This window comes from Neovison vison, chromosome 7, assembly GCF_020171115.1.
Source record: "Neovison vison isolate M4711 chromosome 7, ASM_NN_V1, whole genome shotgun sequence".
NCBI lineage: Eukaryota > Metazoa > Chordata > Mammalia > Carnivora > Mustelidae > Neogale > Neogale vison.
Genome location: NC_058097.1, coordinates 26,076,722 through 26,144,588, shown reverse-complemented (window position 1 = coordinate 26,144,588; position 67,867 = coordinate 26,076,722). Strand labels below are relative to the sequence as shown.

The 67,867-nt window shown below is 55.2% G+C and overlaps 4 protein-coding genes across 10 annotated transcripts in view; 3 read left to right on the top strand and 1 right to left on the bottom strand.

Moving 5' to 3' along the window:
• Positions 1 to 6,098, top strand: part of LOC122913774 (testis, prostate and placenta expressed) — a 6,856-nt gene extending 758 nt beyond the window's left edge. The window contains exons 2-7 of one of the 2 annotated variants that reach the window (XM_044260407.1): positions 3,177 to 3,238; positions 3,499 to 3,673; positions 4,050 to 4,111; positions 4,320 to 4,384; positions 4,966 to 4,998; positions 6,068 to 6,098. In XM_044260407.1, the coding sequence (XP_044116342.1) occupies positions 3,177 to 3,238; positions 3,499 to 3,673; positions 4,050 to 4,111; positions 4,320 to 4,384; positions 4,966 to 4,998; positions 6,068 to 6,098 (428 nt within the window). Of the gene's footprint in view, positions 1 to 3,176; positions 3,239 to 3,498; positions 3,674 to 4,049; positions 4,112 to 4,241; positions 4,385 to 4,965; positions 4,999 to 6,067 lie in introns of both variants that reach the window. The other variant, XM_044260406.1, reaches the window with a different exon arrangement.
• A 6,199-nt stretch (positions 6,099 to 12,297) lies between these two features.
• ZNF319 (zinc finger protein 319) lies at positions 12,298 to 19,309 on the bottom strand. Of its 5 annotated transcripts, none has more exons than XM_044256059.1 (4): positions 18,372 to 18,642; positions 17,158 to 17,577; positions 16,089 to 16,186; positions 12,298 to 15,935 (listed from the first exon to the last, which is right to left on the bottom strand). In XM_044256059.1, the coding sequence occupies exon 4, from the start codon at positions 15,932 to 15,934 to the stop codon at positions 14,159 to 14,161; it is 1,776 nt and encodes a 591-aa protein (XP_044111994.1). In that variant the 5' UTR covers position 15,935; positions 16,089 to 16,186; positions 17,158 to 17,577; positions 18,372 to 18,642; the 3' UTR covers positions 12,298 to 14,158. The 5 variants fall into 5 exon arrangements, with proteins under 5 accessions (XP_044111994.1, XP_044111989.1, XP_044111991.1 ...); XM_044256054.1 differs by having other exon boundaries at positions 12,298 to 16,186; positions 17,158 to 17,251; positions 17,458 to 17,577; XM_044256056.1 differs by having other exon boundaries at positions 12,298 to 16,186; positions 17,458 to 17,577.
• A 93-nt stretch (positions 19,310 to 19,402) lies between these two features.
• USB1 (U6 snRNA biogenesis phosphodiesterase 1) lies at positions 19,403 to 33,354 on the top strand. 2 transcript variants are annotated; one of them, XM_044256052.1, is made up of 7 exons: positions 19,403 to 19,559; positions 20,690 to 20,856; positions 22,321 to 22,504; positions 28,350 to 28,403; positions 29,790 to 29,895; positions 31,154 to 31,237; positions 32,283 to 33,354. In XM_044256052.1, exons 1-7 carry the CDS (start codon positions 19,450 to 19,452, stop codon positions 32,385 to 32,387), a joined length of 810 nt encoding a protein of 269 aa, XP_044111987.1. In that variant the 5' UTR covers positions 19,403 to 19,449; the 3' UTR covers positions 32,388 to 33,354. The 2 variants fall into 2 exon arrangements, with proteins under 2 accessions (XP_044111987.1, XP_044111988.1); XM_044256053.1 differs by lacking the exon at positions 32,283 to 33,354 and adding an exon at positions 32,042 to 32,259.
• An 11,798-nt stretch (positions 33,355 to 45,152) lies between these two features.
• On the top strand, positions 45,153 to 66,209 carry MMP15 (matrix metallopeptidase 15). Its single transcript, XM_044256051.1, has 10 exons — positions 45,153 to 45,884; positions 57,071 to 57,219; positions 57,872 to 58,000; positions 59,171 to 59,478; positions 59,798 to 59,959; positions 60,967 to 61,220; positions 61,590 to 61,728; positions 62,643 to 62,793; positions 62,885 to 63,000; positions 64,201 to 66,209. The coding sequence occupies exons 1-10, from the start codon at positions 45,723 to 45,725 to the stop codon at positions 64,653 to 64,655; spliced, it is 2,025 nt and encodes a 674-aa protein (XP_044111986.1). The 5' UTR covers positions 45,153 to 45,722; the 3' UTR covers positions 64,656 to 66,209.
• Positions 66,210 to 67,867: the final 1,658 nt, after the last annotated feature.

The following is a 67,867-nucleotide window of genomic DNA, read 5'->3' as shown; positions in this document are numbered from 1 at the left end:
TATCGGTGGTTACTCACGGAGAGAGAAGTGTGCAGAGGTCAGCCGTCGGGGTAGTAGGAGTGATTGTAAAGTGACAGCTTCTGCCCCCTCTGCTCTCCATGAGGAAAAGGAAGAGAAAGACCCTCCTCACACTTGAGAGTGTGGACAGGAGAATCTTTGGGCTGAAAAGGCTGAATGCACCCAAGGAATAGCCCTTCATTTATTGAAAAGCTTGGCTGTGGAAGTGGGGGTATCTGTGAATGAATGAATGAATGAATGAATGAATGAATACACCTTCATTTCAGCACAGGTATTAAGTTCTTACCTTGTGCCTGATGCTGCCCCAGAGGGAGGGAAACAGAGGGGTCAGCATGCGCAGGGGGCTGGAGGGGAACAACTGCCCCAGGTGTTGGGGGAACTCAAGGGGTTTGGCTGGGCTGAAGGATAAGGCTGGGGCAGCAGCAGGAGCTGGGGCTGGGAACAAGGACACTGCTGCTAAGATCAGGGAGCTTTGGAGGCAAAGGGGACCCTCTGAAGACTTGAAGCAGAAAAGAGGTCTATGCATCCTGGGGCAGTGGAGGGGATGGAGGATGGCTCAGAGGGACCAGAGGTGAATGGGAGCTGGGGGGTATGACACTGGGAGGGACCACCGTCTTCAGGAAGGAGTAACTATGTTTTGGCCACTAGAGAGGGTTTGGGAAGGTATTTAGGAGAGGAAGGAACAGGATTTGGTACCGGTGTGGGTGAGGGGCAAGAGTGGGAAGTATGGAACGAGACCCAGGTTCCAGCTTGGGTGACAAGTAGGGTGAGGGTGTCAGAGATGGCATGGAGATCTCCAGAGGTCTCACACAGAGCCCTAAAGGGCCTAGATGGGAAATGCTGGAGGTGGGTGGGGAAGCAGTGAGGAGGGAGGGATGACAGGTGAAGTGGAGCCCCCATGCTTGACCCTCTAAGGGGGAGCCTCCAGCCACAGGGCCCCAGCTAACTGCGGCGTGGGAAGCCTCAGCATGCTTATTCCAATTTCCTGGGTTCTCTCGGAAGCCAGGAATCTAGATCTTTAGAGAAAGCTCTTGATTTAGATATGTATTTTACTGCAAGCATATGCTTTATGTAATAAAAGCAGTAGAGTCACCGGTTCAAAATTCAAAACGCTATACCAATGTATATCTTAACATCTCCCCACCCTCCGCTGACTTACAGGTAACCTGCCAGTTTCCAACGTATCCTTCCACTGTTTACTAATCCAAATACAAACATAACATTCTTTACTCCCCAACTTTTTGTTATGAAGATATTCAAACATAAAGGAAAGTTGAAAGGATATACTATGGACACCGGTGCCTTCCAACTGCTTCAGCTAATCCATTACCATACCTGATTATTCTCTCTCTAACACACACACACACACACACACACTCACACGCTCACACACACTACAGCAAGCAGTTCCCAGGAACAACAACCTCCTGTATGATACAATACCACAATCACATCTAGGAAAGTGAACAACAGTTCCATAACACCTACTCTTCCGTCCATATTGAAATGTCCCATGGGGTGCCTGGGTGGCTCAGTAGTTAAGTCTCCGCCTTTGGCTCAGGTCATGATTCCATGATCCCCACATCCAGCTTCCTGCTCAGCGGTGAGCCTGCTTCTCTATCCCCCTCTGCCTGCCGCTCTGCTTACTTGTTCTCTCTCTATCTCTCTGTCAAATAAATAAATAAATAACTTTAAAAAAAAAAAAGAAAGAAAGAAATGTCCCAAGTGATCCGTAAAGATGTCTCATAGTTTTAAGATCCTTCCAGAACCAGACTGCAGTCTAGGATTGCGCATCCCAGCTGGTTGCTATGTGTCTTGTTTTAATCTGAAATAGTCCTCCCACTTTCCATTTTCCCTTATTATCAGCTTTTTAGAGTTCAAAATAGTTACATTGTGAACAGTCCCACGTTGTGAATCTGAGTGATCATTTCCTTACAACATGGTTTACCTTAATTGTTTTCTGCAAACTAGAAACTAGATATAGAGGCTTGGTTAGCCAGGTAACGTGTTGCTGGCCAGAATCTTGCACGGGGGATGCACGCCACATGTGCTCTAATACTTGAGCGGGAGATTCATAATGTTATTATCCTGCTATTGTGATGTGAAGTGTGATGACTTGGTCACGGTGGTGACCTGACTATATTCTTCTCTGTCTCCAATCACCTGTTTTAGGTGATAAAGCAAAAGGTAGCGTACAGCATACACCCTTGTGAACCTTGGAGGTTTCGTATGGAGAATTTCCTCTCTTTTAAGTAGCTTCCTAGTGAGGATGTATCAGAGTGTATTTAATGGGTCCTTTCTAATGACAGACCCTTGAGCTGCTCTGTCATTCTCTGCTGCCAATAATGCTGAAATGGGTAGATCTTTTGCCCACCTATTTCCTGGTTGTACACCTGTCATATTGGATAAATTCCCAGAAGTAGGACTGGAGAGTCCGAAGGTATGTGTATTTATACTTTTGGTAGATAATGCTAATTGCTTTCCATAGGCTGGAATCAATTTATACCCCCTCTGGCAATGTTACGGCATCGGCCCTGCTTCCAATAACCGCACTCACTTTTGGACAGTTTCCAATCTGATAGGCAACTATTGGCATCTTAATGTAGTTTGAATATGCATTCATCTTATTGTGAACGTGGCTGAGTGTTTTTTGATATGTTTTAGGAACCATCTGCATTCCTTGTGTTTGTGTGTGAATTACCTATGCATATGGCTTGCTTGTTCTCCTTTTCTCGTCTTGATTTCTAGGATCTCTTTAAGGAAATTGCATCTCATCTAAAATAAGTGGAAATATTTTTTTCCCATTTACCCTTTGACTCCTGTCGGTTTGGCCAAGCAGAAGTTTGTTTTTATGTAGTCAAAGTCATCAATCTTCCCTTTTCGGCTACCAGATTGTGAATGAGCTGGTATGGCCTTCATCACCCCAAGGTTACCAAGGAACTTACATGATTTCCTCTAGTCCTTTTATGGTTTCATTTTTCTTACATTGAAATCTTTGATCTACTTAGAGTTTATCCTGCTGTAAAAGTAAAAAAATCTATTTTATCTTGGGTTCTTTTTTAAGTTGTCACATATTTCCAGGAACTTTTAAAGCGGTGTGGGCCAAAGGTCTCCTGAGTGGGGGAGACACCTCTTCTCCCTCTCTCTCTCTTCTTCAGATGACTTTGACAATGCCTACTTCACACTTTTGGGTGTCCCCAACAAACCCCTGCAGTGCTTGGTGAGTGTCCTTTACATCTGGCCCTGGGTTGGCTCAGGGAAGAGGGTGTGAAGGTCCTGCCTGTGCCCAGCCCCAAGTACCTGGGGTTCTTCACCTGCCTGCTTGGGCCCCTTCCAATGTCCTGTAAGGGGCTTCAGGCTCTCGGCAGGAACCTGGGTCGGAGGAGTCCAGTTGTCAGCCCCCTGCTATGGGATGGTCTGGGTCGGAACCCTAGGCTTCTGCAAATACCACTGCGGTCCTGACCCCCATCACGCTGGCAGGACGTCACCGCGACCGGCCAGAGGCTCCGCAACAGGTGCCGCGAGGGAAAGCTGGTACCCATCGTGCCAGGCATCAAGCGGGTCGACTGGCCCTGCTTCACGCGCGCCATTGAGGACTGGTCCCGCTTCGTATCCTCGGCCGGCGAGTTCAAGCTGCCCTGCCCGAGCAAGAGGGGTCAGTCTAACAGGACGCGGAGGGACCGGAGCACAAAGTGCGGGCAGGGGACATCGGGCGGACTGAGGCAAAGATGGTGGGGAAGCTGAGAAGCTTCTGGGGCACTTAGAGCGGGCTGGACCGAATGGGCTAAGGGAAAAAGAGGTGGGGCTCTTCTTGGGGACGGGGCAGGGGCCAGATCCCGGCCAGAGGGAGCCATTGGGGAGGAGGCTGAGCGCGCGTCGGGCTCTGGGACTCAGGGAGCGGGATCTAGAAGCGGGACTGGCTCACCCAACAGGTGTGGGCGTGTTGGAGCCAGGGGCGGGGCTCAGGTAAGAGCAAGGGCGGGGCTTGTTCGGGGAGGGCTGGGGGCTGGAGAAGGGTGGTCTCTCCACAGTTGAGAGTTTCAGTGGATATGCTGTGCGGTACTTGAAGCCGGAGGTGACCCAGAACTGGCGGGTAAGGAGGGCTGCGCTGGGGACCAGGCGGTCCGGGAGGATTGACTAACACGGGGTGGGGGTGGGGTGAGGTGGGGGAAAGGACGTCCAGAGCAGGGTTTCCCAGTCCCCAGGGACAAGATCTCTGGCAGAGAGAGCTGTCTGGGGCCGGGGAAGGGGTCAGTGTTCCCCTCGGCTCACGGACCGCCCATTCCTCTGGCCCGGACCAGTACTGTCTCAACCAGAACCCCAGCCTGGACCGCTATGGACAGAAGCCCCTGCCTTTCGACTCCTTGTAAGTGACGCCACAGGCCTCCGGGACCCCATACCTGGAAGAGGGAGGATGGGGTCTTGGTCGCTTTCCTCGGAGCACCTTCAGTGACTCTTGAAAGTGTGAGTCTGGGGCGCCTGGGTGGCTCCTTGGGTTAAGCCTCTACCTTCGGCTCAGGTCATGATCTCAGTGTTCTGGGATAGAGCCCTGTATCGAGCTTTCTGCTCAGCAGGGAGCCTGCTTCCCCCTCTCTCTCTGCCTGCCTCTCTGTCTACTTGTGATCTCTCTCTGTCAATAAACAAAATCTTTAATAAAAGAAAAAAGAAAGAAAGAAAGAGAAAAGAAGGTGTGAGTCCCAGGAGAACTGCCGGGTTCCAGTACATCACAAGGAAATTGACGTTTCAGAATGAATAGATGTTTAATCAAACAGAGGGTCCTGTTCTCCAGTCCCTGACAGCCTCACCTTTCCCAGGGGAGGCCTTAGGTGGGACCAGGATGGAATGTCATCCTTCTGGTGGGATGGCACCCCCAGAGATGGGAGTGAGGTTCCCGAGAGAGTCAACCTTCCCCACCTCGGGCTCACCTTCCTCATCCCTTTTTTACAGGAATGCTTTCCGACGCTTCGGTTCAATCTACAGGTAGGGGAATGACCCTGCTCCTGCTCCACACCCGGCCACTCTGGGCTCAGGCGACTCTCAGACCCCTCTCCACCCCGCCTGACACCAAGGGATTGGTACCTCCTGAGTGATATCCAGGGGGCCTAGCTGCTTCCCTCCAGAGAGATCCACCCCAGGCGAAAGTGCACCCTACTGGAAGATGGGGGGGTGGGTAGGGAGCAGAATGTGTGTCCCACCCGATTTGGCTCAGACTAAGCCAAAAGGAGGAAAGTTCACCAGGGAGGAGAGCAGGGGCCAATGGAAAGAACAGAGAGTCTGCCTTCCGGGATGGGGAATGCAGATAGGTCGGAAGGGCTGAGGCTCGTGTTCCAGTGGGAAGGTACAAGGTGCATGGTACTCAAACATCATTTGGCCATATCCCCCTTCCCTCCACAGCAGCAGTACCACACTCCAGGGTATCCCCCGAAATCACCGGCACAACAAGCCACACCTTTACTGGTGCTGTTTCAGGGCCTAGGCAATCCTTCCTTCCTTCTGGAAAATTCCTCCTCACCTTGAAAGCCTAGCCTAGGTGTCCCATCCTCCTGGAAGTCTTCTTCCCTGACCCTCTGCCTCTCCCCTCCAGCTCAAACCTCCTCAGGCTGGTCAGCACAGCTGCATCCCTATCTGATAGTCCAGAACCTACTGTAATATAATTATCAAGGAAAGGTTTGCCTTCTCTCACCTGCCCTGTGCACACACAGGGGAATTCTTCCTGATATTTTCCTACCATATAATGCCTGCCAGGGTAGGGGCACTAAATGCTTGAAAAATGAGTAAAACAGTGCAGGACTGGGGAATCAACAAGAAACAAAGATGAAATGAACTGAAAGAGGGGGTGGCTTAAAAGTCAAGCAGAGTCTCTGAAAATACATAAACAAAAGGAACTAGGGAGCCATTGAAGGCTCCGGAGCCATAGACAGGATAGAAACTGTGTTTTCAAAGCTTTGAGGACAGCAAGATGGGCTTGTGGGACAGGCCTACAGAAGGATCACTTGGTTTTCCCCAGGTCACCCTGGAGGTCTCTGCCTCACTCTGTTTCTCTCCACAGTCGTGTCAACTACCTGACCCCCTGGCATTAATCTGTGAAAAGGAAGCCGAGCCCCAGGCTGCTGGGCCATGCCACTCAGGTTCTCCAGCTGGAACAGGGTGTTTCGTCGTACCACCACCTCCCTTAATGTTCAGCCTGAGTGGAAATAAACCCAATAGTAATAAACCAGGCGTGTGTGTGTGTGTGTGTGTGTGTGTGTGAGCGCACATGCATTGCAGGGACCCGGAGAGGGCTCAGAACCTCAGGAGACGCTGTCTTATCTTTACCTGCCCTGCCAATTCCTGGAGGACTGGTAGGGGGCTGGAGAAAAATATCTTATGACCACAAGTAAAGAGTTGGGGGGTCTAAACCCCAAGGCTTCCTGGGAATTGGGTTTTTCCTGTGCCCCTGTTCCCTGATTGCAGCCCCACAACTGAGCCCCCTCCACCTCAGACTTTGAACTTGGACCCCAAAGAGACAAAAGGAGGTTTGAACAGGGTTTTTAGATACTGCTCTCAGAAGCTTTCACCATACCTGTATAATCTGGGGGGCTTCCCTGGGCCCAGCAGACTCTGGGGGGCTAGAGGCAGCCTCCAGGTGTGGAGCGAGAGTCACCTACTCTATCCATATAACTTCAGGACTAGCCCTCAGATCTGTCCACCAAACTACAGAAAGGAAGGCATGACATCCTGGGGAGAGTCATGGGCTGTCCTGGGCCAGATACGGAATAACCCCACTCAAAAGCTAAGGAAGCATGTTTCTGGCATGGCTAGGGAGAGCCAGAACCAATGCATAGCTCACAGATCTTCCAGATACCCCACTCACATCCCACTTGTGGGCAGTTTGCAAGGACAAATCCCAATCTGGATAAATAACTACCAAACTCTGAGACTATTTGAAAAGACCCCTGCTGCTAGAATCTGGGGCCTCAGGGATCCTTGAACCTTCTGAAATCACAAGCAAAACTGCATGTCCCCCCACATATTCATTTTCCCATGGAGAGGCTCCTTGCTTTCATCTGATTCTTGGGAGAGTCAGTGCCCACAAAGGTTAGGAAACCCTTGACTTACATTCTCCCCATCTTCTTCCACTAAAAATTACTGAGCACCTACTACACGCAAGCCGGGTCTCAGGTGGAAGGAATTTAAAGAATAATACCAGCCTCTTATTTCTGGACCCTATGTTACACTGGTCAGAACACATTGCCATGTGACTCATTCTCTCCTCCTCGCCTCACCCCGCACAACTACTCTGAAAAGTGACCATACGAATGCTATCCTGTACCCCAGATAGGAAAACCGAGGCCCAGATCAGGAAGGAGTTCCCTTCAGCCACATCCAGAACTCAGGACTCAAAGCAAGTCCCAACACTTGACCCAGTGTTCACATACAGTCTGTGCTCGATATCGTGGAATAAATCATTTCCCAGAATGGGCGGTCTTTTGTTCAAACTTGGGTAAGAAACAAGATGAGCTGGGTCATTATTGTCTGATAACGTGGACAGAGCCTGCCCTACAGACTCTAGGCTGATTTTAATTTCTTTTCAGGATGGAGGTGATGGTTACTATCCTCATACTGAGGTAAGGGACCATGGCATCTGTCCCTCTGTTCTCAAGTGCGGGATTTGCTGACAACAGAGTGGGAGCATGGGGAGGAGCAGGAGCACGGGGAGTGGTAAACAACAGAGCCCCTTCCTCCCTGGGGGCCTTTCGAGAAGGTACTCATCCTCCTGCCATTTCATGAGGAAAGAAACTCTTCCCTCCAAACCCAGCGAGGAGTCCCCCTGGCCTGAACCTTGGGAAGCCCCTCGCAGAACCTCTTGGGGATGTCAGAGCCCCATTCTGCAAACCTGAGTGCCTCCTCCAACATGACAGCTCAGAGAAGAAATAGATTTGCCCAAGATCCCCATCACAGCAGGGATGCCAGAGTCCTGGCCTTGGTGGGACTGGGGACAGCCAGAGAGCATGCCTCAGTGTACCAGATGGGAGCAGGTGCCTGCGGGTGGTTTTCCTGGCCCTGCCTCCTTGATGCTAAATGAATGGGCAAGGCCCTCTGGGAGTTTGGCCCTGCAGACATTTGAGACTTACCCGGACCCATGCTGGGTGCAGGAAGGACACAGACCAGATGCCATCCCTGCCTGGGAGATGTTTCCAGTCCAGGAGGAGGAAGGCAGGCCCAGTTGATCTGAACTGGAAAGCAGAAGGTGAGAATGTGGGCACACCTAGACCATGTTCCTCAAGTCCAAGACACTGTAAATGGTAACCCACACCAGCAATGGAATTAGGTCCTTGCTCACCAATTATACACTTAATCCTGATTCCACAGACCTAAAAATGAGTGCCCAAGAATAAAGGAAATGCGGAGTAGTTGAGCATTAACAAGCCTGACTCAGGATATACTTTTTAAAATTAATTTATTTATTTTTAATTAATCTCTATGCCCAACACAGGGCTTGAACTCAGGACCCCAACCAAGATCAAGAGTCACATGCTCTTCTGGCTGAGGCAGCCAGGCACCCTAACACTTTCTATTTTTTAACCGTAAGACAATGTATTAAACACTTTGCAGACACCATGAGGTGGGTAATTTTAGACCCAGTTTATGGGTGATGAAATGGACTCAGGGAGGTTAAGTGCCTGGCCCGAGGTCACACTGCTGGTGATTGGCAGAGCTGGGAAACAAAGCCGCCTACCTAACCCTTGAGCTTGCAGCCACCACATTCCACTGCCTTCCCGCTATGAGAGAAATACAAGCCAAGAGTGGGGGAAAAACCCAAGGGGGCTTCCTGGAGGCAGGGACATCTGATAATCCCACCCAGAGGCCAAGAGATGGGAAGAAGCCCCACTCCCACCTAGTCTGGGTCACTGTCTCCTGGCCTTGAAGTCCCTTCAGCCTCAGGGGACTCCTTAATCATCATAAATAGATCACCTTAGAAAGACTTCTTATGGCCACTATCTTGGGGACAGTCCAGCCTCCACAGCCTCACCCACAGGTTTTCCTGGCCAGGCCTCCAATCCACGTCCCTGGCCCTGGGGCTCAATGCATTACCCTACACCAAACTCCCCACTAGCCTCCTTGCTGTTCTGAACACCCAGACTCTTGCCTGCCTCCTCACCTTTGTTCAAAACCTTCCTTCCACTGGAAATCCCTTCCCCATCTCTTCCTACCCAAGTCCCACCATTTCTCGGAAGGCAGGCCTCTCTGAATTGCTCTCTTCTCGCTGCCAGTCTTCCCCAATACAATAGAACAACTCCTAGCCTCTGGCCCACAGTTGGCTCTAAGGAAATACTGCACTTGGAGGCTTCTTTTATCTCTCTGAGTGAACAGGGAGGCTCAAGAATGGGGCCTGGGGCCACCTAGGAACCACGCACAGATCTGGGCTAAATGAAACAACTACTACAAAGTAATAGTTGTGTTCATGACAAAGTAACACACAAAACACATCCTCACCCAGGGCCTGGGGCTGGCAATGGGGATGGATCAGGGGTGAAGGGAGGGTCAGGGAGGACTCACGCTTAATCTTTTGTGCTAAAAATCTGAAGCTTTGACATTTCTGGCCCTACCTTTTGATACGTGAAATACTCAAACCTCTCTCCTCTGAAGTCTTAGCTGTGTGCCCCTGCAGCAGCAGCTCAGGGATAAACAAAGGCAGGAATGCAGACCTAGGTTGAGGAGGCACACACAGGGAAGAGGGAGACCCCGCGGGCGCCCCCTATTCCCACCCCTCCTGTTGACCTCCTTCTCAGGACCCCTAGGAGAACTGGGCATCCCGGGCCTAGAATCTTTGTAGATTTGTGACAATCAATAGGGCCACGGCTTTTCCTGGAGGCATGACCTTCAAGGAACAAAGAAACACCCCCCCCTTCCACCTTTGAGGATGGGATGTGGACTTATCACAGCCCAGCCAGGCACAGCCTAGGAGGCCCCGGGCCAACATCCAAGACTGGAACAGCCCATGGGCCTGTCTGAGGCCTGCTCTGGAGGAGGAAAATAAGGCAGGAAGGTGGGAGGTCAGGAGACGCACAGGACTGGAGACGCACAGAAAACTTCCACAAAGGCGTCTAAGGAGGCCTCTGCGCAGATGGGGAGATAGAGCCTGGTGGCTTTAACCCTCAAGGAGTCGAGGGCCCACCAGAGGGCTGGCCACCCCCTCTGCCAGCTGGTGAGGAGCTTTCCTACCCCCTGGTTGGACCCAGAGCCAGCACTGGGCCCCAGCACCAGGGCCAGCCATTGTGCCCGGCTTCCTGGGCTGCAAAGAGTGGGTTGGAACCAGAGCCCCAGGCCTGGGAGGTTCAGAGCCCAGGGCTGACCCATCCCCTGTCTGTTCCCTACCAGGCCAGCCCCCACAATTCCAGGCCTCCTTCATCACCAATGCATGGCTTTGGTCAGCCAGAAGGGACTACTCAGGTCTGCCCAGCCCATCTCCTGGAGATGGTAGGAGGCTCTGACCAGCAGGTGGAGGGATAGGAGTTATGAATGGGGTGTCAGGGTAGGGGTTAGGGGAGCCCCAACATTAGAGGGAAGAGTTAGGGCAGCCCCTCTGGCCTCTGACTTCAAACTGTTCTGCTCTCCTGAGTGGCCACCATATACCCTACCCTCCCCATAAGCCATTTCACTGTGCCCTCACCCTAGAGTTGCAAACTCCCAAGTGGGAGGTTTTTGTCCACCTCTCCCTCTTGCTCCACCCCACCTGCGGTCGTCCTGATGTCAAAGCTCACCCCAGGGTCCCACCTTTTCCCTATGCTGTCAGTGGTCGGGGCAAAGTGCATGATGCCCCAGAGACCAAAGGAGGTGGTGTTAGTTTACACCCTGCATCACAGTGTCCGAAGACCCCTCATGAAAATGCTCGGCTCTACAAGAGGGAGACTCACATCCACCGTGGGACACAGCACATTGTGGGGGCTCCTGGGCCTGTGGGTGGGCGGTGATCAGCTGCAGCGAACACCTGCTAAAGCCGGTCCGTACCACTCCTGCCACTTACAGCTGAAGCCAGGCTGAGACAGGAAGACTGAAGGCTGGAGGCCAGGAGAGGGAGGGAGAGGAAAAGGAGACACAGGTTCATCCTGTCACTTTCCCAGAATCAGAGCGTCAGGTTTCTAAGGACCCTCAGAGATCAGGGTAAAGACCTCTGCTTCAGATGGGAAACTGAGGCCCCAAGAGGGGCAGATAACAGGTGCCTGGGGTCGCTTTTTATCAAAAGGCTAGGACTTGAACGTGAACACCGGGGCTCCCAGGCCCCATTCACTGCCCTGGTGTGGGCGCAGACTGGAGTGCAGGGCTGAGGGCCAGGTGGGAGCTCTGAAGAAGAGAGGATGGAGACAGAGCAGGAGAAAGTCACTGTTGGCTCCTGGTGGGCTCAGCCCCGCCCCACCAGGGCTCCTCCTGCCCCAGGCACACAAAGAAGACCATCGTCCATTCAGGAAGGGCAACCTGAAGCTATAAAGCACATGCTGGTGCTTTCCAGAAGTCTCTTCAAGGTAGGTGGGTTTTGTCTAAGGTCACGCAGCTAGCAAGGAAGGCAGGATTGAAGCCTGGCTGGGCACAAGGGGCGCTGGGTTTCCTCCGGCTGACAAGTGGACAAGGGAAGGGACCGCATGGCTGCAGGAAGGGACCGCATGGCTCCTCAAGGGAGGTCCTCTCAAGCATGGGCACACACAGAGGGAGTAGGGGAGTGTGGGGTGTGTCACCTCTAGGGACTGCCTTGGCCTTTCCACTAGCCTTCTGCACCCAGTTTTGAAGCCCCCCGTGGCATAGGCAGCTCCTCATCCTCTTGACTTACTACCCTCCCCTGGCCTGGGTAGGCTGTTTCTCCTGCCATCTCTACCCCTGCCTTTGAGAAATGGAAGGAGCCTGAGACACAGCTGGCCCACTGGGGGTCTGGACAGGGGACGGAAGAAAGGCAGGTTGGAGGGTGGAGAAGGGGGGTGGCTAGCTGGACATGCAGATGGATGGCCACGGGAGAGTGGGACAAGAGCAGGAAGTCCTCTGGGTCAGGGCTCCTGGCTGGGGCCACCACTGCGCTGAGCAAGCCCTGGTTTCCTGCAGGGGCAGAGCCACCATTCAGGCTTTGCCATGCCAGGCTCCTGGCTTCTCCCCATCCACAAGCTGCCCATCCCTCCCAGCCTGGCTCCCTCCACCGGGGCGCAGTTAGACCTCCAGCAGGGCGGGAGGCCGCCCACTCCTGTACCCCTCTGTCTCTCCATGCCCCATCACTCCCCAGGGGAAGAATGACCAGAATGAGCAGTGCTTTGGTCTGTGATGGTCAATGTCTTTACTTCTAAAGCATACATTGGACTCACTATATATTAACATCAAAAGGGGCTATCTAAAATGGAGTCATTCTTTTTTAAAAATCCAAATTTTCACATTTTTATATAAGATCCAAAATGACATGAAATTAAACTATACAATGTTATGAACAGTATAACAACTGCTTTTAGAAAGCAAAAGGAAAGGGAAAAATTAGCAGTTGGGCCTGTTGTCGGCCTGGGTTCCATGTCTTTTGAGGCATTGTGACTGAGAGCCAGCACCGAGGGGAAGGACCAGCCCCTCTCTGCAGGCACAGGAAGGGAGCCCAGTCCCAGAGAGGAGGCGGATATGGGCTGTTCAGCCTTCTCAAGGTGAGAACGAGACAAGGCGGGCCTCCCTGCTCCTCTGGGCCCTTGGTGTGAGCACTGATTAAAGTCTTTCAAGACCCACGCCCAAGGAGGGCTGGAAGAGGGCGGGGTAAGGGCACAGCTGGGTTCAGAAGAATCATTTTGATAATAAAGGTCCTTTGGGCTTCCCGAGGGCCCCCACCCCCGCTGGCCAGCAATCTCAGTCAACTCCAGGCACCTACTGGCTCCCTTGACAACCCCTTCCTTGGCCTGCTCCCTATTGCTCTGGGCACCCCTAACTCAATGAGCCCTCGTGGGCAGGCAGAGACCTACAGGGACCCCAGGAGGACCCCAGAGAGAATCTCTGGCCTTGGAAGTCAGTGGATAATGTCCAGGGCACCTTGGCTTGGCAGCAAAAGACCCCCGGGGTCCAGGCCGGGAGCCAGACTGATGGGGAGGATTCCCAGGGGCTAGGAGAGCACTGTGGAGTCACTAGGAGAGCACTTCCCCCACCCTGGGTGCCCAGGCCTGGTCTTAGCCCAGAAGCAGAGCTGGGGCAAGCTGTTTGGGGCCGCCCTTGACACTTTGGTTCACACATTCAAGGGGGAGGGCACTTGTTTCCGTCCACTGATAAGATCATGGACTTGGCCCTGCTTCCTCCCAGGCACCAAGGTGGTCTAACAGTCCCCTTCTTCCCCATCAGTAGTTCTGTCAGGCCAAGAACACACTCCCCAGAGCTTGGTACCATGCTGCAAAGGTAGGAGGGGCGTTTTCTGTATAGCTGGAGCAGCCCTCAGTACGAAAGCTGCCTTTCCTCCTCTCCCTGTGGACAGCACTGTCCCTGGCCGAGTGTGTCACAGGACAACTTCTCTGCCTCCTCCCTTCTGGAGGGGCTGATTCTCTCCAGGCCCACCCCACTCACAGATGTGCAGCCCTCCCGTCTGTCTCCCTGTCGGAACCTGGGAGGCCACACCGGTCCCTAGCTGGAGCAGACGAAGAGGCCTGCAGCTCAGGCTCACCGTCCGCCCTTCCTGGTCCCCAGGACTACATCACAAAGCCGCCTGCTCCCTCAAACAGGACTTGGAGGACAGCTGCCCTATATCCAGCCCACAAACAGGATCTAGCCCTTCTCCCACACCTGACCACGGCCATCCTCTTTCCTACCCCATCTGGTTTCTAATTAGGCTGAAAAGTTTGGGGAGGTGAGGCTGGCACCAATCCCTCCTTGGGGTGGATTCAGACAGTCCACTTGACTTCCAGCCTGGTTCCAGGCCCCCAGAGATAAGGGAGGCTGATGGCTCTCAAGTAAGGGAATCCTGTAATGGGAAAGAGGTTTGTGGGATCAGGGCCAGCCACAGCAATCTGGTTCCCCACACCCTACCTCCAGGCCGGTACCAGGAGTGCTGGGCACCCCCACCCAGCCTCTGCCCATACCCTCCGGCTTGGGAGGGCACGGCGGGTAGAGTGCGGGGCAGGGGCCGTTGGGGGCGCTCGGGAGGCGCGCATTTGGGCGGCACTCAGGGCAGGCAGGCAGCCACCTGGTAGGCGCCCTCCGCAGCCGCTGCGGCAGCACTGTGCTGGGCGCTGTGCTCCTGCAGCAGGGCCACGTCCAGGAAACGCTCGCCGCACCACACGCACTTGAACTGCTGCTCGCGGGCGTGCACCCCCTGGTGCTTGTTGAGATGCTCGCGCTGCTTGAAGGCCTTGTCACAGTTGGGGCACTTGTAGGGCTTCTCACCCGTGTGCACCCGCCGGTGCCGCTGCAGGTCGGACGCGTACTTGAAGCGCTTCTCGCAGTCCGGGCACTTGAGCGGCTTCTCGCGGGCCGGGTCGCAGCGGTGCTGCACGAACTCAGAGGACGAGAAAAAGCGGCGCTCGCACAGGGTGCAGCGCAGCGGCTTCTCGGCGGCCGAGCAGTGCGCCAGCTGGTGCTTCTGCAGGGCGGACGCGCGCTTGTAGGCCTTGCTACACACAGGGCACTTAAAGGGCCGCTCGGCCGCGCCCGGCAGGCACTTGTGCCGCAGCAGCTCGGCCGACTGGTCGAAGCCCTTCTGGCACACGGGGCACTTGAAGAGGGTCTCAAGGGTGTGCACATGCTGGTGGTAGAGCAGGTGGCTGGGCTGCCCAAAGCCCTTCTCGCACAGGCCGCACTTGAACGGCTCCTCGGCCTTGTGCGTGCGCCGGTGGCGCATGAGCGCGTACTGCTGCTTGAAGCCCATGGGGCACAGGTCACACTTGAAGGGCCGCTCTGCGCTGTGCGTGCGCTCGTGCTGCCGCAGGTCCGACGGCCGCTTGAAGGCCTTCTGGCACTCGCCGCAGCGGAACGGCCGCTCCCCACTCGGCGTGCACGGGTGCTGCAGCAGCTCCGAGGACTCCTTAAAGTGCAGCTCGCACACGTTGCAGCGGAACAAGTGGTGCTCGCCCGAGTGCGCGTACATGTGGCGCACCAGATGCGAGCGGTGCTTGAAGGTCTTCTCGCACACGGCGCACTTGTACGGCCGCTCCGAGCTGTGCGTGCGCTTGTGGTGTACCAGGTGCGACGACTGGCTGAAGCTCTTGTCACACAGCGTGCACTTGTACGGCTTCTCGCCTGTGTGGATGCGCTCGTGCCGCGACAGCTCCGACAGGTGCTTGAAGGGCTTCTGGCAGATGGGGCAGCTGTAGGGCTTGTCGGCCTGCTCGCCAGGGGCCACAGCGGGCGGCGGTGGCGGAGGCGGCGCGGGGGCTGGGGGTAGGGGGGTGGCGGCGGCGGCGGCCGCGGGTTCTGCCGCCTCCGCCGGCTTGTAGGTCTTCTCGCAGATGGAACACTTCACCAGGCCGCTCGTGCCGCTGTGCGCGCTGTGGTGCTGCGCCAGTGACGTGAGCAGCGAGAATCCCATCTTGCAGACACCGCAGACGAAAGGCTTCTGTTCGGCCTGCACGCACTGGTGTTCCAGCAGGTCCGTGGCCTGGTGGAAGATCTTGAGACACTGCGTGCACTGGAAGGAGCGGTCGTGGCCCGCCAGACACTGGTGCTCGTGCGGGCTGGACAGGTGCGCCAGGTCGTGGCCACACACGCCGCACTTGGGGCCCGGCTCGCTGGCCGCCTGCAGGGGCGCGTGCTGCGGGGGCTGGAGGCCCGGATCTGGCTGCAGGAGGATGCCGTAGACCGCACAGCCCAGGGGGTTCTCGGCCGAGCCCGGGGGCAGGGTGTGCTCAGCCAGGGCCGGTGGGGGCTCTGCGTGGTGCTGAGGCTGCGGTGGCTGCGGCTGCTGCGGCTGCGTCTGCGGGGGCTGCTGCCAGCTCTCCGACATGCTTGGGAAGATGAAACAGGGTTTGGAGAGTAATGGCTTCAGTTTCCCGCTTAAGGCGATCCAGCCCAGGGAGAAGCTGCCCAGGATCAGGTATGGACCAAAACCTCAGACAAGGCACAGAAGAGGGACTGGTCAGACAGCCCGAGGTTAATACCTAGGCGGACCACAAGGCTCTGCCTACAGGCTAGCGTGGCTCTCCGAAGCAGGGTGCCCTCGAGGCCAGAGTGGCTCTGCCTTCCCTGATGACTGGTTCTGGAGGGAAGAGAAAAACCGTGAGCTTCACGGAGAGATACACAGCTGGTCCCTGGACCCCTCTCCCCATTCTGCCCGCACTCGCCAACACTGTGGACACATCAGGGAAGAGGGCAGAGTTTGGGGCTGGAAGACCCACTCTCTTCACACAGGACCACAGAAGTTTGCTGAGGGCTCAGCCCCTCCAGCAAAGAGATCTTCCTGCCTCCCCAGCCTCCAGCCATCCCTCTTTAGTCAGCTGTCTCACAGATAAGGGTCTGGGATGATCTGCCCCTAATACCAAGAAGTCATAAATTCTGCTCATGCTCCAAAGGAAGAGGGAGGGCCATGACGTCCAAACCAATTTCAGCAACTTAACTTTTTTTGCAAATAAAATTCTTACTTGGAAGCCCAATATGTTATTAGATAAAAGCAGAGAGGCACTGGTGGAGGACACCCTGAGGCCTTCCAACTCCTTTCCCCTGGCTTCCCTGAATCATAACCCAGGACTCCCCTGCTCAGGGTAATCGCCAGCTGGGACGGAGAACCAGGCCTTCTAGACCCTAAGCCCCGATGGCAAATGGCCTCAGGCAGCCAATATCTAAAACAACTAGAGGAACTGAGGACCATCTAAAAAAACTTATTTTGTGGGGTGCCCAGGTAGCTCAGGTCGTGATCCCAGGGTCCTGGGATAGAGCCCCACATTGGGCTCCCTGTTCAGCAGGAGGCCTGCTTTTTCCCTCTCCCACTCTCCCTGCTTGCATTCCCTCTCACTGTCTCTCTCTCTCTCTGTGTCAAATAGATAAAAAAAAACTTTAAAAAATAAAAAAAAAAAACTTATTTTGTGAGGGGCTGACCCACATCCCTCTCAACTATCCCCCAGGCCCTCCATCCTGACCACTGACCACGTGCCTATTCTTTGTCCACACAACCGTTAGGATGGCCTTACAGAGACCTAAGCCAATGTAACAATGATTGGTCAATAGACCCACCCAGCCTGGAGGTCTCCACAGCAGAACATCCCTGCTCTAGTTAGCTCCCAGAGCACCCAAAACTCCTAAATCCTCCAAATCACAGTTGCCAGGCCTGCAGGAAAAAGCAGACAATCAGAAGTTTCCCTTGGCAATGTGGAAAGAAACATGCTACACACAGAGCATTTCTCCTCTTCCCAGGACAACCTGGAAAAAACCACCTTTCCAGAGACGACTGCCTTCCCTGGCTCCAAGTCTCTAACATTTTGGGTAATCAATGGAAGGTAAAGACCACCCATCCCAGGCAAATCTCTAACTCACCACTTTGTGGCAGCAGAAGGTAATGACAGCGAGAGGGAGGAACTTTTAGAATTACATGCAACCGACTTTCAGGTTTCCAGCTTCTCTGCCTCAAACATCGAAAAGTTTCTAAGTTTTCTCCTGAAGGAAAAAAGAGGAAAAGGGGGATGCCTTCACAGGCCAGCCCCGCCTCTAACTGTTATGCCCAAGAAACCCAAGAGTCAGACCAAAAACTGTCACCCACAGCATCTTCCAGGAAGGAAAGAAGGAAAGGAGCCCCACTCAGGGTGGACGCAGCAGGTTGCATGAGCAAGAAGGTAGGAAGCCTCCCCAGGAAAGAGGGAAGAGGGGCTACCCTGAGCTCAGTCTAGGTCCGGATGTGCCAACACAGATGATTTTTCCCCCCTCCAGCATGAATGGCTGCCAGAACCAGGGTTCCGGATCCCGGGCCCCCAGTTCAGCTAACCACCCCTGCCCTTTCCAGGGGTGCAGCCCGGAGGCCTTTCTGATCGTGCTGCAAAGAGGAGAGACTAGGATAAGGGAGGCAAGGGGAGGCCCCCACCTGCGCCCCACGCCAGCCCTTCCTCCTCCCTGGGAAACCGAATGAAAGGCGATCACCTCCCCGCCGGCAATGCCAGCCGGCCCAGCTGGGCTGCCTCCTGTCAGCCCTCACCAGGAATGGCCAGGCCGCTACGGGCCAGAGGAACCGGCCCCGCAGGCGATTGGGCCCGAAGAAGGCCCCAGGGCCGCAGGTTGGGCCCGGTTAGGAGCTACGCGCCCTGGCTGGCCTGGGCCGCCCCAGAGCTCAGGAGGCCGCCGGGTCGGGCCGGAGGTGGAGAGGGGGAGGTGGTGGTGGCAGGCGGGCCGGCTGGGGAAGGGGTGCGGCGGGCGCGGGAGTGGCCCCCAGACGCAGCCCCGAGCGCCCCGCCGCTCACCTGCTCCAGGCCGCCCGCGGGGTCAGGCGCGGGGCGAGTGGCGACCGGCTGCTCTCTCGGCCGCCCCTTTATTCCGGCTCCAGCGGCGGCGGCGCGGCCTACGCGCACTGCCAATCCCCGGCCTCGAGTAGCGGCGGCGGCCGGCCTGGGGGCGGGGAACGGGCTAGCGGCGGCCGGAACCGAGGAAGCGACGTGCGTGGCCGGAATAGCGGGGCCAGGGCGGAGGAGCGCCGGGAGGGCGGGCGGACGGACCGACGGCCTTGCAGAGACCGGCGGACAGGCGGGCGGCGCGGGGGCCAGGGAGGCGGGGCCGGGGGAGGAGCGGCAGCCGGGGCGGCGGCGGCTGCAGGAGGAGCGGGCGGCACGGAGCGAGGCCGCCCCCTGCCGGGGACCCCGCGGCCGGGCCGGGTCGGACAGTGGGGCGTGCGGGGTGGCTCTCCAGTTGCCTGGCCTGCACGCCTCAGCTGACCCAGGGAGGGCGCCCCGCTTCCCACCAACCTGTTCGGCCTTAGGGGAGGAGGCGCGCCCGACCCGCGGCCCGACGCCCGCTCTTGAGAGGAGGGGTCTCCTAGACCCTCTGATCTTCTGGAACTGACCCGCCTCTGACTGCTCAGCTTGCTCTTAGGAGACGGGCCCCGAAGCTCGGACCCTGGACCGGCTTGAGCAGGGGTGTTCCGGACCTCTGATCCCGTCTGGGCCTCGAGGGCAGTGATCTCCGCTGGGTCTAGGGCGCTGACCGCTGATCCAGCGACCGTCCGCGGCAAGTAGGTCTGGTCGCGGATGGCTGCTGACAGAGGAGCGAACAGAGAGGTCAGGGCCCAGAGCGATCTGTGAAATGGGCACACAGAGGCTAGGTGTGGGGTTCCGGGAGGCTCCAGGTAGCCGTCAAGGCACTGCGAGCTGGCAGGCGGCGTGGTCCGAGTGGTAGAGTCCCGCCGGAGTCCTGTGGGGCCCCGCCCCTCCAGGCCCCGCCCCGAGGCGGTGCTTCCCCTGGCTCCGCCCCCGGGAGGGCACTTCCGGCGCAGCGGAATTCCGGGTGCGATCGCTCGCGGATACGGCCTGTTGTGGTGAAGGCCCCATGAGTGCGGCGCCCCTGGTGGGCTACAGCAGCAGCGGCTCGGAGGATGAGGATGAGGCCGAGGCCGCGGCCGGGGCCCTGGCGCGACCCGGAGCTGGAGGCTGCCGGCGGTAAGGAGCGAGAGGATCTTTCTGGGGAGGGTGCTGGTTCGCGCGACACCTCGATGGGACCCGAGCGTCCTGGGGAGAAAGGGACAATGATGCGGGGCTGCTCGCCAGGGAAAGAAGAGGGGCACAGCGGGAAGGAGGGTCTGGAGGACAGCCTTGGACACAGCCCCAGAGTGCCCCCACCTGGCTAGGTCAAGGTTGAGGAGGCAGGAAACGTGGGCTCGGGTCCAGCCTCCAGCGCTGGCCGCTAGGATCTCCTGGTGCCGCCGGGATCTCCTGGTGCCGCCAGGATCTCCTGGCGCGCACCCACAGCGTCATCCTAGGTCTGTTTCCACATCTGGAGAGTGTTTTCATTCATCCGGTAAATACTCATGGAGCACCCGCTCTGCTGCAGGCTCGGGCTGGGACGCTCCGCAGTGAACTAAACGGTCGAAGTCTAACTTCATGGAGCTTCTGTTCTCAAGTGCCACGCCTGGTGCTTTTTTTTTTTTTTTTTTTTTTTTAAAGATTTTATTTATTTATTTGACAGAGAAATCACAAGTAGATGGAGAGGCGGGCAGAGAGAGAGAGGGAAGCAGGCTCCCTGCTGAGCAGAGAGCCCGATGCGGGACTCGATCCCAGGACCCTGAGATCATGACCTGAGCCGAAAGCAGCGGCTTAACCCACTGAGCCACCCAGGCGCCCCACGCCTGGTGCTTTTAAGAGTGCCTTTCAAGCAGTGGCATCTCTGTTGATCTCACAATAGCTCTATCAGGTCGGGATACACTTTACAGATAAGGAAACTGAGGCCTACACAATGCACATGACTTGCCCAAGACCCCAAAGCTAGGAAGCGCTACTCCAGTTCAGGCTTGTCTACCTAGGGAATGTGAACCACACTGTGCTGCCTGCCCAGTAGTCTTCTGTGGGAACCAGGCCCCCAGCTAAAGTTAGCCTCCCAGGGTTGTTGGGAGACCCCAGTGAGACAGTACTGGGGAAAGAGTTTTGTGGTTATCTAGAAGCTGCCTGCAGCACTTGGTGGGAAATGGATGCACACAGTCACCCTGAATAAGGGGTTATGACTTTTGTTGTAGCTACAGAGGTAGAGAATGTCAGGAGGCTAAGTGTGCTCATTTCCTTTTTCTCTCTTGCAGTTCCCAGAGCCCTCTCCCCAGCCAGAGGTTGCCAGTACCCGACAGTGTGCTGCACATGTTCCTAGACACTGAGGGAGAGCCTGAGGACGACCAGGAAAAACATGGAGGCCGGGTGCGCACCTTCCCCCATGAGCGGGGCAACTGGGCTACCCACGTCTATGTGCCATGTGAGTAACGTCTAAAGGGTGAGAGGCTGAGACTGACAGGTGCCTCTTTCTTTTTTTTTTTAATTTAAAGATTTTATTTATTTATTTGACCGACAGAGATCACAAGTAGGTGGGGGGGGGGTGCCCTGGGAAGCAGGCTTCCTGGTGAGCAGAGAGCCTGATGCGATTCAGGGCTTGATCACAGGACCCTGGGATCATGACCTGAGCTGAAGGCAGCCGCTTAACAACTGAGCCACCCAGGCGCCCAATTTATGTCAGGCTCTTAACACAATACACAGAGTAGGTGGTGGCCCTTAGTATTTTGTGTTAATTAGGTCAATTCTTAGAACCTCCATTTCCCCATCCACAGAAGAATGAGTCTCTACACTGCCTGCTCACCAGGGCATTGGGATAAATTGACTAACACACGGGGCGCAAGCAGTTACCCATGCAGCTCCAGGCCCACATTTGGTTAAAAAAGAAGAAAAATATGTGAACATTCAGTGGTGGTTGTCGTGGTGTTCTTCGTCTTTGTGAAAAATTAGGAGCATTCTAAATATTTATCAGGAGATTCAACGTCTAATAGGGACTGATAAAGGAAGTGTTGTTTGTGATTAAGGATTACTGTGGACCAGTGACCATGAGCTTGCCCGCTGCACTGAAAGGAAGACTGTCCACCCTGTAGTGTTACATGAAGAAAACCAGTGGAAGAACAGTTTGAATGGTACACTCTCATCTTTCCAACAAATAAAATGTGTACACTAGGATAAGCACTGAGAAGAGGCTGGGAAGAAAGGCATCCAACTCCAGCAGTCTTGATCTCTAGGGTAGTAGTCTTGAAAGTGGGGTGTGTGCCCCCTGGGGAGAGGTCAGGTTGACCCATCTGGAAGAAAAGTATTAGAACTTCTTTATATATCTCTTTTTATCTCATCTTTTTAAAGTTTCTGTTTTGGGGGCACCTGGCTCGCTCAGTCAGAAGAGCATACGACTTGATCTCGGGGGCATGAGTTCAAGCCCCACGTTGGGTATGGAGATAACCAAAAAATAAATAAACTTTAAATAAATTAATTAAAATTTCCATTCTCGAGAGTGTACATTTTACAGTGGACATAATTTTGTAACATGCACATTTGTAACATAAATAAATACACGTTTATTGCAGGGATGCTTGTGAGTTTGTTTCCTAATGGCCCAGGTGATCAAAACAATTTGGAGACCGCTGCTTTAGGTGATAGGATTTCAGGAGGCCCTGCTTTCTCCTTTGCATATTTCCTTCTCGTACTTGAACTCTTTACAGTGAGCATATGTGTGTTACTTCTATAACCACAAAAATCATATTAAACTACATAGAGCTAGGCTGCTCTCAAAGTAATTGTCCCCAAAAGTCCAGAGTAACGAAGGCCTTTCTCTGCCTTCTGGGATTCTTCCTTCAGCCAAACGGCCCTGGCTAAGAGAATGGCCCGCCCTATCCACTCTTGCCTCCAGATGAAACGAGGGAGGACTTCCTGGATCTGCTGGACATGTTGCTGGCCCACGCCCAGACGTGTGTCCCCCGGCTGGTCCGGATGGAGGCATTCCACGTCAGCTTGTCCCAGAGCGTGGTGCTGCGGCATCATTGGATCGTCCCCTTTGTGCAGGCTCTGAAGGACCGCCTGGCCTCCTTCCAGCGGTGAGTGCCTGGTGCTTCCTCCTCTGCTTCTCCTCCCCTCAGCTCCTCTTCCTGTCCTAAGCTACTGTGTGGGTGTAGGTGTGGGGCGTACTACCCTAGCCAGCAGACCAGACCTGAAGGTTGAACACTGGACATCTGGAGCAGCCTACCATATACCCCACCTTGGGTGACTTTGGACAGGCCACAGAAGCTCTGGAAGCCTCGAATCCTTTACCCCGCCTCTGGCTTGGTTGGCTAGCCTCAAACTTTTCTTTCCTCAACTATGCATATTTCTTCTTCGTACCGGAGTGCCTTTCCTCCTGTACTTAGCCATATCAAAGCCCTACTCCTTCCCAGAGGCTCTCCAATCTCCCCCAGAGTTCCCCAGTCCCTGGGATCATCTCATACTGGGGCAGCTTATACCCTCATGCTCATTTCATGCCTATCTGGTCCTTGTCCCCTGGGGAGCCAAGCTCCCGCAGGCCCAGGAGCACCCTTTCTTTCTGAATTCCCCATGTTTCTGCTCCAGGTGCTTTGCTGACTGTAGGCATCAAATGGATATTTGTTGAATGAACAGGAGGAGAGAGGGATCCTCTGAGTGTTGGTTCCAGAAGGAGTCCAAGAAGCCATCCAGTTGGTGGTTTTCTTTGCAGAGCCCCTGCTTCAGAAGAGGTGTTACTCAAAAGCTTGGATGTGGAGTTGTGTAGGAGAAAAACCGAAGTCTTCTAGCATAAGCCCCACTCTCCCAGTGTGGAGGCCTCAGACCCAGGAATTCCATAGACGAACTTCACCCAGGTAGGGAACTGCCCGTTTGCTTCAGCCCTTTCTGAGGGCCAGCGGAGGAAGGGATTCGTTCCAGGTCAGTCAGCCAGAGAACTGGGACTAAAACTTCTCTCTCCACCTCATTCAGTACCCCCTTCTCCCACCCCTGTTTTTTTATCATCACTACCAAACTGATGGAGCAATATGTCTGTTAGTTAGGACGTACTGGTCACAGATACCAGAAATCCAGCCCAAAGTGGCTTAAACTGAGGGGGAGTTCATAGGCTGGTATAACTAAAAAGTTCAGAAGTCACGCTGGCTTCATGTGTGAGTGGACTGGGGTGACCAGAAGACGGCACCTGACTGTCACCATCTCTTAGCTCTGCCCCTCTCTGTGTGGGCTTCCTCCTCACAAAGGCAAAGAGGCCTCTGGCAGCTTGGGGCTGCCAGTCTACCGGTCTGGAAAGCCAGCCCTCTTTTTTTAAGAGCTTCAGCAAAAGTCAGGAACAACTTTGATGGGTCTAACTTGGCTAACAGGCTCTCCATATGTGAGTTCAGCTAGCAGAACCCTGTCCCCTTCTACGTGAGGCTGTTTCAGTTACCTGCTTTCCGCTTTGTTCTCTGGGTAGAGGTGGAATGTCAGCTGGGTCTGGGGCCACATGACTTTGGCAAAAAGGACTTTATCACCACGCTGCATGCATCTGGGCTGCGAGGACCGTGTTAGAACAAAACCTGTGGCAGGAAGCCATGATGCTGGGCTCCTCTGCACGCAGTGGTCCTTCACCTGGACAAGTCCCTTACTGGGGCCTCTGGAAACTTTGCCCACAGGCCATTGCTAGAATTACTGGTCCCTGGGGAGCCCAGATGTCACTTATCCTCTTGCTGCCTGTGGGATCAGAGAACAGCACCTAGGTCACCGGGCTGGCTCTCCTTGCCAGCACAGGGTGTTTCCACCCCTGTGTCCTGGAGAAAGCCAAGCTAGGTGGCCTCTTCAAGTTTGTCTGATTGAGCCTCTGGCCAAGAGTGGGCAGTGCACCTTTGATTCTGTTAATGCAACTGAGGGAATGCTGTGTTCTGAGTGGCCAGGCCTGGGGCAAGTGTATACCCCCGGGGTAGTGAGGTAGAGAATCCTCCACCAGCAAAAAATGGGAGAACTGCCCTCCGATGCAAGTTTCCTGGGACAAGAGGGGTTGGTTGGCGTCTTAGCCAGGGTTCTGTGAAATCCGGAGAAGTGGCTACTTGCCACTCATTTGGCCCAATCAACAGTGTCATCATCAATGTCATGGACTTGTTTAAGCTTATTGTAACCCACTGTCATTCTTTGAGATCGTCTGGCTTCTGCACAGGCCAGAGAGGAGAGTGGAGTGGAGATGTGGGAATCCCCTCCCCCATGTCTTTCAAGTCCTTGGTGGTGACACTGATCTCTGCGAACCCTCCAGGGATGGAGTATTGCTTCTGATTCACTACTTTCCTAGGTCAAGGCAGTTCTGGTAGCTTCCAGTGGCTCCCCTACCATAATCACCTTCGCTCCACAGGTCAGGGAACAGATGTGGGGATTCTGCCAGCCGCTGAGTGTATATTCCAGTTATGCTTTCAGAACTGGAGAAATAACCACAGGGTGGGTTTGGGGGCCCACCGAGACAGGCCTGAGCTGAAATTCCATAGGTCACTTGGCCTCCATGAGCCCCCACTCTGACTAGAGAGCCACAGTGATGTTTTGGTCTCCTGGAATTAGTTCACGGCCTTATCTGGTAGTTCCCAGAAGGCCTGATTATTTCCTTTTCTCTAATGCACAATTACCCTGGCAAAAGGCCATAGGTCCCTTTTGAGAAGGCTAGGGAAAAAATGAACTATAAAATTTTAGTAGTATACCAGGGTCCTTCCTCAAAGGGACCGGCCCTTCCCTTCATCAAGGGGTCTTGGGTCCATAAACTGGCTCAAGTTTGGAAATTGAGGATCCATGACTTTCCTTTTATGATCGGATTAGACTTTGTTCACTTGGCCTGCACTGTTTCTGCTTATACAGATGAAGTAAGACTTTCGCAGGCTTCCTGTCTAGCTCACTTCTTGGAGTGCCCTGACAATTAGCCAGTACCCTAGGCCTGCCCGAGGCTCTGCTGCCTTCCATGGTAACTACACCCACCTCTCAGCTTGGGTGTCTCCAGCTCCCTCACTGGAGCCACCCCTTGGTCCACGTTTCAGGCAACTAACCCAGCAAACTGTGAGATCCTTTCCCATCCCCTGAACTGTGGCATTCACGCCGGATCTCTGCTTCATGAGCCCACAACAGGAAATCAGCCTGAGCCAACTCTGCGAGGCTTGCACCATTATCCCACACCTTTAATAACCACACACGTTCCCTGGATTTCTGCTCATGTAGATCAGAATACTCCGGTAGTACTTTGGAAGTATGGTACATCTCACGAGTCCCACTTTGTACCTCACCTTTAGGAGACTGCCAGGACTTTAGTTATAGGTCTAGAAGCAAAGTAGGGGTTGGAAGGGGCGCCTGGGTGGCTCGGTTAAGGGTCTGCCTTAAATCTGGGTCATGATCCCAGGGTCCTGGGATTGAGCCTCAAGTCACACTTCCTGCTCAGCTGAGAGTCTGCTTCTCTCTCTCCCTCTCTCTCCTTCCCTCCTCCCTGACCCTCCCCTCTGCTCCGGTGTTCTTTCTCTCTCTCTCTCTCTCTCTCTCTCTGTCGAATAAATAAATAAAATCTTTAAAAAAAAATTAAAATTAAATAAAACAGCTTTAAAAAAAAAAATAGAAACAAAGGGGTAGTGGGAGTGGGTCCAGAGGAGCCTCACCGTCCTCCTGCAGGGTAACCCTCAGTGCTGGCTGAGTCCCCACAGATGGAGGTGGCAAAGCCCAAACCACTGTTGTCGGGGGCCACTTCCACTGGGAAGGAAAGCTCGTAAGAATTTAGGGGCTCAGTGCTTCCCACGTGTGCCCCTTCCAAAGGGTCCCCCGTCTTTCCCAGACAGTGCCCTCACTTAAACGGTAGCAGTAAACACAGCTGGGAGTTCAACTGGTGTAATTCAGCCAATCACAGCACTTGGTTCCACCTTCGATTTTTTTTCTGCATTCACAGCCCTGAGGCTATGGGACAGGAGGGTCTCCCTAGCAGGGCACACCTAGAGGTTCCTAGGTCCTTGATGCTGCCTGAGTGCAGAATTCGAATCCCCAAGCTCACCTTTTTCTTTTAGCACTTTGGCCACATTAGGAGCAAACAACCAATGTCATGTCATTATATTCCATAGTTTCCCCCCAAACTAGAAAGTATAGAAAGTTAGAAAGTATCATACAGTCACTTAGCTCCTTCTAATAGATGGTTGCCTGGGATGATGCGGCGCGGATACCGTACACGTCTCTATAATCGGTTCCCACGTGGACTACCGGCGCTCGATTTACTGCTAGAAATAGTCAGTAGTGTCTTTGAATCTAATCAGATTAGAGAGTTAATTCCAGAAGCCTCGGAACCAATTCAGAAAACTCAACCTTAAAATCCTGGTTTAGAACCGCTCTTGGTACCGAAATCTGTGTTGGGGCTCTCTAGAGAAACAGAACCAATAGGATAGAGATACAGAGAGATTTATTATAGGAATTGGCTCACGCAGTTAGGAAAGTCGAGAAATCCTATAGTCTGCCATCCGCAAGCTGGGGAGCCAAGAAAGCCAGTGGTATCATTCAGCCTTGAGCCAAATGCCTGAGAATCAGGCGTGGGGGTGGGGGAAGCGCTGGGGGTAGGAGATGACTGATGGTATAAGTCCTGATAGAGCCTAAAAGCCTAACAACCGGGAAAGTCAATGTCCAGTGTCGAAGGGCAGGAGATGAATGTTTCCACTCAGAGAGCGTCGGAGCACCAGTTTGCCCTTCCTCTGCCTTTTTGTTCTGTCCAGGCCCTCAGTGGATTGAGCAATGCCCTCCCACACTGGGGAGGGCCATTTGCTTTATTCCTTTCACCAATTCAAATGGTAATCTTTTCCAGAAACATCCTCACAGACACACCCAGATTTCATGTTTTACCAGCCCTTTGGGCATCCTTCCGGACAGTCAAGTTGACACATAACATTAACCCTCACAGTTGGGCACAAACCTCCAGCATCCACTTCAGGATGTTTGTCAAGTCCCTTGCTGAGCTCTGGGTAAACCTGATGCTTAACCAAGCTCCTGCTGGTTCTGCAGCCCCTTCCATTTTCCCCAGAAGAGATGCATTAGGAAGCTGAAGGCTGATGGGGAGGCCAAAAGTTCACTGAGTCTGAGCCCCGGACAGGTTGTGAGATTCTGCCCAGCATGCGGGTGGTTGTGTTCCGTCACCTGGAACCTTGGCCTGGAGGCCATCAGTGATCATTTCCTGTAGTGGGATTTGCCAGGTTGGTCCACAGGGGGCCCCCCTAAGATCTAGTGTCTCAGAGAATACAGCAGGAACCAGCCAGAATGAAAGGACTTACTGACTGAACCCAATGGGCCCTGTGTAACGGAGCTGAGGGATGGGTGGGTATGTGGGCGGGCAGGTGTTTCTGCCCCATTTACACACCAACAGAGACCCACTTCCCCTCATTAAAGCATCATAGGTGACAGTAAGGGCTTTGGAATCAGACAGACTGAGGTTAAGATTATGGCTTACCAAATTCAACTTTACCTGACCGCAGTTTCCGTGTCTGTGGAATGGGCAGTTACAGCACCCATGTCACGGAGTCGCATGAGGATTCCCTCAGCTCATGCCCACAGAGCCCTCAGTTCAGCCCCTGGCACATGGGAAATGTTCGTCTCTTATCACCTCTTTGATGAATAAGACTTTCTCAGTTCCCAGCAGTAAAATTGAAATAGTCTCATTGTTCATTGGGATGAACTGCTATTAGTAAAACTTTTGCCAGCATCTGAATGAAGTTATGTGTCACTTCAGCTGGGTGATGATGTAAGGCCTTGTCCAGCTCTAATATTTTAGGGTTCAGTTCTACCACCTGTATAATAGGATAACAAAATGAAGGGTGCAGTGAGTTAACGGTATTTTCAAAGTCCTCTTTTTTAATATAAACTTTTCAGATTGTTTTTTTCTTATTATTCTTCCTGAAACGTGGTCTTTCCTCTTCTAAATTCCAGATTCTTCTTTACTGCCAACCGGGTAAAGATTTATACCAATCAAGAGAAAACCAGGTGGGTCTCCCCATCTGCTCCCAGTTCCTTCTACAAGATTCTTCGGAGTAAAGATTCAAAGGGTGCTTTGCTTCTGGCCTTGTCTGTCCCAGTTTTTTCTTTGTTTGTGTTTTTTTCTTTTAAAGATTTTATTTATTTATTTGAAAGAGAGAGAGAGATAAAGCAAGAGAGGGAACAGAAGCTGACGGAGTAGGAGGGGGAGAAGCAGGCTTCCTGTCAAACAGGGAGCCCAATGTGAGCCTCAATCCCAGGACCCTGGGAACATGACCTAAGCTGAAGGCAGATGCTTAATGACTGAGCCACCCAGGCACCCTCTTTGTTTGTGTTTTAACCAACTCTATGACTACAAAAGCAGCTGTTCCCAAATCTGAACCTTTCATTAAGAAAAATAACCAGAGGAGGGATGCTTGGGTGGCTCAGTTGGTTAAGCGGCTGCCTTTGGCTCAGGTCATGATCCCAGCGTCCTGGGATCGAGTCCCGCATCGGGCTCCTTGCTTGGCGGGGAGCCTGCTTCTCCCTCTGCCTCTGCCTGCCACTCTGTCTGCCTGTGCTTGCTCTCGCTTCTCTCTCTATGACAAATAAATAAATAAAAAGTCTTTAAAAAAAAAAAAAAAAGAAAAGAAAAATAACCAGAGGAACGTGGAGGGAGGGGGGCAGAGGTAGGGGGGCAGAGGTAGAGAAAAACATCTTGGTAAAGTGAACAAAAGCCTGCCACTGGAAAAAAACATGGGCTTCTGCCCAGCTCCGTCCCCAGTTGAATGTTAAGCTCATACCATCATCTCCATAACCTCTCATTTCCATGCCGTCATACGCCTGCCCTTGATACGTCCATCACTGGGCAGTCGTGAGGCACCAGTGAGCCCAGCATGTTTCAGAAGTGGTGGAGTGCGTTGAAACTAGGAGGTGAGGGATTAGAGAGAGTGACAGTAGGCAAGTCATCTAATAAGTTTCACTGAGACCGGGAGGGTGTCTGGCTAAAGATGTGGGCTCATGGCAGGGTTTTTAAAGATGAGGGAGCATGTCTGAGAGCTGAGGGGAGGGGAGCCGGTGCTCAGGAGCCTCATCCCTGAGAAACAGTTCAGACTCAGGAGTGATGTGAGGGGCTGTAGAAACGTGGCAGGGGCAGATGAAGGAGTTCGTCGAGGGTCATGAGCCCCCAGGAATGAGGAGAGATTTGTGGTTAGAACTGGGGAAGGAAGGTTTAGGGACAGAGGAAAGAGCCAGCTCAGACCGCGGGCAAGCGAGGCACCCAGAAGGGGAGGAGGGAGAACCCCCAGCTCTGACCTGACTACTTCCTGTCGCCTCCCCTGCCCTCAGTGGGGATGGTTTGTGTTCTCAGGGGTTGCATCTCATGCCCACGTTATCTCCACTTCTGCCCTCCCCCAGGACCTTTGTCGGACTTGAGGTCACCTCCGGGCACCCCCAGTTCTTGGACCTGGTCTCGGAGGTAGATAGAGTCATGGAGGAATTTGACCTCACCACTTTCTACCAGGTAATAAACAGCCTCTTCCTCTCCACTGGCCCGCCTAAAAGTGGAAACAAACCATCCTCAAAGGAGCCCTTGTTAGAGGCAAACTGAAGAGCCCTCCAGAACTTGCCCCCCTGAAGCGTCCCAAATGCCAGACTTCAGAGGACACAGGCAAGTAGAGGAGCCAGGGGCGCACTTAGGTGCAGCCCGTCAGAAGTCCGACGCTTCATAGAAATCTTTTGTTTCATCTTCAGTGTGCACAAGATTTACCCATTCTGCTCCATATGGGTCCATGTTCATGTTTCTTTTTTAAGAAATAGTAGTTTTCCCAGATTTTTTTTTTTTTAGTGAACTTGACACACCAGGAAGAGTGGTGGCTTCTCCCACCTTTCAGCACCTCACCTGGGGGCGCCCCATGCCCTCCAGGGGTATTTGACTCCAAACTGAGTATCAGGTCCTTAAAGGGCCCTTGGTTTTGCTTGATGTATTCTTTTAAAACCTTGCTGAGGCATAGGAGTATGAATTTCAGTGGAGATTATTACTCATAATTTTAGACATTTTGGTTTTTGTTCACTTCATCTTAGAAAGTATGTCATCGATTGAAATGTTCTAGATCAGAAAATAGAGTTGGAGCCTGCGTTCTCGTCCACGTCCCAGATTTAATGACTGTTAAGGGAAAGCCTCTGGAAGCAGGACTGTCTTAGTCAGCTGAGCCCATCGTAACAACATACCCTACATGGAGTGCTTTAAACAGCAGAAATTTCTTTTCTCACAGTTCTGGGGCCTAGAAGTCCAAAATCAAGGTGCCATCATGGTCCACTTCTGGTGCGAACTCCCTTTCTGACTTGTGGATAGCGGTCTTCTCGCTGTGTCCTCACATGGTAGAAAAAGAGGAAGCCAGCGTCCTGCCCTCTCTCACACAGGCACAAATCCCATCACGACGGCCTCCCTTTGAAAAGCTCCTCTGAACCTAACGGTCTCCCAGTGGCCCCATCTCCAAATACCATTACATTGGAAGTTGAGGCTTCAACATAGGCATCTGGTGGGTAGGGAGGGGAGAGATCATGGACACAATTCAGTCCACAGCTGGGGCCAACCCAGAGCTCTTTCAGTTGCGGAGGGTGCTTGGGAACAACACTGGTCAGTGCTAAGGGTCTAGACCCTCATGGAGCAGGCCAGGGCTCCGGCAAGGATACCGTGACAACAGTCACAGACCTCCTGTCACGTCTGCACCTGCCAAGGCATCCAGACGACCTCCTGCCTCCCTGCTGTTCCTCCACAGGACCCTTCATTCCACGTCAGTCTGGCCTGGTGTGTGGGGGACGCGCGTCTCCAGCTGGAAGGACGGTGCCTGCGGGAACTACAGGTGTGTTCGCAGTGCAGGAGCACAGAGGGCGCCCAGTGCCAGGAGTGACAGGCCATGTGTTGGGGAGTGGGAGGGTTGGCGGCAGGCCCTGAGGATCGTGTGTGCAAACCAGAATCTGGGCAAAGAGACCCCTATCACCTCACCTTGCTATTCAGACGACAGTCCCTTGGCTGCAGCCCCCTGGAGCCTATTAGCCATCCAGACTCTGGCCCCAATGCAGACCTAAACGCAGACCTAAGAAATCAGAATTGCATTTTAACAAGATCTCTAGGGACTTGCGTGCACGTTAAAATTTGAGAAGCACTGCCCTCCACCAGTGATCTGAGAGAATGTTGTAGGCCTCTCCTGAAGTCCTAGCCCCTTGCCCGGAGGTCTAAGGCTCAGGTGCCCAGCGGGGACCGACAGGTGTTGGAAATGAGTGAACCGTGCCAGGCGTGAGGCGCGCCCACCCTGGTAACCCTCCTATTCTGCTAAGTAGGTGAGACAGTTCTCCTTCCCATCAGGGCCCTCCGAGGAGCTGGGACTCCTCCACCGTAGGGAGAGGAGAGTGGGGGATCCTGCCGTGCAGGAATGTGGACCGTGTCGCTAGCTCTTCTGTTTTTCAAGGGAGACCAGAAATCCAGACTTGTACATGCAATCTCTCATTTTCAAATGTTGGCACTAATGTGAATTTTTTTTTTTAACATACTGCAAGCCAGACAAAGTGTGTGCTGGAGGATAGAGCCACTTCTGCTCTTAGCCTAGTCAGGCCATGGGGTAAAGAGCCCTGGTTTCAGGCTCCAGCAGACCCCATCCCCCTTCCAGCTTTATCAGGTTCTGAGCGTCCACTTCCTCCTCTGCAAAGTTGGGATGATAGGACCCACCTCCCCAGACTGCAGAGCTGATGAGACAAGACTCCTAAGCGTGGAGCCTGTGTGTCCGTCCCTCAGCCTCCCTCTGCAGTGCCTAACCCCTGGAGGATTTTAGTAGGCTGATCTTGTTCACAGTGCCCTCTGGGTCCCTGATTCCCCTAATGCAACTGTCCTTTCTCATCTTCCGGTGGAAGAACATTGTGGATGAGTTTGAAGACCCCGAGATGGTGCTGCGTGCGCATGCCGAGCAGGTCCGCTGCAAGTCTGGGAACAAGTTCTTCTCCATGCCTTTGAAGTAAGCACCAGAGACCCTCATCCCAGGCCCCTCTGCAGGCCAGGCAGAGACGGAGAAGCCTGCTCCAAGACTTGGGGAGGCTCCCAGCCTCCCAGAGGGAGGCCTGGACTGGAGCGCAGGCACTGCTGGTGCTTCCTGGGGGCTTGTTTCCTCCCAGCTGGTTTGGGTGCAGGTCCGGCCCTGCTATGTGTGGTCATTATCAGGAATCACCAGTAGAGGGCAGCCTGGGCTTCCTAGTTCTAGATCTGTGGCCTGTAGACTTGCCAGGCACAAAAGAAAGTCAGGGTCATGGTGAGCCCACCCAGACTCAGCCAGCAACCCCATTGTAACCCCTCCAACAAACAGCCCCTACCCCAAACCCTCCCCCCATCAGCTGTTTGCATCTGGAGGCCATTGGCCTCCATCAGGGTTCCCCTGGCTCTTTTCTACTCACGCTGGACACACCGTGTCTTCATGGGTCCATCACCCTCCTTCCCTGAAGTCCGTCGCTTTTATTTATTTTTGGTCTCCCCCTCTGGAACCAGCGGAGACCATCTCAGGGCCAAGGTGCAGAGCGCTGATTTGTGCTTCTGCCTCAGTTTTCTCCCCCCACCTCCTACCTCCCACTCGCCCCCAGCCAGGTGCCTGGGGAACCAGGAGCAGATGTTTCATTTTGGCCTGGCTATGGCGGCTCTAAGCCAGCCCTCCAACGCTCTGTGGCCTCTGGCTTCTCCTCAGCTTTCCCAAAGAGGCGGAGGGGCAAGGCCTTCCCCCAGTTCTCTCTCCACTGCCTCCAGCCGCCTGCCATGGGCACTCTGAGGGGGGCTCCAAGGAGAGGCCAGGGGTTGTCCGGGCCTTTTATTTTCCATCAGGCTTTCACCAGAGCAAAAGACCAGTCCTCTCCAATTGTCGTCTGTATCTCTGGTGATGAGAGATATTTTTATGTTATTGTTTTCAATTATGTTCCAGTAAAAATTACAGTTTCAATTTCGGGTTTTGTTTGGGACTGCTTCTGTTGTTCAGCTAGGTGACAAGATGACTGTCCTCTGCCTGCACCTTCTCCAGCATGCCACTCAGTGTCAGGGGTACTCTTGGGAGTCCCCGTTATGGCTTTGGAGTGGCCATGAGAGGAGGCACTGATGAGGCCTCGGTAAATTGATAGTGGGGTCACCCGGCCTGCCAGGCCTGCACCCCAGACAAGTGACACAGACCACATGTGGCCCAGGGCAGGGCCTGTGCCGGGTGAGGGGGAATCCCAACTCCTCATCAGTGTAAGCACAGGCATTCAGACCTGACGCTGCTACAACACGTTCAGAGCCCTTTCTAGAACCATCTCCTCTGTCCTCCTGGTAACCCGCCCCAAAAAGTAAACCGGGAGGAATGGGTATTCCACTTGTGCAGAAGAACAGCTGAAATCCCTTATCTCTGTTCTGCTCTGACCTCAGTCCTGCCCCGGGGCTCCCAGTCAGGCCGGCTCTCCCCTCCTCACCCCAGGCCTGGGGAAAGGGGACCTGCCACGCCAGCTCTCACTGCCTCCAGCACCTCTGGGCTCTCTGAGGCAAGCTCCCAATCCCAGCCCAAAGATGCGGGAACTCACTTTCCGTGCCTGGTTCCCCAACTCCACTGCACTGATCTGCTGATTCAACTCCAACCGGGCAGTCGGTTCTTATGGATTTTGAGGTCACGCTGGAAAGGGAGAGGAAGCCCAGCCTCCTTCCGGGCCTGCAAGGAACACAGCAAGTGTCCTGTGCAGCGGGCACTTACAGGGCCACCAGCTCTGTGTGGGATGCTTACAGCCAGGGGGCAGCCAGAGCACCGGGAGAAGAATCCCCATCCCCAGCCCTGCACTTCTAACACTGGGGAAGTACAAGCAACATCCCGATTTCCGATTTCCGGCGGGTTCTAACCTCAGCGTGGAAGCCAGCCTCCACCTAGGCTGCTCTGTAGGCCCAGACCACCCGATTTTCCTCATCAGGACCACTGGCTCTCCCCAGGAGCGCAGCCCCACCATGAACAAACCCAGGAGGGCTGGCTGCGCCAGTCCCAGGGGAGGATGTGGCCCAGATGGAATTACAGTGCAGCAACTTGAAGAAATGGGCCAAGATCGAGAAGGGGCTCTTCAGTGGGGAATGGCAGGTGGCGATAGAGGAAGGAAGCCAGAGAGTCCCTGAGGGGGGAGGGGCCAGGCTGGCCGCAGGAGGCTGGGCGGCAGGGCTTGGCTGGAGCCCAAACACTGAGTGTGCCTCGGAGCCCAGCCGCCGCCGTCTCCCCAGCACTGGGCTGACAGTGCAGAAGCAGCTGGGGCTCTTCCATAAGAGGAGATGTGATCCGAAGGCAGACGATGAGACCAGCGCAGCCTGGGGTCCACCCCTTGGCAGGCTTGGCTCGGAAGAGGGAGATGCTCCTGATGGGGATTTTCTCACACCAAAGAGAGCGCAAAATCAACACATCTGGCCTGGGTGTCCTCAGATGTTCCCTGAAGGGCAGGGAAGTGATCTTCTAGGCCTCCTTGGCCCCTTTCCACCTGGCACTCTTGGCTCTCTCCCGCAGGCCTCTCCAGACCACCCCAGCTTTGTTTCCAAGGAAGAGGGAAATTACCTCGGCTTGTTTGTTTATGCCTTGTCTTGGTACCGGGAGCCTGAGAGGCCAAGGGGGGTCGGGGATGGCAGCCAAGGATGGGGGTGGGGGTCCAGGGCCTGGTTCTGACCAGGACCTCGGCCACCACCTGAACCAGAACCCTCCTTCTACTAGTGAAGAGACAAACCCAAAGAGGGGAAACAACTTGCTCCAGATCGCCCAGTAAATCAGTGCTGAGGCAGACCCCTGCCCCCACCCCAGGCCTGGCTTCTAATCCCCACCTGTTTGCTCAACCCCTCACTACCCCTCAGGGGCTCACAGTGAAGCTGGGAGCTTTGATCCCAAAAGGCTCCAAGAAAACAAGAGGGGCGGGGTGGCGGGAGGCTCTAGATGAAATGGTATTAGCGAAATGTGGGGAAGGTTTAATGCTGGGTAACAGAAGGCTAGTCCCCTCAGGCCTTGGGTACTGGCCAGACCCTGCAGAGCCACAGGCCCCCATGACAGACGGGTGTTCAAACCCACCTTGGAGCCTGCAGGGGCCAGAACCCAAACACTGGGGGCTTCAAGGTCCGGTCACAAGGGATGCCTCCTATTTAGGATTTACCCCAGGAGAGGAACCTCCAACGGAGAGAAAATAATTACCAAGCTGACCACAGGCCTGTAAGAGCATTACTCATTGTTCCTGGGTCCCTCTCTTAACTAAAAACCTCCTAAACTCAAACTTACTTATTTATTTAATTTTTTCAAGATTTTTTTTTTTTTTTAAAGTAATCTCTATAGTGTGGAGCTTGAACTATCAACCCTGAGTCCCAGGCTCTACCGGCTAAGCCAGCCAGGCGCCCCTCAAATCCTTCTTTGTAAATTGACCAATTGGCAATAAATATCGTGAAAGATTGCAATGCGTTCCGTTAAACCAAGACAAGCCTGCTGTCCATTTCTGACACCTACCATACATTTCAGAGTAAAAAATTTAGAAGCCCACCCCACTGATGACAGTGAGCACAGTGCAGGTATAGAATTGTTCGATCGTCGTGTGGTACATCAGAAGGTAATAGAACACCCCGTTGTTACTTTCATTTTTAAAAACATTTAGAAATCCATTTCTCAAATGAGGGGTCCCACAGAAAAGGTAGTGGAAATGGATAAAATTGTCCCAACCTTTTCCCTGAAGAAATAAGGCCCCTCTGTGTACTTGCTGCTATAGAATCCAGTTTGGCAAGAAACCAGCTAAATCAGTTTATCGAGAAATCCCCATCCCTGATAATCCAATCATCCCCCCCCATCCCCACTATCCCCAGGTGATACCGCCTGCCTCAACCAGAGCCCACCCCAGACTCACTGACTCCTTGTGATTTCCCATCCACCAATGCCTCCCACCCCCCACCCCCAACCCGGCCCCTTGCCTATAAACTCCCATTGTTCTGGTTGTGTTGGGAATTGAGCCCAGGTCTTCCCTGGAGTCTCTTTCCCTATTTTGAGAGTTTTTTCCCGTAAAATCTATCCTCACTGCTTTAACTTCTCTCTGACTCTGTTTCTTATCCTTAACAGTTTTTGGTGCAGGGACCCAGATGTGACCCAGAACCAGCATCAGACTCAGAGACGTGACAACCAGGCTTCATGGTGTGCACGTAGACCCTCTGTCTCCACTCTGTTTGCTGGTTTGGGTATCCTATGATGAATCTGACTCTGGAGCCCATTGCTTTGAATAAATGTCCCCTGAAACACGGAGAGGATTTGGATTCTTAGGATTCTGAATATTCTCTAGAAGCTGGGTCAGAGTCCCAAGCAAGCAGCTGTTTGTAAGAAGCTGCGTTAGATCCTGGGTCAACAGAGACCAGATGAGTCCTAGGTTTTTTTTGATTCGAGGAGGCCCATCTCTGTAAGGAACAGAGGCTGGGTTAGAGTCCCAGTTATTTCTGTTCCTAAGAGTAAAGGTCAAGAACACGGGAGCTTTTCAAGTGACTGAAAGCTCTCCTCAAAACTCCTTCTGACTCTACCCTTCTAGAGCCAAATGCTGTCCACTTTCTTTCTCATTAGCAAAACTTCACCAGAAACTCTCTTTACAGTGGGCCCTCTGGGGGCCTCTTTGGATATGCCCAAATTAGTCCACCTAAGGGGAGCCTTAGGGCAAAAGAAACAAAATTCTCTGATGCACAATGCTCTGCTTTGTTCACTTGGTCTGAAGAAGCCAAAAAGTAACTAAATGATTCAAACCGCATTCAAACTATAGAAGTACTTAAACAATATCTTCAGAGACTCTGTTCTGATTCAGCAAACCCTCCAGAACCCTTCACGGCCTCGCAGTTTTCCTCATACCCATCCCTCTCTCCCAAAATGTCCTTCACCAACACACGCCCAGCGCCTCCACTTCCTGCACCCTGAAGGTGCACCAGACCCCCATCTCTTGCAGATGAAGCCCAGGGTGTGACCCCTACCCGTTCTTATGCCATGGTTGACAGAAGAGACGCCATTCAAACCTTGGTCTCGGTCAGAATTAACATGCCACCGTCGAGGACTTTCCTGACTCCTGAAAGAAATGGAAAAGGTTTATTGGCTACTTTAGGTTTGTTCTGGGGCATGCTCTCCAGACTCCCTGATTTAGATCAACTTCTCCACCTATGGTTTGGCCTTGGGGTGCCTCCTTTCGGTTTGGAAAGGTCGAAGGAGCACCATACCTGAAGGTCATCAAGGGTATCAGACTACCTCTAACTCCCATTAGAAAATGAGGGAAGAGGGGCACCTGGGTGACTCAGTGGGTTAAGCCGCTGCCTTCGGTTCAGGTCATGCTCTCAGGGTCCTGGGATCGAGCCCTGCATCGGGCACTCTGCTCAGCAGGGAGCCTGCTTCCTCCTCTCTCTCTGCCTGCCTCTCTGCCTCCTTGTGATCTCTCTCTGTCAAATAAATAAATAAAATCTTAAAAAAAAAAAAAAGAAAAAGAAGAAGAAGAAGAAAATGAGGGAAGAAAAAGAAAGACAGAAGCCATTCTTTAGGTCTCTCTCACCAAAATAGATTGGTCATGTATTCAAAATTATAAACGAAGATGAAATGTGCCTAACGATCACCATCAATTAAAGACAATAGTCAGAAAGTCTCTGGGCTGGAACTGGCAAAGAGCCGCAGCTCTGGCCACAAGCTTTGGAAATGGTCTCAGACCAGAGGTCCCTGACACATTCCAGAGAAATAATATTTCTGGCAAAATGCAGACATGTGTAAGCACCAGCCATTAACCCAGCGTTGGGAAGATGGTATTTCAGAACCACTGGGAATACAGAATGCTGGCTGACGACACTGCAATTAAAACAGCCAGGAGGACCTGAGATTTTCATCTATGGCAAATTCCAAAATCACCGTCTTCCATCGATCGAGACACTTGCTGAAATTGTAAGAAAGAAGTTATGTTGGGCCTGGGAATGCCAGGCCTCAAGAAGGCGGAAAAAACCCGAGTCCCGTCCTCACCAGAAAATTCTTGACTCTCCCCGTAAGAAGTAGATGTCCAGTGCCCTCAACGGCCACAAAACTCACAAGGGGAAATAACCCTACGCGTTCAAAGGCACCCCATCACGGTTCTCACTGACTCCGGGGCAATGTGTTCTACCCTTAGTCACAGCTTGTTTCCTGCTCTGCTTCCTCGAGTCACCGAACTTTACCCACGGGGAGTTTTCATAATGTACCTCTTATCTGCCTACCTCTGTCTCCACCCCTTAATATTTCCATGGAACCTCCTGAAGCTCGGTACCACTTCCTTGCCAGTTCTGCCAACCCGGAAGCCTGTTCGGGAGGCATCTTCTTATGAGTAAGATAGAAAAGTTCATTATGCCCTAGAAAGTCTCCTTCTTAGGTCCCTGACTCCTCCCCTCCATGTCTACCATCCCTAGGGCTCTGACTTCCTTGGGGTCCTCTGCTCCCTTTACCTAACACCTTCCTCACCGAATATTTAAATCAACTATGGGACAGGATTCCCTTTTCTTTATGGATATAAATAGATACAGAACCCCTAAAGATAGAACTAGATCTCCATGTCCCTTCCCAGGATTCCTCAGGATCATTTAAAGCCAGAGGCTCTGCAGGGGCCCCACCCGATAATTCAAGGCTTATTAGACAAAAAAATTTCTAATCCTCACTTCTAATCCATGCAATACTCCCATTTTGGCCATCAAAAATACCAAGTGGGCAAAAGCATCAGCGCCAGATCTGAGAAGCTGTCAATCAAATTGTTAAATCCAGATTGGCCTTGGCGCCTAATCCTAATGCTATTCCCTCTGCCACTTCTTCCAACCCCCCCCAAGGACTTCCCAGCCCCCGATGTGTGTTCCATCTTGTGTAGAATTCCCCTTCCTAAGGAGTCCCGGTACGTGTTCTCCTCCCCTGGGAGAGCCATCAGCAGGCTCCTACAATGCACTCCCCCCACACCCTAAATGCCAGCTTGAGGGACTTAAAATTCCCAGGAGACTCCGCTTTAATCCAATACGTAGATGACCTCCTTCTGTGTTCTGACAGTCATGACAGCCTCTCCTGGACACCAACTACCTTCCTAAGGCTTTAGCAAGAAAGGGTCACCAAGCGCCCAGGGACAAAATTCAGCTAAGCCCCCGTGAGTCTGATATCTGGGTCATGGTACTCTGACTGTACGTAAAACTGTCTTCACAGACCAAGGCTCCCCTATTTGACATTTTCCTCTCCCTGAAAGAAGATAACCACCGATAGGCATTTGGGATCTTGGAGGATCTGCAGGATGTAGCTAAACCTACATTCTCTCCCACCACCTCACTCCCTTAGTGCCGAAACTGAGGAGGCAGCCTCACACCCGGGAGTCTGGGGGTGCCTATCCAAAGATGTTTTTGAGAACCTTAAGGGCTAGAACCACCAAACTTGTCCCAGCGGCCTTTGATTTAGCATTAGGTCATCTGCTTGACATACATGTTCCTTCTGCGGCACAGACCCTACTGCTTGATGGAAACACATAGTACTTTTCTGCCTCCTGACTTATCGCTCATGAAATCTTACTCTCTCCTTCTCACACCGCCTTACATCACTGTCCAAACCCTGCCACCTTACTTCCCTCAGTCACTAATGGGATGCCCCACGACTGTGTCCTTAACACTAGACCATTATCATGTCCTAGGCTAGATTCCTCAGAAGCCACCTCCCCCACACACTCTGACCTCACTCTTCATTTCAATGGCTCCTACCTCCTTAAGGAGAATGGAGCTTTCCAGACTGGAAATGCCATCACTGATCAATGTAAACCTCTAGAATACTGAGCCCTGTCAAATGTCAAATGAGCCCCCATTGCTGAGTTAATTGCTTTTACTTGGGCTTGCATTAAGAGCAGAAGGAATAAAGGTTAACATATATACTGATAGCTGCAATGCCTTTGGGGTAGAACGTGACTTGGGTACGTAAACCAGAGAGGATTCTCGACAGCGGCCAGTCCCCCAGTTAAAAATAGACCCCAAATAGCAGAACTTCTAGAGGCACCTGTGTTATCCCAGTAGATGACTAAGGTAAAAAACCAAGGGACACGGCACGAAAAATTCAGACGCGACCTAAAGAAACAGATGGACTGATAAGTACGCTGCATCAGCAGGCTGCTCCCTGCCCACCCCAAAAATCCAAGCAGGTTCCAAGTCTTGGGACTGTGCCCTTGCATCCTGCTTTCAAGGCCTAGACCCCCGGTGGGATTATTCACTTTCCTTGAGAGAGCACTATTTTAGGACGGCTCCTCAGACAATCGTGAAAGAAATCCACACGGCCCAAATGGTAGCTTCAGACTTAGAAAGAACTGGATGGGGAAAGCTGTGTATTTAAGCCACTCCAATGGACTTTGGAAACACCAAGATGGCTGCTCCACAGTCCCCAAGTTCATCTCTTGAGTCACCTTGTGTGGTTTATTTGACACGGCTCACACGGAAAAGGACAAAATGCAGGGTATAGTACACGAACAGTCTTTCGGACTCTTCCGCTTTGACTTGTACCAAGCGGTTGCCCCTGGCCTCAACGGCCAGAAACACAAGCCTGGAAAAACCCTAAAGGTACAGCAAGAAAGGGAAGCAGCTTGCCCTCCACTGTTTTAACCCAGGTGATTAGCCCCACGAGAAAACCCTGCACCCATTCCAGTCCATCCTCACAAGGGTCTCGTCTTTTCCTTTGTGATTTTACCACAGGCCCTCTTCTGAGAATGAACATTTATCATTACACTTCCCTAACCAGCACTAAATCCGGAATAAAAGCCCCAGGCCACTACAGGGGTCCCTGGAGATCCCTCATGGGAATGAAAATGTCCCCACCGCACCTCCTAGCTCCTTTCTCAGACCCAGCCCAACCACACAGAAATCACCTCCAGACACAGCTTTCCCCTCTCTCCTCAAAATTAGCATTCTCTGGTTATCTTCAGCCACCAGATGGTTATTTCTATGACCTCTGGCTAATTCCCAATGGTTCTGACTTTGGGGAACCCATACTTCTTGGCTGTTCCTTGCCAACTGGACCCTGCTACCTATCAAACTTACCAAATCTCTCTCTCTTTTTTTTAAAGAATTCCCCCCCTTTTTTTTAAGGTTTTATTTATTTATTTGACAGAGAGAGATCACAAGTAGGTAGAGAGGCAGGCAGAGAGAGGGGGGGAAGCAGGGTTCCTGCTGAGCAGAAAGCCCGATGTGGGGCTTGATCCCAGGACCCTGAGATCATGACCTGAGCCGAAGGCAGAGGCTTAACCCATTGAGTCACCCAGGTGCCCCCCAAATCTCTTTATCTTACTCTATTTCCTGTAATCTTCTTGCATCCATAAATTCTCTCTAAAACAACCATGCCCTCCCTCAGGGTCACCTTGCTCTCACTATAAGAACAAGAGGTATCAAATAAAAACCACAATGAGATACCACCTCACACCAGTCAGAATGGCTAAAATTAACAAGTCAGGAAATGACAGATGCTGGCGAGGATGCAGAGAAAGGGGAATCCTCCTACACTGTTGGTGGGAATGCAAGCTGGTGCAACCACTCTGGAAAACAGCATGGAGGTTCTTCAAAAAGTTGAAAATAGAGCTACCCTATGACCCAGCAATTGTACTTCTGGGTATTTACCTTAAAGATACAAATGTAGTGATCCGAAGGGGCACGTGCACCCGAATGTTTATAGCAGCAATGTCCACAACAGCCAAACTATGGAAAGAACCTAGATGTCCATCAACAGATAAATGGAAAAAGAAGATGTGGTATATGGGAAATATATATATTCTCCATTGTATGTATATATATATATATATATATATATATATATGCACACACACAATGGAATACTATGCAGCCACCAAAAGAAATGAAATCTTGTCACTTGCGAAGATGTGGATGGAACTAAAGGGTATTAAGCTTAGCAAAATAAGTCAATCAGAGAAAGACAATTATCATATGATCTCCCTGATATGAGGAAGTTAAGAGGCAATGTGGTGGGTTTGGGGGGTAGGAAAAGAATAAATGAAACAAGATGAGAACAGGAGGGAGACAAACCATAAGAGACTCTTAATCTCACAAAACAAACAGGGTTGGGGGGAGAGAGGGGGAGGAAGAGGGTGGTGGGGTTATGGACATTGGGGAGGGTGAATGCTGTGAAGTGTGTAAACCTGGCAATTCAGACCTGTACCGCTGGGGCTAACAATACATTATATGTTAATAAAAAAATTAAAAATTAAAAAAAAATTTTAACTTTAAAATAATTAAAAATTTTAAAAAAAGAAAGAAAGAAAAGAACAACATCCCAGATCCTCTTATAGGTGACCTCTGTTCCTGGGAAGGTGAGGTAGAAAAAACGGCCACAAAACTGGGCCTGTGTTCCATCCAGGACCTCTTGACTTTGCGGGGGTGGTGGGGGAGTTTGCCACCTTTTTTAGGTACCAACCCTAGGAATTTATCACCAGGCTCAAAAAGTTAGATTCCACAACAGAATCAATCATCTATTCATTGCCGAAGCCATTCACCTTGTCCCTGGGTAATACCACTGTGGGTCTTGAATCAGTGACTGGTTAACTACAAGAAACCCAGCTAGCCATTCTCCATATGACCCTGGTTACAGAAGGAGGGCACTTGCCTAGCGGTCAGAAGTAACTACTGCGGGGCACTTGGGTGGTTCAGTGGCTTAAAGCCTCTGCCTTCAGCTCAGGTCATGATCCCAGGGTCCTGGAATGGAGCCCTGCATAGGGCTCTCTGCTCAGCGGGGAGCCTGCTTCCACCTTTCTCTCTCTCTCTCTGCCTGCTTCTCTGCCTACTTCTGATCTCTGCCTGTCAAATACATAAATAAATAAAATCTTTAAAAAAAAAAAAAGAAGTAAGGAGTGCATCTTCAACCCCAACGGTCTACCGGACATCTTTGCCATAACCGGGAAGGTTCAAGAGGTGAAGGAAGAAATGTTTCACCGACATTCTAACTCACACCGCCAAGGAAGGACAACAGGTCCTTCCTTGGTAGATCTCTGAAGGTCTGTGAAGTTGGGTACACATATTGATTCCGTCTCCAGTGTTCATCTACCTATCTTCAAGGTATTCCTCTCATTAAAGGTCTTGTGTCTCGTATTGAACAGCCATTATCTACTGTCACCAAGGTTCTAAAGGATTAAAAGGCAACCACCTAAGAAATGGACTTACGTTGATCAGAGGAAAGAAGAATTTCTTTTCTTCACTTGAGCAAGGGGAGAGACTGACAAAGATTCTTTGCTTGACCAAACTTTAGTCAGGATCCCCCGAAACCTTCTCCCCAAGGAGGCCCTTCTGTATACTTCCTTCTAGAATCCAGTTTAGCAAGAATCCTGCTAAATCAGTTTATTCAGAATTTCCCAGCCTGAGATCTTATCACGCAAGGCATCCCTACAACACCTCCCCACACACACCAGGTGATATCTTTAGCCAGAAACTTCCCCAACACCCCTCCAAACTCCCACTCCACTTGCTTATTGGCTATAAATCCCCCCTGTTCAGGTCATATTTGGAATTGGGTCCAGTTCTATACTGGAATCTGTCTTCCCCTACTGCAATAGCTTTTTCGTTGTTGTTGTTGTAGTTGTTGTTTTTGCAATAGTTTTTTTTTAATAAAATCTATCATAGGCAGTTTAACTTCTGTTTTCTTTCACAGTGCTCTTTTTCCTTACCTGCCAGGTCTCTCAACAGGCCATTTCCAAGCTCAGTGGGCTCTCTGCGCATTTCCAGGTGAGGCGGGCTGGGCCACCCCAGGGCTTACTCTAGAGAAACTCACCCTCAGGTAGGGAAAATTCCCATTCCCAGTACTGGGAAGTAGCAGAGGAGAGGGAAGGTCTCCATCCTCCTGCCCTACCCCTGGGGTCTTCACCTCGTGACCCTGGGGCCAGTCTGTGCAGCCAGAACTGCCCTTGGTCTGAATTCACAGTCTCTGTGGACTTTGGATGGAGGCCTCTCGCCACCCCAGGCCCTCTGCATCCACACAGATGGCCTGCTCCTGGATTAAACCTAGCACTTTCAGCTCAGCTCTGTGGAAGTTTTGCCCACTGGCCCATCACCTTGTGGAACTGCCGTGTTTTACTTGCATGAAGCAGTATGCTCTGCTTGGACAGCTAAAGTGTGGAGACAGCAGAAGCATTCCCAACCCTCAGCAGCCCTTTGCCCCACATTCCACATAAAGACATGGAGGCGGCAGGTAAGAGACAAAAAGTGCAACTGCCTCCCTCTGAAAGCTGTGCTCTTGCAAACGCAACCGAGGAGGGTCACTCAAGGACCAGTGGCATCCTGAGGCTTTTGAAAAGACCCCAGGGGCCAACAAGCCGCTAGATTTTTATGCTTTTTTTCCCCCCCCGACAGGACACTTGGGTCCCTCTGCCCTCGCGCCCCACCCCCTACTGCCCTCCGTTGCCTTAGTATCCCTACACACCCGCCAGGTGGGAGAATGAAGAGTCTTTCTTCCTCCTCGCTCCCTCCCTCTCTCTAGGGGGTTGCTAGGAAGCGCGACGGGGGGTGTGTGTGTGCCAAACCCGTTCTCCACAAGCACCGTGGGAGTGACAGGGGCGGGCTGGGAAGGATTCCCTCCTTCTGGAAAGAGTAAAGGGCCGCCTGGTCGGACTCCACCGCCGGCACCTGCTACCGAGTAGCCCCCCCGCCGAGGTACCGCCCCCGGCCCCCGCCCGGGCCCGCGCACGGAGTGAGCACTGGCCCTTTAAGAGCAGCGCGCGAGGAGGAGGGCTGGGAGCGCCCAGAGCTGCGCCGAACTCGCCGGGGACGTCGGGCGCCGGCTCCCTGGCTCGCTCACTTGCTCCGACCGGCTCCCTGCGCCTCCTCCCGGGACTGCGCGGGGACCCGGACCCGGGTGGGCGCGGGGCGAGCAGAGTCCCCGGGCGGGAGGCGCGCGCTCTGGGCAGCACCCGGCCCCGGGCATGGACAGAGGGAGCTGGGCGCGCAGGGGGCGCCGCGGGACCGGGCGGCCGGAGCGCTGAGCCAGACAAAGGCTCAGGAGTTGCGCTAGCTTTCGGGAGCCGGGCCCGGGGCTCCGAGGCTGCGGGACTCCGCGGCTGGCGGCTCCGGCCGGCCACCTCCCCCGCGGGCCGGCCCCTCGCGCCCGGACCTGCCCTGCCGGCTTCTCCTCCGGCGTGGGAATTTGCTGAGGGGACCTAAGCGTCTCCGGAGGGGACAGGGACCGAGAGGTCTGCCGCGCGCCCGCCGGGCGGGGAGCCAGGGAGCGTCGCAAGTTTCCGATCCGCGTGCGGGGCCCGGCGTCGGCCAGCGGGCGAGCCCTGCGTGCAGCGCGCCGGGCCAGGCGAGGCGCCGAGAGCATGGGCAGCGACCGGAGCGCGCCCGGACGGCCGGGCTGGGCGGTCAGTGTCCTCGGCGGCCGGGAGGCGGCGGCGCGGCCGCGACTGCTGCCGCTGCTCCTGGTGCTTCTGGGCTTCCTGGGCCGCGGCGCGGCGGCGGAGGACGCAGAAGTCAACGCCGAGGTAAGGACCCCCGCCCGGGCCCTCCGCGGCGGTCTGGGAGCCTGGGGGCTTGCGGGAGGGAACCACGCCCGCGGCCTGGGGCGAGGGGTGGAGGGCGCGGAGAGGAGCCCGGGTCCGAGAGAAGGGGGGCGGGGAAGAATGGGACCAAGCTAGCTGCCCCTCCCCAGCTCGCCCGCTGCAGCGCACCTCATCCCAAATCCTGGAGAGTGTAGGACTCGCACCCCCTCTACCCCTTCGACCCTGCCCGGGCACTGATCCGCCCCAACCCGGGTCCGGGGAGTCGCTTCTGCTGCCCCCAGCCCTCGCTCCCCTCCTTCAATCTCCCCGCGCGGCTGATTCCTCGAGAGTCCTGCGGGCGCGCCGTGACGTTCCCTGCGAGTGGGGAGGGGGCGGCCCTGGGGGCCCACGGGCCGAGCGGGCAGCGCTCCCGCCTCGGTAGCCTCTGGTCTGGGTGACAGTGAGCCACGAGTGAGGCGGGCCAGGAGGGGGGAAGGGGTGCGAACCTCCTAGACAGTAGCCCCGGCTTGCGGGGGCGCTTGGGCGACTTCCTTGGGCTCTTGGCGTGGAAGCCGCCCCATGGCCAGGTGGGTCCAAGAGAGACCCTGTCTCCCCCTGGCGCTTCCTTCCACTAGAGCCCCTACGCCGAGGCCTGGGTTGGAGAGGGCAGACTCCGAACGTGCTTTTCTCTGGAGCCTGCCTGACGTCCCTCCCGAGCCCCGTCTCCGGATCGGTCCCGCGAGTGACCAGGCGTGGCCTCCTGGGCATAGAGTGGGGTCCAGCCAGAATCCCCACCACCACGCGTCGGCTCCACAGGGTCGCCCGGCGCCGTCCTCCGGAGCACGGACAGTGAGGACACCAGCTCCGTCGCCCCAGCAAAAGCTGGGTCCCTGCTGTCCAAAGTTCTAAGACCCGACTCCCTGCCGGGAAATAGGAGAGGGGTGCACTAGGCAGGAGTGCGGAGGTGGGAGGAGAAACACCTCTGTGCCGACCCGGGTAGGCTCTGGCCTCGGTGCCCTTGGGCCGGCCTGGAGCCTCCCACAGCCGGGGCTGTGGGCCTGAGCGCCTTCTATTTGCAGCGGGCCGGTGCTCCCTCCCAGCCCCCTGGCGGCTTCCCCACCTCCCCCGGCAGCCTGGGAGATTTTTCCGATGGAAGCCTGCCCTTCCCCGCCCTACTTTAATAAAAGCATGGAGGAAGGGCAGGGAATTCCTCCCGGCTCAAGTTACACCTCCCAGCCAGTTCCCCACCTGCTTTGCCCTCCCTCCCTGGCCTGACCAGGGAAAGCTGCGGGGAGCCCAGCCTTGGCTGGAGGTGTAGAGGGAGCCCAGCCCATGCCCTGCCCAGCTCCGCGCTCCCACCCCCCACCCCCCATTTCACACAGGCGGTCAGGCAGGGGCTTACAGGGAGTTCCTGCTGGTGGGGCTCCCATCCAGGTACTGGGTAGAGGGTGCTTATTAGGCTCACCAGCTACTCTGGAGTGGGGGACCCAAGGATTCCAAGTCAGAGACCACCCTTGAGGAGTTTACAGTCTATTTCAGAATGGCATCTCTGGGGGCATCTAGGTGACCCAGTTGGTTCAGCGACAGCCTTCGGCTCAGGTGATGATCCGGAGTCCCAGGATGGAGTCCTCATCAGGCTCCTAGCTGAGCAGGGAGTCTGTTTCTTCCTCTCATGTTCTCTGTCTCTCTCATTCTCTCGCAAATAAATAAAATCATTAAAAAAAGAAAGAATGGCATCTCTTCACAGGAAGCAGTTATGGATCAATTTGGAACTGGGTGGCCATGCCTGTGAATTGGCATCCTGGATGGCTAGGAGCTGTGGCTGGAAGGGCTTTACTCTCTTTCCTTTGTTTCTGCTCCTCCATCACACCCCTTCTCTCCCAGCTGTGGGAGTACCCATAGCCCCATATAGTACCCATAGCCTGCACTGTTAGCCCTGAGTACCCACAGACCAGAGCCCTAAGCCTGTGGTGGCTCTGGCTAGACATCTGTGACTGTCCTGTAGGCTGCCTCCTGGGGGCAAACCTGGGTTGGGGCACTGCTGGAAGAGACTCTGGATGGTAGAAGGACCCTTGATGTTTGATGTTGGAAGCCAAGGTAGAGATAGATGGTCTGTACCAGCAACTACACTTGGCTTTGGAGTACAGGCTGTCCTTTGAAGTCTGTCGAGTCTGTCTAGATTTGGGCCTAAAAAGTCAAACCGCTTCAGCAACCAGCCCATTTGCCAGAAGGCCATGGGAGAACTGTCCCCAGGCCCATGCTAGCTGAGGACCAGCATCAGAGACTTCTGGGGCTAGCCGTTACCCCAGAACCCCCATAGCTCCAGACTTTAGGTCAGGCCATGGCTGGCACCATCTCTGAGCAGCCTGATAACTGAACCCAGACCCAACTGAAGCCCCTCTCCCTTCCCTCTCCGACTTCCAAGACAGAAACGGCAGCAGTTTCACCAGACTAAGGAATCGGGAAACCCGGCGTGTGCTAGGAGCTGGCTGCCACCTGCCACCTGCCAGGCCCCAGCCTGGAGATGGCTATCTTCCTTGAGGGAGCTGCCACTGAGCTACTCTGCTCTGCCCCACTGGCTCCCTGGGATATCAGACCCACGCTCTGCCGGACTGAGGTGCCAGCGACAGTTCCTGGTCTCCCTGCCCTCAGAGTCCAGCCCCCACCCTCGGCTCCCGGTCCAGGAGTTTCTGTTTCTGGCTGCAGCATCTAGCCTGCTTATGTGCCTTCTGTGTTCACCGGAGAGTCTCTGGTCTCCCCCCCCCCGCCCCTTTTAGGCACAACTCGAGGCTCTGAGCCCTGCCCCGTGGAGGTGACTCAGCTGCCAGAGTTCACAGGTGTGGTACCACCGCCGCTAAATGTGGGCACACCCAGGTGTGCCGAGGTTGAGACTCCCGCATATCTTCCTTGCCCCTAGGTGGTGGCTGAGCAGAATGAGCAAAAAGAGGGGTGCAGGCCAACCCGAATTCTGATTTTGACCTTCAGATCTGACTGGCAAGCCCCAGGCTTCCTGTGTTCCAATCTCTGCTCACACTGGCCATGCTGGCCCCTGGGGGTCCCCATGGGTGCTTTCCTTTTAGTACCCTTTCTTAGATGTGGAGAAGGTGCAGAGGTTCCCTGTGTCCCCCCCTCAAATAAAAGGGGTTCATGTGAAGGCCCTGTCATCGGGAACCTGCAGAAGTTTTGTCTTCTGTCTCCACTTTTCAGTCTCTTCTCTTAACTACTCACAGACTCCTTTCCACAGTCTCTTTCAAAACCCTGAAAAAACGGGGCTGATTGGCATGGCCAGGGACCTGGTGTCCCACTGGGCCCTGCCCTTCACCCTCAGTCCTCTACTGGGTCCCAGTGCTTGGGCCGCCCCGGGGTCCAGTTGGTCTCCTGCCTCTGCAGAGAACAGCCCAGCCCGTGCTTGTCTGAAGAGCGTATCTGCCTGACCTGCTTATTCTGACCCCTGGACAAAAATGCCTTCCTTTGTCCCAGCCCAAGGAGCAGAAGAAACAGTCTAGAAACATAGCCAGATCCCCCACAGGAGACCTTCTCCAGAACCCCAGCACTCACAGCCTGTCCTCTCTGAGGCCAACTCAGAATGGCAACACTGCAACCCTGGGAGAGATGCGCCCTGGCCAGCACTTAGTTCTGGCCCCTTTGTGCCTTGACCAGATGCTCCCTGCCATCGTCCCCTTTGCCCAGCTGGGATTTTGGCTTCTGCCTGAGGCCAGCTGTGGGGGTTGCTGTGGTCACCACGGCCCCCCAGCTCGGTTTATAGTTGGTGCTCTAGAAGGAATGTTGGCATACTCCCCCAAGTGTATAGGTTGAAACCTGACTCCCGAAGCGATGGTATTAGGAGGGAGGCCTTTGAGAGGCAATCAGGTCATGAGGATGGAGCCCTCTTGAAGGAGATTAGTGCCCTTATAAAAAGCTGCCTGAGAAAGCTCCCTTGCCCCTTCTACCATGTGAGGGCACAGCAAGATGTAGGCAGTCCACACCCCAGGAGAGAGCCCTCCCCAGAACCCAGCTGTGCTGGTGCCCTCCTCTTGGACAGCGGGCCTCCAGAACTGTGAGCAGTGCATGTTACCAGCCGCCCAGTTCATGGTATTTTTGTCACTGCAGCCCAGACAGATTAGGACATTTGGCATCTTCTGTATCATCCCAAGGGTGATGTGGCTCGCATAGCTGGCTGACCAGGAGGGGGCCCAGCCCCATGGCCAGCTCTGCTTTCAGACCTGGGGATGTTGTCTCTGCGGCCGCAGAAGCAGGGAGGGGTTGGGGGCCGTCTGCTCTGGTGCCCTCCACCACACAGGGTCCTGGGAGGACCCCACAGATGAGTGTGAGGACCTGGGGCCATGCAGGCGGTAGAATTCTCTGAGCCTATGGCACCCATAGGTGCCTCCTAGCAGGAGGATCCCCCCGAGTCACGGCTCCCGTGAGGCTGCTCCCCAGAAGGACACCGGTTCCAGGGGGTTCCTGGAGACCAGGGGCTGTGGACTGGGCCCTTTGGGAAGGTAGCCCAGATTGCTGTGTCCCCAGCAAGAAGAGCACAGGCATACAAGCTGGACTTGGATCAGAGAGACAAAGAACGGTGCCTCTTATCAGATCCCATGCCCTTCATGGGAACAGCAGGAAATGAGCAAACTCAGAGAGACAAGTCAATCTGACAGCTGGACAGACAGATGAAGACCTAGGGGCCAGCCGTCACCCAGCCTGTGGAGTTGCTTCCCATCCTATTGCCCTGATGGCCAAGCTGCCCACACCAGGAGGACAGGTGTAGAATAGCTTTCCAGGGCTGACCCTTAACCCTGAGAGCTACCTTGTCCTCCCAGGACTGGTGGCCACCCCGGGGGCTGGAGTGAGAGCTCAGCTTCATGTGGAGCATTTAGGAGCATGGCACTGGGTACACAGGAAGCACTTGCAAAATGGTGACCAAACAGTGACAGTGAGCACAGGTGGCATTTGCTGTTGTGTGCTGGGCAAAGGCTGCAAGGGGCCATCCTGGGGGGACCCCGCGGGGCTGGAGCCAAGTGGGAAGGAGGTTGTAGAGGTGGGGCCAGAGCTGCCCTTGGCCATCCCCCCGCCTATCCAGCCACCCAGGCTTTGCGCCACAAGCAGCCCTATGGACACCAGTAACACCTACAGGAGAGTTTCTGGCCCCCAGGTCTTCATCTGTCTGTCCGGCTGTCAGATTGACTTGGCTCTTAGAGGCCCCAAGGCCTGGCTCTCAGCCAGTCCCGGAAACCACTAGCAAACAAGACACTTTCACCCCACCCACTGGCCGAAGGACCAAAGGACCGAAGGACCAAAGGACCCATCGGTTCTTCCCTCCAGGTTAAGGACTGCAGGAGCCAGCTGGGAGGGGGCAGGGTGAAGAAACCCAGGAATTCAGACAACCACCTCCTTTCTGCTCCCTGGCTGGGTATCCCGCACCCTCCTACTCTCCCGCGCATCCGTAGCCCCTTCCCTAGCTGCATCTTTCAGGTAGTGGGTGAGGGCAGCTTGAGCCCCAAATAAGCAAGTGTTTTCTTCTGGAACTGCTAAAATATGGACCATCCTGCCTCCAAAAGGTAAAGGATCCACCAAGGACAGGGGGCCTGGCTTGGTGCCCCCTCTCCTCACTGGCCTTGCGTCTGTGTTGTCTGTGCTATCATCCGTGCGTGGCGGGAAGGGAGTGATAATATTGACTCCTCTTTGCAAGGAAGGAACTCAAGTTTAATCAGCCCCCTCGAGCGCTCAAAGGCCTGTTACATGGACAAGCAGTCAGGACCAAGGGGTGGGTGTCCCCAGGAGGCAGATTTCCCCTCAGCCTGAGGAGCAGCTTTCCAATAGTCACTGATGCCCAAAATCAGAATGGGCTACACTGGGGGCAGTGGGCACCCCATCTCTGCAGGGGTGCAGGTTGGAAGGGTCCTGGGCCCCACCATGGTCCATAGAAGCTTCAGCGAGGGAGCTGGATTCGAAGGCCCTGATGTCTTCTCCAGACTGAGGCTGGACGAGTCTAGGGCTGGGTTGGGTCATCTAGCTGGTGCATGGGCTCTGGGCTCAGGTTCCCCGGAGGGGGGGGGGCACCCAGGGTGCATGACCGGCGTCTGCTGGGACCGTGGTGGCTCAGGACCACAAATCTCTCTCCGAGCTGGCTCTGTGCCTGCCCAGACAGGGAGTGCAGAGCCAGGCGAGGCCTTGGCCTGCTCCCAGGAGCCCACAGACCCAGATATGGAAAAGGGGACCAAGCACGATGAGGAGCTCACCCCACCGAAGGTTCGGTCCGTCACCGGCAGCCCTGACAAGATGCCGTTTATGCCAGGCTGGCAGGGTCTGCTTGGACTGCAGAGAGAGCCGGGATGACAGCAGCAGAGCCTCCCGGAGATCCTGCTTATCGCTCAGGGTCCGATAAGGCCGTGGGCAGGGCCAGGCAATCTGAGGCCCAGGGAGAGGGGGAGCTGCCTGTGGTGGCGGCGCCGTGCAGCTCCCCCTCCCACCACCCCCACTTAATGCACAATATTGATCCATGGCTCCTCCTCAGACATACCCTCCCCGTAGACCTGCCTTGGCATTGTCTCAGCAGTTCTGGGGGGCAGCCCTGCCGACATGGCCCCGCGCCCAGACCCAGCTGGAGAGGTGGGGTGTGGGAAGGGTTAGCTGCCCTCCCCCAGTGCTGTGCTGGGCCAGAGGCTGGTGCGGCTTCACAAGCGGCCCGGGCCAGTAATACTGCTCGTGGGCTCCAGTTCTAGCCAGACAGCTGTGTGACCCTGGGTGGGCCATCGCCCTCTCTGAACCTCATTAGCTGTACAGTGGGAGTGAGGTCCTTGTGAACATTGAATGGGATGACTAGAGTCAACTGCCCAGCCCATGGCAGGTTCTCAGCCTGCCGCTATGCTTATGGCCTCTCCTAGGGGCAAGGGGGCCAGGAATCTGCCCTCAGACTCCTGATGGCCCCATGTTTCCTTACCAGGGCTAGCCACTCACCTGAAGCAGCTCTGCATACTTTTTTTTTTTTTTTTAAGATTTTATTTGTTTATTTGACAGACAGAGATCACAAGTAGGCGGGGTGGGGAGGGAGGGAAGCAGGCTCCCTGCTGAGCAGAGAGCCCAATGCGGGACTCCATCCCAGGACCCTGGGATCATGACTTGAGCTGAAGACAGAGGCTTTAACCCACTGAGCCACCCAGGTGCCCCTACATACTTTTTTTTTTTTTTAAGATTTTATTATTTAAGAGAGAAAGCATGGGGAGGAGGGAGGAAGCGAGAGGGGGGAAACAGACTCCCCAGTGAGCAAGGAACCCCTGAGATCACGACCTGAGCTGAAGGCAGCCACTTAACCTACTGAGCCACCAGGGGCCCCATATCTACACATACTTATGGGATGGCAGTCCAGGAAAGAAATGGCTAGAAGAACCCGGGTAGGTGGGGTCTCTCTGCATGGTCCCTGGAGATCTCTTCAGAACCTTCCCTGCCTCCCACGGACAGTGGCTCTCATAGAGCAGCTCCCCCTACTTTGCTGCTTCCTGACTGGGCTGTGCCGCAGTTTCCCCACCTATGAGACTCTAGGTAACGAGGAGGAAAAGGAGGCTACTTTTGTAAAGGACAGAGTTTACAGTCACCAGTAAGAACAGCAGAGGCTTGAACACAGTCCCTCCCCAAGTTCGAGACTGGGCGGTTGGTGGTAACTTTGGGAATCACGACTCCCTTTTGGTCCGTGGCAGCAGAGCATGTCAGCAAGCTGGGGCTTCAGGGGTGCAGGCACAGCCCCTGTCACAAGCCTGTGCACCCCGATCCCGTGCTCTTTTCCCTCCACGTCCTCACCTCCTAGGTTTGTCACCCTTGGTTCCGGCAGGAGGGTAGAGAGAAAAACCCTCCCAGGGATGGGAAGAGCCCACACAGCCCTACCGGTGGTGCAGACTGATGGGCACTTGGCAGTCAGCCCTGAGCACAAGTTTGCCAGAGTCAGGCAGGCTCCAGCAGCTTTTGCGCCCCGTTCTCTGGGGCTCGGCTGCTCGGGGCCCAGGCTGCATATCTGCCCCCTGCCCTCAAGTGCCATTGCTCCCCGACCTGGCTTCTCATCCTGGTCATGGCCAAGGGCATTGGTCACCAGGAGACTGTGGGCTGATTATGAGATAGAGGTTCTTGGCCTCCCTGAGACCCTAAGGGCAGTTGTCTGTGGGGAGGAGGGTCCACAGGCACCCATGGGACCTTCCTGTCGGCCCCTGAGCTGCCCCCAGGAGTGAAGGGCCCGGCCCCATCGGCAGGGCTGGGCTCTGGAGCTCTTCACTGCAGACGGGCCCAGCTCCCCTCCCTTCCTCTCCCCAGGGCCCCAGTCTGAGCCTCCCCTGCCTGCCCTCCCCCTGTCACTGCAGACACCACTAATCAGCCCCTTGGTGGCCCGTGATTGCGCTCCCTGAGATATTTTTACCTTATGCAAATAGGCAATGTACAGGCGCCCTCCTCCATCAGCAGGCAGCTCGGCCTCTCCCTCTCCTCTCATTGCCAGAGCTGGCCTGACATCACCGCCTGGCCTTCCGGGTCTGCCCCAGCGTCTTGGGGAAACTGCCCATTATGGGCTGTGGGCTTCCCACCCTGCCCCTTCCATACACTTAGAGCCTCAGGAGAGGTTTCCTGTGCTTGGGAAGAACAGGGAAGGAGACCTTGGCCAGAAGGGGGAGGTGGGTCACTGGGGGGTGTGTGTGTGCCTCGGGCACGCCTGCTTCCCACTGCTGCTCTGCCCTTACCTGAGACTGCCTGGCACTTAGGCCCTTCTAAGGGCCTGAGTGCCTCTTGAGAGAGGCAAAAGGCTGCTGTTCCAAGGACAACCCGATAGGCCTCCATCATTAATAATGCACTTACTGAGCCCCTTTCCCTACCCGGCACTTTGCCACACAGGAGTGTGGACCCCCAGCAAACCCTTCCAGAAATCTGGATGATGAGGCAGGTCCTGGTCAGGCCCACCCTGGAAGTGGGATTTTTACCTCTGCAAGCTCTTTCTCCCCAATGCTTCTTGGAGGCCAGCTCCTGGGGTCCGCCAGCCAGCCAGCTGAGCCCTACAGGCGCCTCCAGCTCCTCACTGCCCCAGGGCAGGGGAGCTGCTCTGGGACAGACACTCCCCCACAAATGCCCAGGGCTCTGCGGTCGGCTTCTGCCTCCTCTTCTATCTGATGCGGTTTTCATTAAATGCAGCACTTACTCGATGAGTTTGATTTTTTTATTTTTTTTAACAGCACTAAGTTGTAGCCTCTTTATGCACCTGGAAATAAATAAAAATGTGGCGGTCTTTAAAAAAACAAAAAAAAGTCTGATGACAGCCTAAAGCACAGGAGGCATGCAGCCACACCTCAGAGGTGTCTGGGCCAGAATCTGTCCCCTACTCTGTCACTGGAGCTGATGGTTATTTCCCAGCTCCGTGTCCCTGCCTCCTTGTTCAGTGGCCATTTCCTAGGGCCTGGGAGGCCTGGAAGATGGGGCTGGGCATCTGTCCATGCCACCCTCTTTGGTTCAGCAGCCACTCCATCCAGCGCGGCCACCTGCGCACCACGGAGCCGGCTGTGGGGACCACCCAGTCATGTCGGGGGGATGGCAGGTGGCACTGAGGGAGCAAGTCCTCGAGGAGTTAGATTCGATGCTGGTGGTAGACAGACATGGGTATGGCCCTGGCCAGCTGACACAGGGCTGTCGGTCCACGGCAATCACCATATCTGGTCATCAGCCTGCCTTCTGAGACTTCGATGTGCAGCCTTAACCTTCCAGAGCCTCACAGAGAGCAGGCCGCAGGTGCCCTTACCCTGGCAGCCCCCAGAGACCCAGGGCGGGCCAGCAAAGGTATGAAGGACGCTTCCACGGGGCCAAAGCCCACAGCAGTCCCTGGCCTCTGTGTTCACCAGCAGCCTCGTGTGGTGGTCACCATGTTCTCACGGCCAGGATGAATTCTTAGCACAGTTCAGCTTGGCTCCTCGGGGATCCCATCCTCCAGTTGTGACTGTGACAGGCATGTCTGCTCACAGACTTGCAGGCGTGATTCCCTCCCTCTGTGGGAACACCTGGTCTCCCCGGGAGCCTGGAAGCCCCTGGAGGTCAGCACACTCTCTCTCTCGGTCCTCCGCAGCCTCCAGCGGGCGGTGTCTGGCACGGAGCGGGCGCCACAGAAACACATGGCAGGAGGTGGGGGGTGCGTGGATGGATGGACAGATGGATAGATGGAGGAGAAGACATGCTAGAAGGCTATGGAAGGGGATGGGCACCCCTGTTGTGTGCCAGATGCTTTTCCCAGGGCTGCCCCATTGTTACTTGAGAAAACTCAGTCCCGGTGAAAACAAAGTGTTTGTGGCAAAGCAGGGACTGAACTTTGGGTCTCCTGTCTCTCCCTGCTGGGCCTGGGTGGGCTGCCCAAATCCATCTGCTCTTCTGGGAGGCTTACGATCTCCAGGGGAGCAGCACCAAGGGGCCAGTTTTCCTACTTGGTGCGACTTCAAGAGGTTCTGAACTCCTCAGGGTCCCCAGTGGTCTGCCAGGAGTGGTAGGGGGGGCTGCCCTGGAGCGGCCAGTACAATGATAAGGACAGCTACTGTGAACTGTCCTCATAGACGCGGTTTCCATCCTAACAGGGAAAGACCAACAATAAACACCGGAAGTGGAATATATAATGTGTTGGACGACAAGTACAGGGAAGGACAAGAGGGGATCCAGGGGATGCAGATGGGGGGGGTCTTTTTTTTAACATTGTGTTGTCAGAGAATACCCCTGGAACAAAGTGAAGTGAAAGCAGAGACTGAGGAAAATAGGGTGGGAGCCATACAGATGTCTGAGAGAGAGCGTTTGGGCAGCAAGAACAGCACGTGCGAAGGCCCTGAGGCAGGAGTGTGACCATCTGGGGGCGGATGGGAGGAGTGAGGGCTGAGGGCTGAGGCAGGGGCAGGTAAGAAGGGCCTGGCAGCTCCCGTTAGAACTGGCTTTTCCTCTAAGCTGGAAAGTCTTTGAAGGATTCTAAGCAGAAGCGGAAGATTGACCAGACCTGACTGTAAAGGCCTTTTGTTCTGCTCTTGCATGAGAACAGACTGTAGGAGGTGGGAATGGAGAGAGCAGTCCAGAGGCTCACACGGTCACTGCAGCAGGAGGGGGTGGCGGCCACGGTGGGCGGTCGTGGGATGCAGGCTGTGTTTAGAGGTAGCAACGCTGGACATGCTGACCCAGGGGTGGCCTCTTCTTTGCAGAACTGGCTGAGGCTCTACGGCTACCTGCCCCAGCCGAGCCGTCACATGTCCACCATGCGCTCCGCCCAGATGCTGGCCTCCGCCCTGGCTGAGATGCAGCGCTTCTATGGGATTCCCGTCACGGGCGTGCTCGACGAAGAAACCAAGGCGTGAGTGCCTACGCCGGGCCCTCCTCCTGGCCTGCTCTGGTAGGGGGTTGGCAGGTGGAGTTTCCAGAACCGAGTGGCCTAGATAAGAAATGGCGATTGGTCTGGTCTTCCCTGCTCATTCTGATTGCCTGGGCATGCCTGCCTGAAGCTCTGTGTCCAGAAAGCTGAGGCGACTCGGGCTGGGCAGCAAGGAGCACGGGATTAGTGATGCCTGCCACAGGCACGGGGATGGGGAGGAGCGGCACGGGGGCCCTGGCTGGGATATCCTCGCTAGGCCTCGGCTCTGCGCTGAACCTGACAAAGGTGACAGGACCCAAAGTCACATTCTTGAACATGCACGGAGCATAATGTATCACGGACGCGGGGCCTCAGGGGTAACTCTCCCATTTCTGGGTGATACCGGTGAGAAGGGGATCACCTTCGTGGAGTCCCCACTGGGCACTCGGTCTTCCAGTCTGAGGTCAACCTGCCTGTTTTTCTGATGAGGAAATTGAAGTGCAGAGAAATACCCCACCACACCCATACAGAGGCAGCTGGAGGCCAAAGGCAAAAGGGTGGTAGAAGAAGGTGGACTGCCTGGAAGAGGCCGAGCCCAAACAGGCAGGCACAGGGAGGAAGGCTCCGGGCTTACCCCTCTGTACCCGTGATGCAGGTGGATGAAGAGACCCCGCTGTGGGGTGCCAGACCAGTTTGGGGTGCGTGTGAAAGCCAACCTGCGACGGCGGCGGAAACGCTATGCCCTCACGGGGAGGAAGTGGAACAACCACCACCTGACCTTCAGGTAGGCACCGCGACTCAGCCCTCCCACAGCACCGGCCGGAGACTGCTCGCTCCTCTCCCCACGCTGGCTGAGGCCTCAGGCTTCATAGTGGGCTTGTCTGGAAGGCTTCCTTTCCCAGAAGCCCACCCCAGGGTGCCCAGCATAGACTGTCCGATCTGCTCCCACGCTGAAAAGATCAGCCGCATTTCCTAGGCAGTCTTCCCCCAGCGAAGGTCAGGACCCTTGGAGCTGCTTCCGCTCCGTCCTCCTTCCCTCCCGGCTCCCCACCCCACCCGCCAGCAGCGGGGAGCTGGCTGCAGAGCTGGGGGCCTCTGTGGTGCCTGGCACATGGGGCTTGGAATCTAGGCATCTGCCAAGTGGGCAGCAGCAAGTCCCCTACAAAAACCCTGGTCTGCACACCCTTCGTTGGCGAGAAGCCCCCTCTGAGCCCTGAGCCACGGGGCAGTCCCCAAGGACTCCTCTTCGTGTTTCAGTCCAGCCACAACCCATCCGCAGCTCTATCTCCCCCAGGCCCCCAGAGCGACCAGCTTTTAATGGAGATCTGTCCAGCACACAGAAGCTTAATCTGATTTATGTGGGTGATACCAGGCCTCCTCCTGCCTTTATCACATGCAGACTCAGGGGCCGCTTTCTCCAACAGCTCATTCTTATCATCCTCCCAGCTCCCCAGGATGAGAGCACGACTCTCCTTTTCCCATTTTACAGATGCAGAACTGAAATACAGAAAGACGAAGTGGCCTGCCCAAGGTCATGTAGGTCATTTCAGAGCCCGGCCTTGAACTCAGGACAGCCTGAGCCTGCAGTCCAATAATCAGAACCGCTTGGCTCGTGTTTTTTAAACCTCAGCCATTTGTCTCCAAACTATCTAGTTCTTTCTCTTAGCTACAGAGCACCCATTCTCTTATTTGCTTCATGGTTTTATTTAAGCTAACTGGGCACTGTACAACCTTACTTAGTGATAGCCTCATGAACTCCCAGGTTTGATATATTAGTTCTCTTTTTCAGATTCACATCAGATAAACTAATGGTTGGTATCGACAGGCACTGTTGGTAAACCAGCTGAGATCTTAGGTGTGCCTCTTGGGACCACCCACCCAGTGGGTGCTAGCAGTGGACAGTGGAATCCAGTAGGCCCTGAGTTCACTCCCTTGTTTCCTGGCCCACCTGCAGCATCCAGAACTATACAGAGAAGCTGGGATGGTACCACTCACTGGAGGCAGTGCGAAGGGCCTTCCGCGTGTGGGAGCAGGCCACACCCCTGGTCTTCCAGGAGGTGCCCTACGAGGACATCCGGCTGCGGCGGCAGAAGGAGGCTGACATCATGGTACTCTTTGCCTCCGGTTTCCATGGCGACAGCTCACCATTTGACGGCACAGGGGGCTTTCTGGCCCACGCCTATTTCCCTGGCCCTGGTCTGGGTGGAGATACCCATTTCGATGCAGATGAGCCTTGGACCTTCTCTAGCACTGATCTGCATGGTAAGGACACCTGGCCAGGGCAGGGCAGGGGAGGCAGAGGTGGCGCTGAGCATTGCCCTCTGAGCCGGTTTAGCAGCTACAGGGTTGGGAGGGGAGAGCTTCCCTTGGGCATTTCTCTGGAGCACTGACCCTCCATCTCAGTCAGTTGTCCCGTGATCTCCAAGGGATGGTAGGGAAGCGAAGGGATCATCGTACCCATTTCCCAGGTGGGGAAGCTTGAGCCCCAGCAGTCAGAGCAGCTTAGCCTCTCCTAAGATTGGCAGAAGGGCCAGCTCTCTGATAGCCACAGAGCTGACTGTGCTGCCTGTCCCCACTGCAGGGAACAGCCTCTTCCTGGTGGCAGTGCATGAGCTGGGCCATGCCCTGGGGTTGGAGCACTCTAGCAACCCCAGTGCCATCATGGCGCCCTTCTACCAGTGGATGGACACCGACAGCTTCCAGCTGCCCGAGGATGACCTCCGGGGCATCCAGCAGCTCTACGGTGAGTGGGCAGCATGGGTATGGCCCGGGGGCTCTGCACACCAGTTTTCGACTCCCCGCCCGACAAGGCATAGGTACCACCAGTAACCCTGTTTTGTAGAGGAGGAAACAGGCCCAGAGAGCATTAGTGACTTGTCCACATCACTCAGTGAGTAACCGTTGGGGCTAGAAATTACACCCAGGGCTGGGCAGCTCCAGGGCCTGTCCCTCACACAGGGCCCTCATGGTGACTCCAGGCTGGGATCCCCAAAGCCCTTCACCGACCCGTCTTTCCTCTTCAGGGTCAGTGGTATTCTTATTAGACTGGGCATGCCACTGTGGTCCCAGACCCCATTCTTCCCCGTTCGCTCCCAGTCCCAGCCTGTCCCAGCTTCTCCAGGCAGTGTTGTTGGCTTTTCACTGCCCAGTGGCTTTGGCTTTGAGGCAGGTGACACCCCCTCCACCCAGGCCTCCCCCGAGAAGGTCTCCAGTGGGAAGGTCTCCTGAGGACCAGTTCTGTGGGTCAGAGCCTATGCTCAGTGCCCCACTGAGCCCCTTTTTAGGGCTGGCAGTGTTGGCCCTGCTGGGCAGGTGACAGACACTCCTTTACAGACATCCTGGCAAACTGGCAATGAGATGGGCCCTTGGCAGAGGTCACAGAGCCATGTTCTTGCCTCTGCATGTGTCCCCTACTTCCTGGTCCACTGAAGCTAGTGCCTTGAGGGGAATGTCCACAAGGGAACGTGGACTCGGGCAGCCTCAGGGACACCGTGACCCATGTCCAGTGTGGGGAGGCCGAGGAGGGGGCTGTATGGAGGAGGATGGAGGTCCTGATTGTGATGGCTGGTGTGGGGGAGGAGTCTGCTGTGAAGAGACAGGGACTTGCACCTGACTAAGCCTACCACCAAGGCAAATGTCCCTCTGGGCTGGGGGCCCCAGGTCCCCTGGTTCTAAGTAGGAGAACCTGGCATTCAGGCTGGGTTCTGGGGCTACCTGCTGACTTCCCACTCCCCCCACCCTGCTCTGCAGGCACCCCGGATGGCCAGCCACAGCCCACCCGGCCTCTGCCCACTGTGACTCCCCGGCGACCAGGCCGGCCAGATCATCGGCCCCCCAGACCCCCCCAGCCACCACCCCCAGGTGGGAAGCCGGAGCGGCCCCCAAAGCCAGGCCCCCCAGCCCAGCCCCGAGCCACGGAACGGCCTGACCAGTATGGCCCCAACATCTGCGACGGGGACTTTGACACAGTAGCCATGCTGCGTGGGGAGATGTTCGTGTTCAAGGTCTGGCCCCTGCCCGTGCCTCCCTAGTCCCTTGGCCCCATCTCAGAGCAGGAGGGCAAGCCCTACATCCCATTCCAGGAGCCTTTCCTCACCTGGCTGCCCAGACACCCCCACCCCTCCTTCACTGAGCAGCCTATGGGGAGCCATCAGACCCTAGACCAAGAGGACACCAGCCTGAGGGACAAGGGGCTTGGCCAGGGTGACACAGACGTGCAGGGGCCTGTGCCCCGCCCAGGGATCCCTTGCCAGGGCTGCCCTGGTCTTCTGAGCTACCCCTCCAGATCTCCCTGACTGGGAAGGGGTGGATCAAGGAGAGGCCTCTCCCAGAATGAGTCTTGCTCTGCCCACTCACACACATGCCCTCCCCAGGGCCGCTGGTTCTGGCGGGTTCGGCACAACCGTGTCTTGGACAACTATCCCATGCCCATCGGGCACTTCTGGCGTGGCCTGCCCAGTGACATCAGTGCTGCCTACGAGCGCCAAGATGGACGTTTTGTCTTCTTTAAAGGTAGGTATTGGTAGTGGGAGTCCTGGGCACCCTTCCTGCCCTGGTCTGGCCTCCAACCCAAAGGGCCCGAGGGAGGAGGAGAGCAAAGGGCTACGTTGCACGTGTCATCCTTTTGTCCACTGTGGGGGAGACACATCCAGGCCAAGGGAGGGGTGGGGGAAGGTAGATGGAAGCCAGGAGACACTGAGGCCCTGGGGGCCAGAAGCTGCTCCAACTGGAGGCGAGCTGCCCGTCCTCTGCAGCATGGGGGCTCCGCATCGGTTCCCTCCTTCCTTGCCTCTTGTGCCTCCAGCAGCCCCTCCTCATAAGAACAGATCCCCCGAGCCCAGGGCAGGATTTCTGGGGTCTGCCGGCAGGGTCAATGGAGCTCCCTAACTGCCAGCCCTTCCTTTGGGGCCTGCTGCCCTGGGGAGGGCCTCCAGGGCAGTACCCCCTGACGAATGAGCCATGTCCCCAGCCCCCCTGCCAGCCTGAGCCCCCGCTAAAAGCCCCTGAGAGGCCAGACAGGGCTCCCCCTCTTTCCTCTCTCTGTACAAGAACTGTTTATGGGGGTGGGATGGATGTTCACACGGGAATGCAGGCCATTTATAGTGTGACAGGTATGTGCACAGATGTGAGTGACTTGTATATGTGTAAGTATGTTGCATGTGCCCATGAGTTCCAAGTGCATGTACACGCAAGTGAGTTGCATTGTGTGTTATCTTGGGTGTGTATAGGGGTCAGTGCCTATCCTGTGTAAAAGGGTGTGGATGATTGTGTGGTGTATGTGTGTACATGCGTGTGTCGTATGTGTGCGGTGAGTGTGGCTGTGGATGTGAATGGATTTGTGGGCCCAGGATAGCACACCCCATGTCTCCTCCCCACGCATGGCCCCCACCCCCCCGCCTGTCCTCATCCATCTCCCCCTCCCTCAGGTGACCGCTACTGGCTCTTCCGAGAAGCAAACCTGGAGCCCGGCTACCCTCAGCCACTGACCAGCTATGGCCTGGGCATCCCCTATGACCGCATCGATACAGCCATCTGGTGGGAACCCACAGGTCACACCTTCTTCTTCCAGGAGGACAGGTGAGCACCCCCTTCCCTAAAGGGAGAAGGCTCCAGTCCAACCCTCCCACCCACCCAGAGAGAACCCACAGCCTGGTGCTTCTGGTCCCAGGTACTGGCGCTTCAATGAGGAGACGCAGCGTGGAGACCCCGGCTACCCCAAGCCCATCAGTGTCTGGCAAGGGATCCCTACTTCCCCCAAAGGGGCCTTCCTGAGCAACGATGCAGGTACCGGGGCCCACCCCCTGCAGCCTGCCTAGCACTCACCATCCCCCCTTCTCCACACCCAGGACTCAACAGCATCACGATGGCTGGTATGGGGGACACTGCTGTGGCAGGCCCCAGGCCGGGGGCTTCCAGAGAGTAACTCTCCTGACCCTTCCTGCATTGTCTCCAACGCCTTTTTACAGACAGTCAAACTAAACCATAGAGTTTAAGGGCCCCAAGTCCCTCCGCAAGGGAGTTGGAGAATCGAGTCCCACCCAGGTCTGCCTGTGTCCAGAACTGGCACTCGGAATGGCCTTGCTCCCTGCAGAGTCCAGCTAGGCCTGGGCAGCCCACAGGGAGCTTGAAGGGTGTGTGGGGGAGTGAGCTTGGCTCAGGGCGATGGAAGTCTAGGGTCCTCCCAGGGTTCCCACTTTCCCGCCTGGAAAGGAAGCCTGACCTCTGTCACTGTAACTGAGCAACAGGGAGGGAACTGCGGCTTTTATTTCTCCAGTGGGGTCTCTGGCGATCTTGAGAAAAACCCTTAGTCTTGGTTTCCCGGTTCCGGGTTCTTGGGCTCAGGGGAGACCCTGCTGGCTCTGCCGGAAAGCCAGTGCTTAGGCCAGGCACGTGGCATTTGTGTATGATGGCATCACTGTGCAGCCACTCCGAGCTCGTTGTGTCCAGCAGAGTATGGACGCACCCCTCATTCAGAACTGACCCTTCCTGGGGCTGATGGGATGTGGGCAAAGTGCCCAAGGCTGCAGAGCTTGTCCAAGGCAGCGCTGGGCTCTGTTCCAGCCCAAGGCTGCAGGCTGGCTGTGTGGCCTTGAGCAAGACACTGGCCTCTCTGGTATGGGATGAAGTTAGTCCTGGGACAGTATGGCAGGGCCCCCTGACTGTAGCCCAGGTGACCCAGCGGGCTGCAAGACCCTTCCAGGTACCACCTGGGTCAGCGTCAGCCCAGTCAGGAAGCAGGGGAAGCACAGTGGGGCCCTTGACCCAAACCTGCCCCTCTCTGAGCCCGCCTCCCACCCCCCTCCGCCCCGCCTGGCTCCTCTATGTTGGGAGGGGGCAGATTTAAAAATGCTCAGGCTGGCAGGTGAGAAGGAGGGTACTTTAAAACCAGGGTGCCTCCAGCATGTCCTGGTCTTCTTTGAGGGCCTGGGGCTGGTGGTGGGGGTGCAGCCTGACATCGCTCATCCCTGCTTCCCTGCCCCGCAGCCTACACATACTTCTACAAGGGCACCAAGTACTGGAAGTTCGACAACGAGCGCCTGCGGATGGAGCCAGGCTACCCCAAATCCATCCTGCGGGACTTCATGGGCTGCCAAGAGCACGTGGAGCCGGGACCCCGATGGCCCGACGTGGCTCGTCCGCCCTTCAACCCCGACGGGGGTGCAGAGCCCGGGGCGGGCGGGGACGGCGAGGAGGAGGAAGGGGGCGAGGCCGGCGGCGCGGGGGACTTCGGGGATGGGTCCGACGCGGATGGGGGCAGCCGCGTGGTGGTACAGATGGAGGAGGTCACGCGGACGGTGAACATGGTGCTGGTGCTGGTGCCGCCCATGCTGCTGCTGCTGTGCGTCCTGGGGCTCACGTACGCGCTGGTGCAGATGCAGCGCAAGGGCGCGCCGCGCGTTCTCCTCTACTGCAAGCGCTCCCTGCAGGAGTGGGTCTGAGCCGCAGCGCCGCCCTCCTGCTGCGCACGGTGCTAAGGGGGCTGTGGCTGGCGGGGCCCAGGCTTCTCCTACGGCTGGGTGGGGGTGCACCAAGCCAGAACCTTCCAGGGCTCCCTCAGACCCTGGGTGGGGGCCTCGCCAGGCCCTCCAACCTCCCTGCCAGCCCTGCCCCAGCCCTGCCCCAGCCCTACCCGATGTTTATTTATGCCCAGCTTTCGCTGGGTTTTTTTGTTTTTGTTTTTGTTTTGCACACTAATTGAGTATTTGTTTTTACTTTGCTGACCCGGAGCAGTGGTCCCTCAGGGCAGGGGTTAGAGCTTTCTACAAATAGTTCTGCTCGGGACAGGGAGTGAGCGTTCCACCCGCACCACCCCCACACACCCCTCGGCCCTGCCCTGCCCCACCCAACAACACCTCTGCCTTGGCCACAGCCAGGGAAGCAGAGGGTCAGAAGGCCTAGCTGGAAAGTGGCTAAAATGTTTCTGAGGCTCTTTCCCATCCTGGGCCCTCCTCAGCCTGAGCTGGCTTTGGAGACTGGTGGGGACTCCGTGGTCTCCACCCATCCAAATCTCTGCCTTGGGAAGAGCTTTCCCCCAGGGGCAGCGCCCCGGCCCAGGGGACAGAAGGGTAAGGTGGCCTACTGGCCATGAGTCATGTGGAGTTTTGAGTCCTTCCCTGCTCACCCCTCTCAACCCGTTACCCAGGCTTCTCATACCTAAGATGCCTACCCTGGCCCTACTAAGTCAAGGGGCCCACAGTCCCCAGTGCCCACACACCCCTTGAGCCTACAGAAGAGGCCCTGGACCTGCCTTACCAAGGACCAAAGGGGGTCTGCCAAGGCCCCTCCACCCAGGGACCTCATCCGCCAGGCTGGGCTTCCAGCCCCCAGCCACTCCTATCTGAGCTATGACCCACCTGGGCTCCTTGGATTCTTCCCACTCTCCCTCACCCACACCACCGTCCTCAGGGGTCTCAGAATCCCACGAGTCTCAGGCACCAGCTGCCAGGCTCCCAGCTGTCCCAGGAAGACAGGAGGCTGATGGGTGCCCACAGCCCACCACGCATGCGGCGTAGGGGTTCCTCTCCTCCAGCTCCCAGTCCCCCAGAGCACTGGGAGGAGGGACACTGGTGGACAGAGGCCAGCAGCTCTTTCCCTCACACAGACTTGTAGGATGTGGCTGCAGAGTCTCTAAAGGCGCCCACTGTGGCCTGCAGACTCCCCTTCTCCTTGGCTCAGCCCCAAGGGCAGGGACACTTCCTCCTTCTTTTCCCTCCCAAAGTAAGCAGGAGGCAAGGCTGCTGTGGAAATGGTACTGTACAGCCGGCTCCGTCCCCTCTGCTTCCCCTCAGCCCTGAGCAAGCAGGTCTGCCAGCCAGATCCCTGACCCCTGAGGGAGAGGCGTCTCATGCGCTGGCCTGGAGCATGGGTCCAGCAGCTTGCTCCCCGCTCCGTCCTCAGAACTGGAGAGCCAGCCAAGGGATGGAGGGCAGTGTCCACCCCCATACATTTCTTTCTGTAAATATTCTGCACTGATTAAATTGTACAGCCGGCAAGTGTGGCCTCCTTTGTAAGAGGCCCTGGGCCAGAGCCTATGGCTGGAGGGGTTGCGGGTGACAGGCACCTGCCCTCCATGCTGAAGAGACCTTGTTCCCAGTTCTACGGGGGCTCCTTCCCAGTGGCCCACTGGGAGGGGCAGAGCTCAGAGGAAGAGGGAGGGGTGGCTGCCCTCCACAGACCAGAGGCAGGTGGGGCAGGGGACCCGGGTTGACCCAGCTGAGGAGGGACAGAGAAAGAGTACAGAATTTACTGGACATTCATTCATGAATGTAAAAAAGGGCATCCCAGCTTCCTACACGCAGTGTATGTCTAGGAGGGGTGGGAACGTCAGGCCGGGCCCCCCAGCCCTTCTTCCACCCATCTAGACTGGGTTCTGGGTGGCCTGAAGACTCAGCAAGGAGGCAAGAGATGGGAAGTAGTACCACTTTGGATTTGGAAAGTTCCCCTTACCACATGCTCTGCTCAAAGAGGGGGTGGGCACCCAAGATCTGCCCTGTCATCTTTGAAGAAGCAGGAAATCTCACCCTGGGCAACCTGCAGAGGAGACCCAGGAGAGCAGGAGACTGAAGCCTTACAGCCCCTGAGATCCGACGGGCATGGCTGATAAGCCTTGGACCCCACACCATCCTCTGGGCCAAGCTAATAGGCACTGGCCTGCACCCCCCAGAAGTGCGGTGGCCAGTTATAGTGGGGTTCCACCCCAACCACGGAGCAGGCCAAGCCTCTACAACAGCTCAGAGCAGGGTCCTTCAACCTGTTCCAGGCCCCAGCCTCCCCTCAGCAGCACACCTCCTCCCCAGGCCCCCTTGATCCCACCCTTTCCTCTCTTTGTGTTGAAAACTGGCTGAAGAGAGTAGGAAATGCTGGCCCTCAGAAGCCCCAGAGGCCTGTCAGGCTCCACTAGGAAATGGCCCACGAGCCCCCCCACCCCAGGGGCCTTGGCAGGCAGCATGGGGGTCCAGGGCGGACACTATCTCATCAGCTTGCTTGTGGCAGAAGCCACAGGGCTCCACCCAGTTCTGCCTGAACCCTGAAGCCTTAGGGTCACCAGGCAAGTGGGGGCATAGGGACGAAAAAAAGAGAGGCTTCGAGACCTCTCAGTGAGCTCTTCCTCAGAACCCAGGCCACGGAAGAGACTTGGCACAGGAGGCTTCAGCTTCTCAGGAAATCGCCTGAGGAGGCTTCCACCCCCAAGCTCTCTGGTAAAACCTCAGAGCAACCCATTGGCTGAAGGAACAGCTCATCTGGTGAGCCCATGAGTGTGAAGGTCTCTAAGGTTTGGGTGTCAGGCCTCAGCCCTGCCTCCCCCAGCCCCAGAGAGCCCTGCCTTGCAACTTGACACCATCCCCACCCCAAGGATTAACAGGAACCTGCATCTTTAAATTGGTTTTGTTTAATGTGACTGCATCTGAACTCACCACGGCCTCACAGCCCCCATCTTGCTAATTCCCCAGTAAGATAATTAAGACTTAACAGAAAGAAGCAAAATTTAAGTCCTCTCCTACCCCAGGCCAATGTTGACAGTATGGCATGTTTCTTCCAGGCTTTTTTCCCTCGCATTTGCACAGCTCGAAGTTTTAGAGTCTAAGGCATGCTGGGCTTTGACCCGACGCCCCGGGTGCTTACATCTCAGCAGAGTGGGCAACTCAACCTG

What these genes read in the sequence shown, in the direction of transcription:
- ZNF319 (XM_044256058.1), bottom strand. Translation starts at nt 15,934, where the DNA reads ATGTCGGAGAGCTGGCAGCAGCCCCCGCAGACGCAGCCGCAGCAGCCG.
- USB1 (XM_044256053.1), top strand. Translation starts at nt 19,450, where the DNA reads ATGAGTGCGGCGCCCCTGGTGGGCTACAGCAGCAGCGGCTCGGAGGAT. An exon ending in TACCCACGTCTATGTGCCAT is followed by an intron (nt 20,857 to 22,320) that starts GTGAGTAACGTC and finishes TCTTGCCTCCAG; the next exon opens with ATGAAACGAGGGAGGACTTC. An exon ending in GGTGCCTGCGGGAACTACAG is followed by an intron (nt 31,238 to 32,041) that starts GTGTGTTCGCAG and finishes TCCCCCTTCCAG; the next exon opens with CTTTATCAGGTTCTGAGCGT.
- MMP15 (XM_044256051.1), top strand. Translation starts at nt 45,723, where the DNA reads ATGGGCAGCGACCGGAGCGCGCCCGGACGGCCGGGCTGGGCGGTCAGT. An exon ending in ACGCAGAAGTCAACGCCGAG is followed by an intron (nt 45,885 to 57,070) that starts GTAAGGACCCCC and finishes TCTTCTTTGCAG; the next exon opens with AACTGGCTGAGGCTCTACGG. An exon ending in AACCACCACCTGACCTTCAG is followed by an intron (nt 58,001 to 59,170) that starts GTAGGCACCGCG and finishes GCCCACCTGCAG; the next exon opens with CATCCAGAACTATACAGAGA.